Raw genomic sequence first — 52,273 nt, forward strand, 5'->3', positions numbered from 1 at the left:
AGTTATTATTATTTACTAACAGAATATTTGAATTACTAAATATTAATTATAATACTGAAATGAAAGTTTTTTATTATTGAAATTAAAGCTTTTTACACTCTCCTTGACAGGCCTTATTTGATCAATATTACATTTTATCCAAAAACATATTTTAAAATGTTAAATATAAAATTTCTGGACATTTTGTACGATGAATTTACGTTGATACAGTAAATCAGAAAAAATTTCTTTAACTTTTTAACTTCATTTCCAGATTCAGATCGCAAAGATTCTAAAATTAAGGTTTAAATAGAAGATTTAAATAGATATCAATATGAATTCCCAGATATTTAATAGGGGAATTCTCATATAATATACAAAACAATACTTGTACTTTTGCAGTAAAATATTGTTAAAATTCAATGTTTACAAAATTATTTTTGTGGTAACGTTTAAGGTATTTAATCAGAAACAAAGCAGATTTTAGTTGTTCAAATAGGTTTAATATACTTAAAATGTACATATAAAAGACAATAAATAAAAATAAAATGGGACTACTGCTAAAAATGTTTTATTTTTATAGTGAATTTAAGATCATAATGTGAGTTTGCCAAAAAAGTGATAAAGTCTTGTCACTTATTCCTCTCAAACCATGACCCTCACGTGTCTAATATGTTTGGCATAACATAGGGCTGAAAAACTTTCTGTCAGCATGTTGCGATGAGAGGAAAGAGAGTTCGACCTCAGCCAGCTGTGTCCAAAAAGCTGATGTGAGCCATATGACCAGCAGCAGAAATAGCTGAGCTGATCTGCTTTCATGATGGCATCATAACTACCAAACATATGGCGCGCCTGTCAAACATTTGGAAAGAACTTGTTCTCTGTTTTCATGTTCTATCATGCAAATCAGAATCACACATTTTCATCTGTGCTTTTTGACAAGCTTGTTTATTTTTCAGTGCGTTTACCGAGATTTAAATGATGATAATAAATTATGCTATTGATATCCAATTACAGAAATATTTTAATTAAAAGTGAATTATGTTTTTAGATAATAATATAAGCCACGTGAGGAAAAAACAAACAGTGCAAGCAATAAATCTAAAATGAAGCCTTACAATATAGTGGCTCTTAAATTATCTTCAATAAAGCTGTTAGAAAATACACAATGCCACTAAATTAAACTGTGAAAAATCCATTATGAGACATCTATTATGACACATCTGATGGTATAACAGTAATCGTCGCTGATCTGGTGTGTTGCTGTGTCCTCTAATTGATGGATGACATTACACTAGCTCTACAGTAAATAAAATATAATGATCATTTGTTTCTTCTTGACTGCAATAACTGGTGACTTAAAGCTGGGCCATAAAAACTAAGTGTCCTTTTGCTCTCTGACTATACGCCTTCAAATAAATTTTAATACCAAATCCAGCTGTTTTTTTTATTAATCTGCTTAAAGTTAAAAAAGACAAAAAGTCTCGGTTCAATCACCAATCGGCAAATCTAAAGAAAGGCCTAACTGAAAATTGAAAAATTTTGTAAGGCATTATATTGTGTAAGGCATTAGACAATTCATCAAGGCATTGCAAGACACACCAAGCAAAGAGTCATAGCACCCCCTAGTGAAGGATATATGAGTTGGAAGCAGATTAAAATACAGAAACTTGAAGTGGAAATCGTGTCACAAATTTGTTTTCCAAACTATATGTAAAACATATCAAGGACTACAGGCAAAATGTTTTTTCCATAGAGCTGTGGCTGCATCTTATAAAAAACTGAATACTGTAAACAAACAAACAATCCTGCATTTAAAGTTTGGATGCAAGAGAAAGATATGAATACGGTTGTATTCATATAAACAACCTTATACATGAAAGATTAACTTGCTATGATTATTAAAAATAAACCTATTGTTGTTACACAAATGCAAGTCAATGCACCAATGCAAGTCTATGGGAACGGCTTTCTGTTACCAACATTCTTCAAAATATCTTCTTTTGTGTTCTGCAGAAGGAAGTCATACAGGAAAGTCATTCTGTTTGAATAAATGTTATATATTTGTGTGTGTGTGTGTATAGCTGTGATCTCGTTCTCGTTTGTTCTGAAGGTCAAGAGCTTGCATGTCTCTTGGAGAGGCTCTTTCTCATTTGCTGAAGCGCTTGTACTTCTCTTCTTCGTGCACTACCATGACAACGGCATCCCAGCAATACAAAGTGAGAAAATCTCCATGTTTATCCAGCTGCATTTGCACTGCCGTCCTGACTGCGGCACTCACAAATGTTAAATGAAATATTTGATTAATACGAAATGAGCATAAGCCATGAGAAACCCATTGATTTTATGCTTGTGTAACCAGTGGTTGGTAAAATAAAAAAGTGATATGTATACGTCTAATTAAATGATGACTGATCAACAGTCGTAGATTGTCTGTTATACTTGTTATACAAGTCCTGAATGTGTTTTCTTGATAAAGAATGTAATGGGAACTGCGCACACAATGGTCAGGCCTACTGTCTATGAAGCACATATACATTTGAACTACTCTTTCAGATTTGTGTGTAAGAAGCAGGAAGATAGAGACAGCTAGCAAAACATACAAGGGTTTGTTTATAGATGGTTTAAAAAGCAACAACATAAACAAACCTTAGTGCGCATGCGCACTTTTGTGGTCCAGATTTAGCTTCCGGTACACATACACGAAGAGAGTCACTGCAGATTATTTCTGACAACAAGCAAAATAAATAACAATTAAATTAAATTAGCTAGCAGGTTAAAACATATTTTGGGGTGACCAGTAGAAGAACCGTTGCTTGGCTAAATATAAATGCGACAAAGTTACACGAGCCATTCAAATGTTTTTGATTTAATAAAATTAACATACAATAAAAACATTATTCCATACATTACAGCATAACATGTCAAATGAATTATTCAAAACATATTCGGCCTAATAGATATATTATAGATCAGGCGCGTGCGTCCCATGAAACCGTATTAAATGATATGTCGGCTTTCACTTCTGGTAGCGAGTTTTTGTTATGTTTTTATATTATGTTGGTCTGTCCACCAATATAGGTTTCACCTGTTGCCATAGTTACCTGTTAGATGGTCTGCCTCGCTTTGCGTTGTACCGCACAGTATTTTCACCACTTGTCACGCACGTCGCACATTGAAAAAATGTCGCGCATTCTCATCAGTCTGTGGGGTTTCACATTAAGAAACACGTTTTTTTCACACGAAACGCACAAGAGACGCTCGTTTGCGCCATTGTTTATTTAACTATTTTGTCAAAAGCAGCACCCCGGTGAACGCCAGTATACAACGAGCTCATACCAACGCAACAATTTATTAAAGCCTGAGTTTTATCCGATGTGTCAGAAGACGGCAGTGATTCAGTCATCGAGGCTGTGACATCAGTCAGTATCGGGTGGCGTCAACTTGCCGAATAAAAAAGTCACTAAAACATCGTAAACCGCGTGGCTTTGAAGCGATGTTTAGCCTAAAAATATATTTTAGAAGAGAAAATCATTAATCCTTTAGTTTTCTCTTTTTAAGATCTTGAGAGTGAAAGAGACAGTGAACCTTAAATTGAAATCGCCATTAAAATGGTTTTGTTATATAACATTGTGTCAATGCCTTCATTATGTTGCAATGTACTTAATAACAAATTATTTGTCAATAATACTTTCATTACGTTATTATATCACAGTTTTGCTCTAACTTTGAACGGTCTTCCTTATTTCCCCACACAAACGGATAATAGAACACCATAAACACTGAATATCTGTGTTTTATTACAATAAACTGAACATATTTCAAGATGACTGGTTACTGTAGTAAAACCATTTATATTTTCTTTTCAGCTGTTTTTATTCAATTAATTTATTTCGCTGTATTGTATTATTATTGGCTTTGTTGTGTCTTCTTTCGTTTCTAACGTTAGTTGGCCAATGCTAACCTTGTGGGCCGCTGTTATAAACAGTCTCATGTTCTGGTACTGCCCCCAACGGAAATAAAAATACTTTTACAACTTTTTAATTTAAAAATACAATTAAATATACAATGTAAAATAAAAAGCTAATCTTAAAAACATTGTTATATGTTTTATGCTATTTTTTCGGGGTCATGTTGTAATTATGAATCAATATGCGCGCACCTTAGGAGCAGGAGCTCGTGCACTGAGCCCATCATCGCGAGCTCAAGTAACAATAGCGCGCGTGGGATGAATCGCACTGGCGTCATTCAGTGACTCAACGCAGCTCGTGCTCAGTAAAAGTAAAGCGGCTCTCAGTAACACGTCCTCTAGTTTGAGCTCCGATGGAGGATAAACGCACAGATGGAGGTATTACAGGTGGATGGAGGCTTCGAGGAATTAAACTGCGCAGTTATGCGTTTCCTCATCAGCAAACAAGGACAAGAACTGTTTGTAGCTCCTTCCGCAGGTAAGATTTTGAATGTATTTTGAGCAGACGGGTTGGCAACTAACTAGTCGGGCTCAAGGTTTAGTTATCATGTAATGTAACGAGTAACAACATCAAACGTCACACTTATAAAACTGTGTTGTTTAACGCACACGACAGCAGATGGCAGTATTTGACCACATGAAAAAATGGAGACGATGTTTGCCCAGGTGGCCTTGCATCCATGTGGGCTGTGTACTCCGGAGGGCTTATTTGAAGCCTGCTACGTCATCAAGGCTGTCTCGCTTCGTAAAAGCAGGTAGGACACTCCGTAGTCGCCCTTCTAATGCGACCTACTTTCACGAGAATTCGGAGGACACATGAGGTGCATCCTTCCTTGCTAGAGATAATCCAAAATGATTTGGGTCGGCAAACGTCTGTTTTTATTTGAGTAAATGGCAACAGTTGCACGTTCAATCAAATATGTGGTGTTTGAATATTAACAAATTCGTTTTGCTTTTTTTTATCTCAGCAGGCAGATATAGTAAATAGGTTTACAAGTGCTTGGTGATTTCAAACGTTTTATAACAGTAAGTCAAAAATGGTAATTTTTTTAACTCTTTTGGCATTGTTAAGGGTAGACGTGACCAACTTTTTACCTTTTAAAATCATGTAGAAATCATTTAAATTAATTTGACAGGTGTGTGAGTGCAACATGTTGTCATAGCAACGCGGTTCTTCCCCTAGGAAGCACGTCTCGTTTAATTCTAAATTGATAATCCGTATAACGCATCCTTTAGAGGATGATACCTCTGGAGGACACGAGGAAACAGCCTTACGAAACGAGACATGGCTCATGTCAGTTTTTATTATGGGAATCGAATAGTGTGTGCACGTTCTAGACATTGTTGTATCTTTTTTTGCCATTTTATTTCTGTTGACATTATTTAAATATTATTTCTTATTCGTTACTATTTGTTTATTTATTATTGCTTGTTTAAAATATATAGAATTTTGCATTTCTCATCCTATCAGATCACTTCTACTGGAGCAAAATATTATAGGTTCTCTCTCTCTCTCTCTCTCTCTCTCTCTCTCTCTCTCTCTCTCTCTCTTTATTACACAGCTTCCCAGCTGTCCAGCAGCTGTGACTCTTCCTTTATGTCTGCAGTGGGAAGGAAAGTGATGTCACTAAATCTAATGCATCTGCAGCCAGTGGGAATGCGACAATGGCACCAACCTGTCAGGAGATTCTGTCCAAAAGAGAACAGGGAAAGCTTAACAGCTGGGAGAACCAATCATCATAAAGAAGAGGTGGGTCTTTAACTCGCCTGACCAATAGTCACAGTTACATCAGAGTTAAAAGATTATGATACTAGAAAACATGTTTCACTGTTGAACATGTTCATGCATGACTGGAGAAAGGAGAAACGGCAATGTGAATTATATTGATGACTCTGATTATCAGTTTTCATCAGTTTTTCTTATTTATTGTCTTACAACATTTCAGTGATTATTATGCACAAATGTATTATAAGAGACAAAACAGTGTAGTATATTAAATGGTGGATGTTAAAACATGCATTTCACATTTAGGGGTGGTGTCCTCAGACAAGGATTAGATTAAACCATGATTTAGGCCTTAGTTCAGTTACGACATTGACGTAGTTATTACAAACATGTTCAACAGAAACATTACTTGTGTGCATTTTGCATGATGAAACAATTGCGCTGATTTGTAGTGAAGTGATGTCAGTGCAAGCTGTTTTCAGTTTAGATTTTAGAATTTAATTTAGTCTAGGACTAGTCTTAAAGGGATATTTCACTACCAAATGACGGTGATGAAATCTCCTGCCAGAGTAGACACTATCCTAGTGGCTTAAAAGTAAAAATGCAGCGTTCGTCACCGGAACTTACATCATGCCTGCGTCATCTGCCAGAAGAACAAGCCTCTTCTTCATGTGCACTCGAGAGATGACGGACATCAAATTTAAAAGCGCTCTCAATATGGATATTCCTCTTAAACAAACGCATCGAAACGCATTGATTCGCTTCTTCCTGAAGAAAACCGTGTTCAATTAGAGTTAAACATGGGGAAATTTTGATTTGGTAGGGAAATATCCCTTTAAGCCCAGTCTGGGAAACCATCCCCTAAGGTTTAGTGTGCTCTTCCTGTATCATTTTGCGATGACACGACCTCCTGACATTTTGTGGTGTCTTGTGGAGACTGCTCTTCCATTTCTAAGCAACTGGACATGAATCTTACCTTGCAGATGTTTAAAAAGCCCCATAGATAAAGAGATCCGTGCAAAATCTCGAATGATAAATGTCTCTGACACCTACTCAACCACCCAGAATACCCTAGAAACACCCTAGCAACCTCACAAAACAGCCTAGCAACTGCATACGTAAAAACAGTGTGCTCTAACAGCACCTTTGCAACTGCAAAGCAGCTCCCTGGCAATCGTCTGCAACACATCATGCCGGCAGTTTTATGCACAGACAAGTGGTTTCTTTCAGAAAATATCAAAATCCACTGTCATTCAAAGCCATAGATATGAAACAGTATACTGTCACTCAAAACTAGATTCATCTTTTATGGATCTGTGGCACCAATGAAATGACAGTAAGCTATTTTACGCATCACACAGCATGAGTCTGACTTTTGTATTTGCTACCACACAACACATGCACACAGAAACACTGTTGATTTATGACATCTGGTTATTGTCTTCGCATGGAGCCTGCGATCACATGTGGTTCATGAATGTCAAACTTCATGTTTTACTGACTCAAGTGAGTAGTTCTGTTACCATGGTGAGCATGGAATCCAGCTCAGCCAGACCGTGCCTCTGATTGGCTGGTATGCCGACATTAGTGTATCATGCAACCGGCTCACTTGTCCAATGGAGACTGAGCAGCACCGGTGCTGTTGCTATGGGCGGTCAGACAGGAATCTTTCTCATTTCTTATGTTCCTGTGATGCACTTTTTCTGTCTGTGTGTCAAAATAGTTGTCCATTTTACTATGCGTGCTCTCTCCTCTTTTGAAAGAGGGATGCAGATGGTACAAGTGGGATGCACAGAAAGTCACGTAGGCAAGACCCCCCCCCCCTTCTCACCCGCTGCCTTACTGCCTCAGTCTCAAGCGGTGGGTCTAGTCAGCTGTGACCAGATAGTGCCCACACTGCACAAGATTTTGCGTCCCATCCCGTACGTCTATTATTCATGTATCATCCCGCCTTTCTTCCTCTTTTTCACTCCTCTCCTATGCAGTCATCGCTCCTTTCCTCCTCCTCTCCCCTCCCATCCCACCCCCTCCTTTCCTCACTTAACTTCCCTTCTCCATCTTCTATTTTTATTATATTACAAAGGTTGCTAAGCATTACCATTCATATTTTTTCGTAAAATGTTGCTTCGTCGTACTCCTCCCGCACAATTCGTGCTATGAATGATGGCGTGGCTTGTTAAACCGTACTATTATTTTTCATAATGATCAGAATTATGATATCGGTGGATGAGAAAATAGATGGAAAATCCTATTGATGAACGGCCAGAAGATAATATAGAGTTGTGAAGGGGCTAATTTGGCATGCACCAGTACGCAACCACTTAGAACACCATAGCAACCGGATAGCAGTGCCCTGGCAACCACCCAGAACACTCTAGCATGTCGGCAAGCTATGCTTGGTCAAGCATCATTCATATTTTCCTGGAGTGAAAAATATTTCTCTGGTGGGTTAATCAGGTTGGGTATTCTGATGCAATATAATGTAAACTCTTTTATTTGTTTATTGTCGAGAAGCAACATTTTTATATATCGTTTTAGTTTAAGGTTGAGCTAGGATTGTTAGTCAGGTACATTATCAGTGGTGCATGATAAAATCTTGTAGCGACTACATTTACTGCTACTTAACAAGTCTGTTAAATGAAAACACCAGCAGTTCTAATACTAAACAGCTTCCTGTTTCTCAAATTAATCTGTTTTTATTGAAGTTTTTTTATCTTTTTGAAGCTTGGAAATACACCCGGTTCTTCCATAAAATAGAGTCTTGTGCCACCCTACAGTGAGGTTTAAAAATAGCACGTAGTGTGTTGGCCTTAATCCAAAACACACACATACACAGCAGACGCACACACTCTCTCCCACTTCATTCAACACTCGCCCCGCCTCCTGGGCTCATATTTGCTGGTGTCTTTTGACTGACACACTGCCCTTTTCCGATTGGCTGGGCCGGATGATTGACAGCTGTGAACGGCGCATGAGCAGCGGCCCGGCCCCGGGCTCTGCACGTGGATGAGTCTGCTGTGAACATCTGAGCATCAGAGAAAGGAGAGAAAAGGGGAAAGAGGGAGGAGAGAAGTTGGGCTACAGAGGCGACAGGATTGATTTGTGAAGGGAGAGGAAAGATTTGAATAACATTGAGTGAGAAAGGGAACAGGACACGATAAGGAGGTGGAGGAAAAGAAGAGGAGGTAAGAAACGAATTTGAAAGGCATGACTGCTTTTTATAGGGAATGTGTTTTGTGTGGTATTTGCATGTGTTCTGTGTATGTGTATGAGTGTATTACGTGCACATGGATCGGCACTAAAGCAGTCATTTATTATCGTGACAACAGCGTGTCTGCGTGCATGTGTGTGTGTGTGCAATGTGTGTGGTGTTGCATTACAGATGCATCACCGCCTAACATGGCCGGCAACTGTAACTAAGCGTATTGCATACACTGGCTTTCTTGTTCCGTGCAATGAAATAAATGCCAGCATGCGATTACAAACCCCACGTCCTGCTAGGTTTGGCTCAGACTGTCACAAAAGGGGTATACTACAAATCACACCCGGTTTTTAGAAAACCCTTTTGTCAACCACAATCTTACATCTTGCATAGAAAAGGCTGCTCTGAACAGAACTATGTTTATGTAAAAACACAATTTACTCCATACTCCATAATAAACTCCATATAATAAGGCTATTGTTTGCTCCGTCCTGCAGGGGGTTTAATGGCTCACGTGCCATTTCCACATACTGACCTAAATTCACTAGAGCTTTACCACAGGCAGACACCATGAGCTGCTAAAACATCCTTCCAAAAATAGACTCTTAACTCCAGTCATTAGGTAGAGCTGTAATGAATGAAACCGTGATGTCAGTTAAAGGAGATCAGTGTGTGTCGACTGAGGTGAACCTGAGAAAACGGATGACACAGAAACAGGAAGTCATTCTTGTAACTGTGTATACATTTGTGAAGACATGAGATTCAGTTTATGTCAGGACTCACAAGCGTCTACTGTGACGGTTTACTTGAGTAAGACTGAATAAAAATTCCTCTCCTGTCAATAAAAACTTCCACTCGTTGTCCTTCATTTATTACATGTACTAGTGCTAAATCTAGACTTTTTATCTGTGTAAAAAAAGAGACCGTTTACCCAACATGATATTGGGTCATCATTTACTCACCCTCATGTCATTGCAAACCTGTTTGACTTTCTTCTGCAGAACACGAATAAAGATGCTGATAACCAAACAACATTGGCCCCAATGACTTCCATTGTATAGACACAAAACCACTGGAGACCAAAGAGTCATAGAGGTTTTGAGGGTAATTAAAAGATGACAGAATTAAAAATTTTGACTGAACTATCCATTTTGTTATAACCATGTACATTCAACAAATCATCTAGCCTTTCTTGTTTTAAACAGCTCCTTTACACTGTGTGCACCTTTCTTCTCACAGCTCAGCTGGAAATTGAAACATTATGTTTGGTTCAGGTTTGGACCACGGTGGTCCAGCTGTGTGAGACACTTTGGTGGTGGTTATTATGGTGCGAGAGTGAATGATACTTGGTTTAGGAAACATCTCAAAGTTTTGCCAACCCAAGCACTTCACAACCTCATATGGGAATCTGCGGTTCGGAGAAAACTGTCATTACTGGACCACCATCGTTTCAGAGCTAACTGTGTATTAAGTTGGTTGAGGAGGTGGCTTGCTGGTGCTGAATGGGTTCACCTTAAAACTGCAAATTAAACGTCTTAACAGTCTGATCCCAAACCTCGGATTTTAAAGGGACAGTTCACCCAAAAATCGTAGGACTTTCTTTCTTCTGCAGAACACCAAAAAAAAGTATTTTTAGGAATGTTGGTACCAAAAAACGGCAGGACCCATTGGTTTTGTGTCCATACAATAGAAGAGAATAGGTACTGTCATTGTACGGTATATGGAAATTTAGCAAAGTTATCATTGAGGTTAGAATCATTCGTTACAGTTTCTTAAAAATAAAGTGAAATAAGTCACTCTAAATCGACCCACAAGTAATCAGTGATGCTGTTGATATTCATTTCTGTTTGTTACTAGCCATACGGGCACAATTATTGCAAAGTATTTCGTTAAAGGCATGTGCTCTTCAGTGTTAATAACATAGTAGGAATCCTTTGTTAGCACTCAGACAGCTGTGATTTCCATTGGGAGGAGACTGTCTTGTTATTTACTCCAAGTGTAATGTTTGTATGCGGTACATGCAGAAGCAGGAATGTACTCTTATCAACACTTACACCCGTGCAAACTAACAACAAAATGAACCGGTTACCCCATACAGTGCAGACCTACGGATTCATCTTTGTAAGCAGCCTTGCAAATGAAATGACTCAAGTGCAAGTAATCTCCCTCGGGAAAACGCTTTAACTCTCTGTGGTCGTGCAAGTCAGGTCAGACTTGGGAGGACGTTTCCTGTAGGATCGAGCCAGCGTGCGGCGAGCTGAGTTTATGACTGGTTTCCTAGGAAACACATACTGTACTCTTTAGGTGTGGAGAGAGAGAGAGAAAGGGAAATGAGGATGAAGGAGAGAGAGGTGATGGTGGGTGGGGGAGGGGCTGTATAGGGAAAATAAAAAAACTGGCTGGCTGGCTGGTAGAAGGGGGTTGGGCTAGCTTCACTCAACACCACTCTTGCACTCGTTCGTCGTCTCTGTCTCTCTTTCTGCCTTCTCGTACCAGACCATTCTGTTTCTTTCTTTGTCCGTCTACTGAGGGGGAAAGGCGAGAGAGGAGTGTGCAAATGTAAGAGAGAGAGAGACAGGGAGAGCAGAAGGCAAAATGGACCAGACACATTCGCCTTTTCGACAATAGAAGCTCACTTCCGAATTGACAGTGGCATCTAGTGAGTAAGTCCTCTTGCTCTCTCTCTCTCTCTCTCTCTCTCTCTCTCTCTCTCTTCTTTTTTATGTCTGTGTTTGCGAGAGAGAGTGTGCGGTGTTTTCACTGAGCTATCATCCTGTGTTTTAAAAGGTTAAGGTTAAAAAAATTTAAAGGTACAGTACGCACTTGGTTGAGCGGTGGAAAAACACAAAGCCGTGCCCTTGTTTCTCTCTGACCTGCAAGGTAAGAGCTATTCCAAGTCTCGGGGGAGAAACACTCTGAGACACTTAAAAACCGGCCCCTCCGGCTCACTTTTACCGTCTATGTGCTCTGTGTTGTTTCTCTTTGATATTCTCCTCGCTCCTTGCGCTCATATTCTTTGTGCACGAACGTGACTGACGGTGAATGGTTTGCAGTAAATCTCTTGCAAGTCGTTCCAAACCAGAAGACTCACTGTCTCTTACGGAGTATAAATGTGGAAATGTTGTTTGTTGCTTGCAGTTGCAGTGTGCAGAGATTTTCAAGCTGCAAAAAGAATGCAGAGCACCATAGTTGTGTCTAAAAAGTGGTTAGAATAGCTTAGGCACTTTATTTAAAGGGATTGCGAAATTTTTTTCATCATTTACTGATTCTCGTGTAATGCCCCAGAACATTTTGTTTTCCTACATTTTTCAAAATATCTCATTTTGTGTTCAACAGAACACATTTTTTTAAATATAAAAATGTTCATACTACGGTAGTAGATGTTCCAGAACTGAAAATGGCTTACATTCTTTCACATATCTTTCTCTGTGTTCATCAGAACAAAGACATTTATATAGATTTGAAACAATCTGAGGGTGAGTAAATGATGACAGATTTTTTATTTTTGGGTGGAGTATCCCTTTAAGCCTTCTGGAGCCACAGGAACGTCGTGCAAGTTAGTATTTACTTAAAATCTTGACAGAACGGTCTTTGATGTGCTTATGATAAACATTTCCAATTTGGGAACATGACCGCTTCACAGAGTCATGCATGCGAGAGGGCACTTAAGGGTACCTGCTAATATTTGATGTAAAGGTGGAATCATTATTCATGTATGATTTGTGGTTTGGGTGAGGGTCGCGAGGGCTGAACGCGTATCCAGTAGCTAAGACTATTTAGATACGAAGCTGCTTTTACACGGTCCTGTGCTTATTTGTGTTTAAGCTCTGTCTGAAGAGCTGGTTTCTAACTGCTGCGCGCTTTTCAGCGTTGAGCATTGTAGTCAACTGACAAACAGCTATAGTGAGGACTCGATACTCTTTTCACAATTTAAATAAACGTTTTAGCTCATCATGCTCCTGGTCCATTTATTCTGCATTAAGCTTTATTTAGCCTTGATGGTAGCTTAGCCTTTAGCAGCTTTGGTATAATTTTACAGAAAAGGGGTAAGGGAAACTATTGTTGTCACATGAACAGTAAAGGCTATTTTTAACCAATTTTGCATAAATCAAAACACATTGCATAAATTGCTTATCACATATAGAATAGTATACTATTATCTTGGCTAACAATATTTTTGTGGATGTTCTCCATGTTTAGAAATGCATTAACCAGGAATTCCTACTATTTTGTTGCTTGTTGCGTGAGAAAATAAATGGGTTTGACTAGGGCATTCTGACGATTCGATTAGATTCCGATTCAAAAGCTCTCGATTCGATTCAAGTCAATGATTATAAATTGCATACATATCCTATAGATATTTCTAAAAAGATCGATATATATCACATTACAGAGCCACAAACCTGAATATTAAACTTTAAACACACTTGGGTATATTGAAACGGAACAGGTTGTTTTACATTTACGATACAGTATAACACACAAAATTAGCTGTAAAGAGGGGCTGCATCATATTAACCGCTGCCTTTTAAGTGAAGGTGATGTTAAATTTGATGACACACCCGCATCCGCCATGTTAATTGAGCAATGTATGAATGAATGATATGCTCTGTGTTGTAACATCCACCTGTTGTAAAAAGAAATGTGACATCTAGTGGATAGTAGTAGCAATAACATTGACGGTAATGAATGTTCAGTGCTTGCGTAAATATGAAAGAAAAAAAATTATTCACAGCTTTTGAGAATCGATATTGAACCGACAGCGTCACAAAGATTAATCGATTTGTAGACTTTTTTGCCCAGCCCTAGTATTGACTAAATCATGTAGATGTAATGCGGGTGCGGTTCGGGTCGCAGTATTTTTGTCAAACGGTTAGGGTCGGGTAAGGAATTAAAGTATTAGGTCGCATCGGGTGTTCTTTGAATTACTGTGGGTGCAGGTTTATCAAACTTGACCCGTGCAGGACTGGCACTATAACTGGAAAAAATATTATGAAGAGACAACGTATAGTTACGTTTCTCAGACAAAGTAATTGCATGGTGTAAGAACATTTACAATAAAAAGTAAAACAGCGAACTTGGACATACAAGGTTTTGGAAGGACAGCAACGACATTGCACAAGTTGTACCGTTTTTATGATAACTTGCTTTCTGTATATGGTGTAAATGATTATTTGGACTTTTGGGTGAACGGTTTCCCTCTCCGGCTCCGTTTCACCGTCCTTGTGCTCCATGTGGTTTCTTTCTAACTTTCTTTGCTCATATTCTTAATCCTGTACTTTGACTGATCGCGAACGTTTTGCAATAAATCTCCAAGTCTCATCCAAGTCTCTACAACTCAAATTAAATTGAAAAGTAGGCTACAGAGGAGATCCTTCTGTACTTAATGTGATTGTGTGTGCGTGTGTGTGTGCGTAATATAATAGCATGCCGGGCTCTAGTGAATACTTTTCTACAGGAAGTGTGGTTATTATAGCTGGTGATCATGATCTTTGCCATTATGGCTGAACACAGATCTAATAAACGTCACTGCCCACTGCCTAGCTAGCTGTGTGTTTCCAGTGAGCTCTCTCGGACCACCTCCCTATCACCAATAACTGAAATGTAAATAAATATATGAGGGAGATTTCAATGGTTTGTTATTCATTAAAGAAAAGATGTAGACGCAGGTTCGCGATAACGTTGCCCTCCACCGTGCCCCTCTGTCACCTGTTGTCCCTATTGGCTTTATTTATTCGCTTATTATGAAGGAGCTGATTTAGCTTTGCGTGAATAACAGGCTTGAAAGGACATGCTTAAACTTTAACTTTAAATGTGTTACAGTCCCTCCTTCAAAGTGGTAGTTAACCCAAAAAAGAAATCTGTCATTATTTACTCAACCTTTTGTCATTTCAAAGACTTTCTTTCTTCTGCAGAACACAAAATAAGATCTTTTTTAAGAAAGTTGGTAACCGAAAGGCGGCGGCACCCATTCACTTCTACTGTATGGACACGAAACCAATGCAAGTTTACAACATTCTTCAAATTGTCTTCTTTTGTTTTCTGCGGAAGAAAGAAAGCCATACTGGTTTAAAATGACAAAAGGGTGAGAATATGATTAATGAATTTTCATTTTTTGGGTGAACTATCACTTTAAGGGGACGGATTATAAAGCAATATATTCGAATGCTCACATTGTTCCAAAGCTGTATCATTTTTGTTCTTCAGTGAAAACAAATTGTTATATAATAAAAACCTCACAGTGACCCGGAGCTTTCAAGGTCAAAGTATTTCATTACACCTTGTTCACTACATGTGCAGTCATACTGTACGTTACTAGGTTGAGGAGCAGAATAAAAAGTTGTTGTTGATATTAAATGAATATCAAAATTGTTGTTTTGTTATTAAATTCAGCTTCTATTTGTACATTAAGCCAAACTAGGCAGGTGAAAACACGCTTTGGGGTCAAGGTCATCTGACATCATTGCTCTTGAACTGTTTAATCTGAATAAAGGCGCAAATGAGGCGTTAAAAATGAAATATATATATACACCTTTATGCCTATATGAGGTATCCTGTATTCTTTTCCCCAAACAGACTTTTCAAAACGTTTTGCTATAAAACGAGTCCCTGGCCGGCCCGTGTTTAATGACCCAACTCTGTCTCTATCTGTTTATTAAGAGTAACATGAAATGTGTGTAAAAGTCACTATCGAACTCAGATTGGATATCGACTCCCACAAATCCACCCAGCGCGACTCCAGCAGCTGCGATAGTACGTAGGTTCTTAGAGACTTTATCATCAAAAGCCATAAGAATCACTCGCAAAGAAAAAAAACCGATCTGGATGTTCGACAGTAAAGTCGAGACTTTATGTGGTTAAACTAAGGGTCCCCCATCAGCTCAATTCTAATGTTTTCTCCACAACAAAGTCCCTCTTGAGGTGAAATATGCAAATATAAATGATATTGATGATTATGATTTCGAAACTAGATGTCGTTCTGCTTCTGAAACTGAAACAAATTTTGAAAACCTCAAATTCTCACAGTTCCTCTATGCACAAACATATTTACACAGGCATTTTCTAAAAATGAAAATTAATCAAAGGTTTTAAGTGTTCTGTACATATATAAATGGCATAATATTTCCAGACACTTTACGTCTGTACGTTTTTTTTTCAAAAAAGAGACACAACAAACATAATTAGCTTGCTAAAACAGGAAACCCCTCGTGCGGTCGCTCTTCTTTAGGTCTGCAGTGTGCACAGGGCTTTTCGCAGAATATCCAGTCTGACTTTCTCTCACATATCATCAGACAGTAACACAATCTCATTGCTCCCGACTGCACTGGCGCCCCTATCTTCTCCCTCTCTTCTTTCTGGCTGTTTGATTCCCGCTGTGGTCGCCCGCTGCCCGCTTCAGATATGCGTTTCAGAGAGACAGTCACTGCACACTTGCTTTTGTTTTGGCTGCGTTCCTGGCAGAAAATTCTTTGAAAAGTTAAAGGCACTGTGGACTCACTTTACTTTCCTTAGTTCTGCAGAACACGAAAGAAGATATTTTTAAGAACGTGGTAACCAAACAAAATTGGACCCCATTGACTTCTATTCTATGGGCACAAAACCACTGAGACATCTCAAAATATCTGGGTGAACTGTCTCTTTAAGTAAAGCAGGCTTAGGGGGAACTGAAAATTAAGATGAATTGCACTGCATAGGCTGTTTCTAATGCTCCGTGTAAGAAACAAAGGAATATGTCTTATTGTGAAGAGAACCTCTTCTGGCGAGACTAAATCCTTCATTTAAATGTATTTAATTCGCAGTGTTCGAGTAAATTCACTACATTGTAACTATAATCCCTATAACAAATACTCTCACAACCCGATACAGAGAATGCAGGGAAACCTCCCACGTATCAGATGCTCAGAAGCAAGATATCTTTCAGCAGAGCAAGGTCACGACCACAAGTGCACTACAGAGTCACGTTTCCACAGGAAGTAAGAACCACTTCCTTTCCAACAGAACGGTGCACTGGGTTTCCATGGCTACAGACATGTGTAAAACATTGCCATTCAAAACCCACGCACATGCATCAGCCTCGCATAGTCGTGTTTTGCCTTCTCACTGGTGTAGAGGTCCGCTTTGAGCTGAAATAGGTTTGTGTAATCTGATATAACTCAACCTGTTTGATGCGTTGTTATACCGACTGGAATTTGATGATGTGCGTATTACGTGTTTTATTGCTCAAAATGTGCTCTTTCGGTTCACAGTTATGGTTCATGTAGATTTTATGTTTAAGGATCTCTGATTACAAACCTGGTGTTTTGGAAACATCGAGCACCGTTTGGGACAGTTTGTGTTGAGATCTTTTGAAATGTTAGACGTATGAGAATAATGCAGTATATTTTTTTTATACTTTTTGTATTATTTCTGGATTCTGGAGCAGAATCTGAGAAGCAGGAGATATAAACATTACATTTTTTCCTCGTTATTGTCTTCAAAACAGTTTGTGATTCTTTGCTAGGACATGCATGTGTAAGATAGAAATGCTTACAATGGAATATAAACAAATGTGAAAATGTTCAGGCACTTAAAGGTGCTATGTGTCCTTTTTTGAAGGATCTCTTGACCGCAATGCAATCTAATATACTGTATATAACTATGTGTTCAGAGGCGTATAAAGACCTTACATAATGAAGTGTTGTGTCTTTATTACCTTAGAATGAACTTTTTCTATCTACATACACCACATGTCCCCATAAAATGGAATTTGCTGTGTTGTTTCTACAGTAGCCCTAAACAGACAAACTACTCTTCAGAGTGTGTTTCGTTAATAGGTTATTTCCTTCAGCAAAGAAGTGATAACATGACAACATCTTAGTTCTGTGTCAGCCACCGTAGTGCTTCAAAAGGGAAGGGTGGAATAAGCCTCACCGCTAGGCGCCGCAAAATTTTATACACTGGACCTTTAAGTGTTTATAAAACCACAGACTTTAATGTTTTTTTGAGCTGCAAATATGTACAGAGCTCAAACAGAAACATTTGCGCTAAAATGTGTCCTGATCTGAACGAGGAAGTCCAACTGGAGTTTTACACTGTTGGCAGAGCTTTATTATTCACAGCCCTGAAACAGCGCACATGCCCTCCTGTAACCTCACATGCGCTCTTTACTACTGTATGATAAAGGACAGCTGGCTTGGGTGGTGTACGGCTTGTGAGGCAAAGATAAAACAAAGAAAAGCCTGTGAATTGGTGTGTACATTGTAGGTTACACATATTCCAATGCAAGATGCTTGATATTTTGGTTTATAGTCACATAAAGAAAGCTAAACACGTACACACACACAAATAAGACATTTTAAAGACGGTGTTTTAGCTGTCAAAGTAAAATGCCATCCTTGGGCCGAATGTATGGTGTACTGTATACACCGATAGCACACATACATCTGGCAGACATCTATTTGATGACTGCATTAACATTTACATCTGCAAGACGCATTTTTCTTTTTTGCTCGTCTGCAATACGTCTCTGAGAGGTCTGCTGTCAAATGTCATATAGACATCTTGACGATGTCTGTAAGATGTTTATGATTTAGAATGTATGCAAGACTGCTCTTTCTAGGACGTTTAGCAGATGTTTTACGCAGCAGATGTATTTCAGACCTCCAGATCATTAGCAGACATCTTACAGACATACCTATGCTATCTGTTCCTTTACTGTTTAGTTCCTTAAATTTAGACTGTAACAGAATGTTGCCGGTGGCAAAAATAACCAACTACAATTATATAAATAGTAGCTTGGTGAGGAAGTTGTTTAAGCTGTGAAGAGGTGTTAATGTTTGGTTATTAACAAATCAGCAACCAGGACCTGAAATAACCTCTTTAGTGGCAGATAAAGATGGTTGTGTACCGTAATGCAGCTATAGTTTGTTTGTGGCTACCATGGAGCCAAGTAGTCTAGTCTCTTAGGAAACTGATACCCACCGTCATTTACCAAAGCACATCTTAAAGATTTCCTTTATTCGCTCTCCCACTTGCTGTCTTTGTGTGTCAGACTTCCTGTATATGATGGTCTGTACTTTATAGCTCAGACACAGAACCATCAAAATAGGCTCTCGCAAGGTCCTGTAATATGAGGTTTTTGAGTCATAATGTGTTATAAATGAACAGGTTTAAAGGTTGTATTTTTTCACTGGGCTTTCATTGTGACAAATCTAGAGCATAATATTTCCCATATTGTTTGTGCTTTGAATATGATATTGTGGCATGTTGACATGCACAGGAAAAAATCATACAGACTGATAAATCATAGGTGGGAATTTAGCCATATATAAGGATCAGAATAATATGGGACACAACTGCATAGCAAGACATTAAACATTGAGAATATTTTAGCAACCATATAGCAATGCTGTGGCAGCCACCCACATCCTAGTATTGTGATGGCACATTTTGCACATACCAGTCACATTTTCTTCTGTCTTCAGGACTGAATGAAGAGATTACTGTTTTAGAAGCCAAATGTTTTCATTCATCTTATTTCTAACTCATCTCTCTTTCTTTGCAGAAAAGCTAAAATTGGAAGCAAAGGAAAGTTCGGTGGTCTCTGTTGATTTCTGCAGTGAAGGGTTTCTTCAGTGTGGTGAGTGTTCATACGATTCTTTCTTCTAACCAGAACAAAGTTCAGCAGGAGTGTTCTCAGCTACAATAATTGCTTTTGTATGTGTGTGTGTTTATGTGTTTGTCTCACCTCAGGCTGAATGTATCACATAGCAGAGCAGTATTCTGGACGTAACTCGTGGGACTCCTTCCCCGCTTCTGGGCCAAACCGAGCATCATGGGCCCCAGGCCACAACCGACACTGGGCCCCCCACTCCAGGTCTGAAGTACTCGTATTAAAAATAAAACCAACAGTTAATTCAATACTGTTTCCAAGTATTTGTTTACTGTTTCCAAGTATTTGTTTAATGATTATTTAACTGTTAAATGATAATTTCTTCTATTTTCATATGCAGTGGAGGGACCTATCAATCCCCATCACAAAACTACACCGCAGGAAGAAACTACCCAAACAAAACATATAACAACAGGTCTCTTCTACATTAACAAAATAATAAAAACAATTCAACGTTTTCTTTCAGTATTAACTGTTAGTCACATTCACCTTTGTTTGTTAACAGACCTCCAGGTTTCAACAGGGAGAGGCCCCACACTCACCCCAGAGACAGAGGCATCGAAAAGGAGCAGAGGGTCCCACGGGGCTGCGGACCACTGCAGAACAAACATTACAACCCTGAGCGCACCACCCCAAACAGCTACAGCTCAGGTTGTCCACAACACCTCTCTAGCAGCAACAATCACGGTTGCCAGCCATACAGGGTAAGAGACCTACCCAAAGTACCCGCTGAAATGGGCAAAGCATGAATTAACAAGACTCTAAATTGCTTAATGTAATTTCCTATCGCTCACACTAGTTTGGGGATCTGAACCAACAGCAGCGTCCCACCGGGCGCCCCTCGCAACCCCAAGGAGAGAAATATACACAATCGGCTAAGTCCAGGACTTTCCAAGGGCCTTCTCTCAAACGGCCACCACCTTCTCACAATGTCTCACCTTCCGTCCGTGACTCATCCCCGTCACGAGATGATTGTCCCAACAAGAGGAATAGAAGCAACAACTCGCACCAGGTCAGGAGTCGTACTCTCTGAAGCCACAGTTTGTTAAAACAGTTGCTCTTTCTTATATTACTACAACCTTACAACGTAAACGAGGAAAACAGGAATTTTTAAATGTATGTATGTTTATTTGTCAATAAATATGTGAAGCAGTACCTCTAAAGCTATAAAGTTCAAGATCATAGGGCTCCTTTATGCATTCCTTCTAGTAGTATACAGCACCATCTGTTGGTTGGAGTGAAAACATCATGAATTCTTTATACTGCAGAATTTCCACCAGAGAGAGAAATATTTCATCAACCGCCCAACTCCATCACATCCACCTCGGGCTTGGAGTCCAGCGTACAAAAGCTCAATGCCGCGGACTCCATCTGAGAAGAGATCCTCCCCCTCCCACTTTCAGGTAGATCAGAGGGCTGTTTTGTGCTACTGATTTTCTCTACATGTCCGGAAGGAAAGCTGTAGATGCATCTAAAGGCTCTTACTTTTATTGCTTTGATTTAAAATATAAATAGAATTTGCATGTAGAATTTAAAATGAATCTGCTTATAGATAGATGCTGCCCTGTGCATACTGTATAGCAGTGGCGTTACACAAACTACGCAAGTTGAGTAGGGCCCCTGCACCACCAGGGGCCCCTTGAATACCGAATCAAAAACAGTATAATGTAAACAAGACAGGGATTCAACTTTCTGCCTTTGCAGAATCATTTGGAAAAGTTTTTGGAAGTATTATTTAGTTTTGCCAAATTATGCAAGTACATATTAACAAATTCAGTATTTGTCCAATAGCATACAGTTGGTTTGACTGTGAATGTTTGATAGTTGTGAATTTAGGGACCGTCTCCAACGGTCTTACTCCAGTTGCATTTATAGGGTATGACCTACAGTCACAAAACCAGCTGTACAATGCTCATGTGAGTCTCAGCTATTAATGTACACCACTGCAATTCACTGTGTTTCGTTTGGCATGATAATATGTCGTTTTTGTGTCATCACATTGAGATAATTATTTATGTTTTTCCGCATGCTTTGCTTTCTTGAGTAAACTATATTAATCATGTTTTATTTTTGTTAATCACTCATTTGGTTAGTAAAAAGCTAGATGGTTCCAGAGCCACATGTTACTTTAGGTAAAGGATTATTTACGTTTGAATCCAAATGTGAATGTAATTTTATACTTAATTGTTCTTCCTGTCAGTTTAATGTTTTTGTCTGTTAGTTTTAATTCACTTAAATGTGTTAATTTATTTATTATTTTTATTTCGTATAGTTACAGTTATGCTTATCTAATTTTAATTATCATGACAAGCTTAGGGTTCCCGGCTCCACATTCCCAGACCGTCTGCGAGAATGAGTTTGCGGACTGACTAATTAATATGTTTATAAATTGAATCCTTGTCATTTGAGATGTAATTTAATGCTTACATGATGAAATGGGAGGTATAAGTAAGTGAAATTATTTATTTGCCAAACGACGGTACATTTCTGTAAATCTATGCCATGTACGGAAGCTTCCAGGCAAGCGGATTAACATCAAATTGGGCGCCTTTGCTCTAACTATGACTCGCCAGGATTGTTGTGTGTTATTATGAATTTGCTGCCATGCGGGTGATTTCAAGCGCAAGATAAGCTGTCAGCGAAGCGCTCGCCCAGATTTCGATTACCGAAAATCACATTCTTATCGATACAAACCAGCTTTACAATGGTTTCTCAGCCACGCAATTAAAGTCCACTGAAAACATCTTATTACATTTTTGCCTTAGTAAGTGTATGTTAAAGATATATGTGTTTTGGCATCATGCTCGAGATAAGTAAATAAAGTGATAATAAATTAAAAAAATGAATGAGTCATTCATTCCACCCATTGGTTGATTTAAAAAAAACAAGGTAACGTGCAGACCTATTTACTTGTTAAAATAAATATGAATTTAAGGGTCTTTTATATAATTTTTATCAAACCTTTCATGATCTCCTTTCGTTTCATATCTCCCGGGTCCACCATTGGTCCAAAATTCAGAAAAAAAACATTAGTTTTAATATAAAACATAAATTAAACTATATTACCTTGGGTGTTTTGTTCGATGTTTCCTGAGTTTTATGTGAATCAATCTCTACATGTCTGTTTTATTCTCGACTACTGCAACACGGTTATTTATTCTGTTGCTTGTCTTGTCTATAACATAATCACTGAATATGGTGCTATCTAGTGGATTCTCATGAATAACAGGCACAAACAATGGATTTCACATTTTCTTATGAACACTATAAATTTTAAAGTAGGCTATAACTATCGAGATCTGAAACAACTAGATGATAAAGTTTTTAAATATTTACATGATAAAGTTGTACTCTACGATGATCGGTAAGAAATGTAAATGTTATTGTGCTTTTAATGCCGAAAAATCGCAGCTCTCCCATTGGGCTTAGTTGGCTTTTGGTGCACTTTGCCCTCACTAATATCGCAGCAGCGGACAAAGCAGCAAATGCGGCGTCTAGGTATTTATTATGTCTATGGTCTTACCACTCAGCATACTCCTTTTAAAAAGTCACCACTCGCCACTGCTGTATAGCAAAGAAGAATGCATACTTGAGTTTTTAATAACATACTTTTTTCACACGTGATCATGTTTCTGTGTCTGTTTTTCTCCTTGTCGCACTATATTTGTAGCGTGTGATTATGTACAGATTACGTACAGTACTTTTCATTTCATGTCATGATTTAATTTTGATTTATTTAACAGGAGTCCCATCATTTCGTCATGAGAGATTACAACTACAGAGCCTATTCCCTCCCATCCCTGCCCAACAGTGGGTCCGGCCAGGGTCTCCATGGTAAGAAACCCACCAAACAGGGGCCACCCCATCATCCGGTCCGAGACCATCCAGGCCCCTATCTCCGTGGGGCCAAAGGGGGCTGGGATTTCCCATCACCAGCAAACCTCACCAGTGTGCCTTACAGTCAGCAGCACCAGCTTCCTCCACCACAAAGGCACACAGGCCCCTCAGGCAGTCCAACCACCTTAGTACCTCAGCCCAGATTAAACATAGCACAGCCTGACTGGAAAACACATAGCCGCTCTGGAAAACACGGCAGCAGTGTGAGTCTCCAAGGACACATTTACCCTCATCTCCTCTTGTTGTTGTGTACATAACCTGCATTTAGATTGCCAGCATGAATTTAATTTGCCTTGTTTAGGTTTCAGTTAAAAGAGATGAAAAAAAAAATATGTGATCATTTATTTATCCTCATGTCATTCAAAACGTGTATGACTTTCTCCTGTGAAACACAAAATATATTTTGAAAAATGCCTCTGTGGTTTTGTGTCCATACAGTGGAAGTCAATAGGGGGTCAAAGTTGTTTGGTTACCAACATTCTTCAGAAAATCTTTTAAACCTTATTTTTTGGTTATTTACAGGAGATTGGGCGTTCCCCCTCTAACCTGGAATCCCAGGAGTCAGTGGGTGGGGACAGAAAGCGACTTAATGCAACCAAACCAGGCAGCCGTCAACGGAGTCCTGTTCAGTCGTACAGCAGTGCAGATGATAGACCAAGCGGTCCAACTGGGAGAGAATGGAGGTGTCCAGAGACTGGATTAAAGAAAGATTCAGATTCTGAGGCTACAAAGTCAGTAAAGAGCCAAAGGGTGCAGAGGTCAGAAATGAAAAAGAGCAGACACTCTAAACACCAGTCCATCAATAAGAGCTCCCTCAGCAAGCTGGAAACTGAACTCCTGAAACACATTAAGGCCAAGAGGAAGCACAGGGAGCGTATGAGGAGGAAGGAGAGAAAAGAGGAGGAAGAGTTGATAGATGCAATTGAAAGGATGGAGAAAAGACTACAGAAAAAGAAAAAGGTGAGGGAAGGAAGAAAGGGACATGAAAAGAAAAACACACATCAAAATGGGAGGAAGTTAGTTCAGATGAAAAGAAGAGCAAAAGAGAAACATGCAGACAGAAAGAGTGAGTCGCCCACTAAGAAATTAGCATCTCCTGATTTAGGAATATCAAACCCTAGTGATTCTGAACCTTTAATGTCCGAAACATCGTCACTTCATCTCAAGTTCAGAGAGGAAGGGGAAAAGTTCTCTAGACATACCTCGTGGTTCATCCCAACCTCTTCATCTCCTCCTGCCAGTAACAACCATTGTTCTCCTTGCCACTCAATCCAAGAAACCCATATTAAAACTTTGGAAGATGACCATGTAGACCGTGTACACACAAATTTAGATAAAGATGGCTCAACACAAACTCGTCCAGATGAGCAGAAGGATTGTGAAGGACATCCCGCCAAGAGCAAAGATGGTGTCCACCTTGCTCCAGATCTCCTCCCGGCTCACTGCAGCTATAGTGAGGAGCTCCTAAGGTTGGACCCACCAACAAGCCCGCCTGTTCTAAGCTGGCAGGGCTCACCGGTGTCAGACCTGGATGAAGATGTTGAAGATGATAACCAGGAAGGAATCATTGGAGTGCTGAGGAGACCAGTACTACAGCCTAGTCCAACACACTCATCACCACTCAGAGATATAGTGGACACCAGCACCGGGATCGACTACTGCCACAGTGATCTGGCCAAGCTGTACGGTCTTCCTGATCCATCAAAAGCAATGGAGGTTGAGGAAGAAGATGATGAAAAGCAAGAAGGTGATCAGAAAGATGTTAGTCCTGATGCATCAAGCTCTCAGCTCAACAAGCCACACCTGCACCAAATGGACACATCACCAAACTCAGCCATGGGCGGCCATAGGTACACCTACAGGGGCGGGCCATTTGGTCGGCCACCGCCTGGTGCTTTAGTAGGTGTGAAGTACTCATCATCTCTGTCCTTGGGTCCAGAGATCCACCCTCCAGACCAGCAAAGTCCACCTTCCACATCTCCAACCAAGGATATCCAAAATCAGGTCATACAGCCTGCAGAGGAAGACAAAGAAATTAAAACTGAGGGAGAAGAGCATGAAAAAGAGGAAACAGAAGAAGAACAGAAAGTAAAAGAGGAGGAAAGTGATATGCACAAAGTGTATCAATATATGGAAGTCAACGCAACTGAATCAGCTAAACAGCCAACCTGCACATCACTAGTGGAGAAGAAACCTCTGTCTCACGCCACCCTGCAGGCTAAACTTGCTCACAGCTGTGAGCTTCTGCTCAATCTAAACTCCAGCCCAGTGTCAGTAGCAGAGCGGAAAGCTGTGAAAGTCAGCGGGTCTTTGTCCGCGAAGAAGGAAAGAAACCAAAATAGGATCAGACAGCGAGACCGTGTGAGGTCTCAAAAATGGAACGCAAATGGAGAAAATCAGAAAAAGGGACAAAAGATTCAAACACAAAAGGAGACGGAGACGTCATCGACACCTACCTTGTGCTCTGACGGTTCAGATAAGCACTCAATGAAGATCAGAATCAAACTCCCAGAAAGCCAACAAAATGACAAGAATAAGCCAAAAGCAGAACCAGAAGAAAAAGGCAAAGAAAAACAGACAATTGTTATTAACAATGTTGACACAGTAAATGCAGGTACAACAAGCCACATGGCATCTCGCATAACCAGCACACAACCAGCATCTGGCAGATCTCCACTTCTGGTTCAGGTCAATCTTCTTGAGCCAAATGCGTTATCTAAGATTCCTTTGAAAGATCTGAAGATCAGAGTGATCAAGTTAAAGTGTGGAGATCGAAAGACTTTCATCACGTCTGATATAGAGCAAAAGAGCATCCCCCTGAACGGCATTACCATTGGAAACAACGCAACTGAGATCATACGGGCCTGCAAGTGAGCACATTTTAATTGAACAGGGCATTTTGACTTCATAAATAAGCAGTAATAAATAATAAAATACCAAGCAAACATAAATAACCTAGCAACCACTCAACATATTCCCAATGCTTTGCTTACCGTCTCATTTTGATTACATTTGATTTTTGTTTCAGAGGGGCGAACATTAAGACCAAGTTTCAGGAGTCATACCTGCTGCCTGCTTTGTCAGTGAAGCCGGATCTCTCCAGCGAGACCCCCATTGAGAGACTCAACCCTCCCACACCAAGCATTTATGTGTGTGCCCCATTGACTGTCACTTGATTCTGATGTTGTTTCCCCATTTTGTGTGCATGTTCTGACGTTGTTTATTTGCGTTTTCAGCTGGAGAGTAAGAGAGATGCTTTCTCTCCTGTGCTGCTGCAGTTTTGCACAGACTCTAAGAATGCTGTTACTGTCATCAGAGGACTGGCTGGATCTCTTCGTCTTAGTGAGTTACCACAATTGCATTTAATCAAGTTGCTTAAAAGGGTTATATCGGATGGCTAAAACGAACATTAATGTGTTTTACGCAGTTTACGGTTAAAAAAAACATACATTTTCACATACCGTACATTATTGTTGCTCCTCTGTGTCCTGCCTTTCTGAAACGCCTCGTCGTTGAGAAAAGCGATGTGTCCTCTGATTGGCCAGCTACACAGTGCATTGTGATTGGCCGAATACCTCAAGGATGTGGTGGTAATGTAACGCCCCTCACCATTTTTGGAACATCAGCCTTCAAACTTATTGATAGCTTATAAAGTTACCAGTACAGTGTGAGTTCAAGCCCAAGTATGATCCAGAAAATGAATTTTACCAAGCAGATTAATCAACTTTGACAGCACTACTTGTCCAACAGAGCGTTATAGATCGGTAAGGTTTTAATTAAAAAAACGATTAGGTTTAACAATTAGCTGACTATAGCTAACTTCTTGAGCAGCCTTTGACGCTGTGTCTCAAAGCAAAGTGACAAAGTCAATAAAACATATTATAAACGAGGCATTTGTTGCATCCAACAGGGACATAGTTACTGAATATAATGACTTATTGACTTTTTTTCATGTAGCATCACGCTGCAGGGGAGAACAGCCAGAGGACACAAGGCTAAATCCATCGGGACCTATAAATATAAAACCATTTCTGCATTTGATCGTAGGACCGTCAAAAAGCTTTTGTTTGAATAATCAGTTGCAAATTTTTTAATAATGTAAACATAACGTACTTACAGGTTATGAGTGAAAAGCGTCAGACTGTCCTTGCAAAGTTCGATTTGCCCCACTTTTTAGAAACATCCTTTGTGCACAACCAGGTGTTAATGTGCTGCACACACTCGGATTTTGGAGTTTGGCTGTTTTGGTACAGTATTGTAAATAAAACGTAACCCCTGATTTCTAATTGTGTCCTCCTTTGGAAGACCCAACTAAGTCGTTTTTCTTTTGTAATGACACACAGCATCTCCACGACATGGCAGCAGCATCAACATTATTACTGGGCCTTCATTCTTCGCGTAAACATTTTAGTCGGTTTTCTTCAATGCTTCTCAAAAACTAATGTGGAAATGTGGGGGCGTGTTAAAATAGGCAGGTTCGGATGAGCCTTCGCTTTTAAATAAAATCTCTTTTGGTTAGAGCTATTTTACGTGTCTAATATATGCATGAACAACTTGTAACACACCAAAGATACAGGTTAACACAAAATCACGTCATACGACTCCTTTAAAGCTGCCATTACACACGCAGTTTCTGCCAATCTTATAATAATCTTGAGGACCTATAGAGTAGTATTGCATACTTCGTATCTTCGAAGAGTTTCTGCCGCCTACCTCACTACAGATCCCTGTTACGAAACAGGGATCCAGACTTATAAAAATCGTTCCAAAAGAAGTTGGAGTGCTGGGGGAGTGTATCATGCACAGAATGTCATACAGATGTCATATTGTACGTCCAACTCGTTTTTGACAAGTTGACCATGAGAAGCCTGCATGTTTAACATTGTAAATAAGTCAGAACGCATGAAACAACCCCCCTTGGAAGTCATCTGGGGCCCCCCTGTTGAGAAGCACTGGTCTATCCCATGCCTACATCGCCTTTTCTCTCTATCTCTCTGGGCAGATCTGGGTCTGTTTTCCACCAAATCCCTGGTAGAGGCTAATGCAGAGCACACAGTGGAAGTGAGAACGCAGGTGCAGCAGCCGGCAGATGAGAACTGGAACCACACCGGATCCGCCCAGACGTGGCCCTGCGAGAGCAGCAGATCTCACACCACCATCGCTAAATATGCCCAGTACCAAGCGTCTAGCTTCCAGGAGAGCTTACAGGTAGACATCGCAACACAGGTGCCTCACTGGCACCAGAAAAAGTCATCTTGCTCTCGAATCGAGTCAAATCTTTTTGACATGAAGAACTCTTGGCATCGTGTCGATCACCGTGGTGATGATATTTCACCACACCCAATGGTCATATTCATAAATAAAATGAAAATGGCTATTTGAAACGTCCCTTCTCCCTTCAGGGGAGGGGCATTGCAGTTTGATGATGCTGAGGGTCCAGGTACTCACCTGGGCACGGAGGCTAAGTACAAACCACCAAACAGAATTACACGTCTCACAAACTCAAAATAAACGAATTGTGTTTCTTTAAAGGGCTGTTCACACTATGGATGATAACTTTTAATAAGGAAGTATTAATAAAGTAATATAACTTTTAAAAATAAACTTTTAAAAATAAAGTTTTAAATTCACAACTATAACAATAAAGAAAAAAAGAATGATATGGTCGCTATCGTCCCCTGGTGTGGACGCAAACATAGTTATAGTTATAGTTATAGTTATAGTTATAGTTACAGTTATCGATATAGTTATCATTATAATGTGAATGGCCCTTTGGTTTCTCTTTACTGTCTACATTTTTAGGAAGAACAGGACATTGAAGATGCTGATAAGGACGAGAAATTGGAGAAGAAAAATGTGACAAAATCCAATGCAAAATAAACATTACGTTTCTTTGAGTTTCTGATCATTGTGTACATTTTGTAGGAAGAAAAGGACAGTGAGGATGAGGATATGGAAGAGAAATCAGAGAAGACAAATGCGTCAAAGTCCAACCCACAGGTCACCATAGGGACATCCACAGCAAGGTAAGGTCAATAAACAACAGTTAAACTCAATTAACATGACTACTGTTTTGCTATTACCAGTTACAGACATTTAAATGCAATGTTTTTGAAAAAAAAATTAAACTAATTTATGGCGGATAAAGGCATTATCCAAATTGCCAGGAGTCAGGAGTTTGTAAAAAATGAGCAAAGTCAAGGGTTTGCCCACAAGGAAACGTGCAAACTTGTAATCATTGAATAGTGCATTCAAAAATTCAATTAAATTAATGATAGAATACACTATTTAATTTAGCAGATGTACACAAATAATTTCCAGAAATGTTGTCCTTTTAAAAGTATCTTGTTTTAACAGCTCGGAGCAGAAATCTGTTGGAAAAATCATCAAGTTTGGAACCAACATTGACTTGTCTGACCCCAAAAGGTGATATATTCATTGAGATATTATCCATTAAATAATGTTTTAAAAAATATTATATTTCTTCCTGCATTGGAACCGTATTACTTGATTTGTATTCAGATGGAAGGCGCAATTGCAGGAGTTGTTGAAGTTACCAGCGTTCATGCGTGTGTCCTCCAGCGCAAACATGCTGAGTCATGTTGGTCATACTATACTGGGCATGAACACAGTACAGCTTTATATGAAGGTCCCTGGCAGCCGCACCCCAGGTTGGTGCTCACACACACATACAATGTGTCTTCAGATCTTTTTCCTTACCCATAAAACATTTTCGTGGGTTTCATTAACGTATAGAGGAGTTTCTTTGCGAGGCTCTGCTCACAAGATATTTGACGTGCCTTAGAAAGCCAGCTTGCAGTCTTCCACACACAAAATATTAAAGTGAGTCATTCTCTCTCTCTAGGACATCAGGAGAATAATAACTTTTGCTCTGTAAATATAAACATTGGCCCTGGAGACTGTGAGTGGTTTGCTGTCCATGAACACTACTGGAAAGCCATCAGTGACTTCTGTGAAAAGTGAGTCTTTGATCACACGCCCTTGGTTATCAGCCCAAGCTGTGATGGAGTTCTTTTTCCACTTACTAATCACTCAATTCTGCTTTTTGACTTGCCACCCATAACGATTCATTTACATTTTCTTTTGTGTGTTAGGCATGGCGTGGACTATCTGACAGGCTCGTGGTGGCCAGTTCTGGAGGATCTTTATCGGTCAAACATCCCTGTGTATCGGTTCATTCAGCGACCCGGTGACCTCGTGTGGATTAATGCTGGCACTGTGCATTGGGTTCAGGCTGTGGGCTGGTGCAACAACATCGCATGGAATGTGGGCCCTTTAAACGGTGAGTCCGAGTGTGACAGTAGAGGGCGCCAAAGACCCTGCTTAATAGTTATTGCAGTAATTGTATTTGGCCTCATATTATGACTTCCAACAGAATGAACTAATCTTCCTTTTTAATGTCTGCCCTCCAAGCCTATCAATACCAGCTGGCTCTTGAGCGCTTTGAGTGGAATGAGATTAAGAAAGTCAAATCGATCGTCCCCATGATTCATGTGTCCTGGAACGTCGCCCGCACAATTAAAATCACAGACCCAGACACATTCAAGATGATAAAGTGAGTCGAACGCAAGTGTTTATGTAACTGAGACCCGTTTGATTTTTCACTTTGATCAAGTTGTACGCTAATTCGCTAACTGACGCCCCCTTGTTTGAATAATCTGCAATCATCAACATCAGAACGTTAAGTGAGTATTACTGTTTTATACCCTTTTTCCCCAGACATTGTCTCCTTCAGTCCATCAAACACATTCAGATTTTGAGGGACCAGCTGGTGTCTGCAGGGAAGAAGATCTGCTATCAGAGCAGGATGAAGGACGAGCCAGCGTACTACTGCAACGAATGCGACGTGAGAAACATCATCTATATCCGCAAATAATGTCCACCCGTGGCACATCGCATCGTCTTCACATATATGTGGTTGTGTGTGTGCATGTGTAAACAGCTGGAGGTGTTTAACCTGCTGTTCGTGACCAGCGAGAACAGTAGCAGGAAGACTTACATGGTTCACTGTGAGGACTGCGCTCGGACTCAGAACCCAAGTCTGACAGGGGTTGTGGTGCTGGAACAGTACCGCATAGATGAGCTGATGAACATGTATGATAACTTCACCCTGGTGAGACAAAAACACTTATGCACAAACACATGCTGCTTTAGCACAGTCACCAGAGAGTGAAGATACACCATTTTTGTTGTTGGGTTAATGGTGCACTGTTTTTACCGCAATGCAGAAAAACTAACAGTAAATTATATATTGTATTAAACTATGTAATAATTGTATTAAACTATCCAATGTTAATAAATAATTGAATTTATTTAGTGTATTGTAGAGGATGATAATATTTGTTTGATATTCATTTATTAAAAAATTACCATCTTGGCGATAATAAAAAATAATCTTTAGAGCGGGTCCAGAAGCGCCTCCTGTTTTATTAATGAATATAATAAAGTCTTAAAGATGTTTGTTTTGATTCAGTTCTAAATGTTCTGTTGGTTGTATTTTGATCTAACTTTGTGTAGCGTTAAGAAATTATAACAAGACGTTCTTGGACCAAACGTTGTTCGTGTCTTACAAACTGGTGTTCAAAATTATTGTACAGAATACTTTGTGTTACTCTTTTCACTTTCTTGCACTTCACATTACAGTCATGATGTGTCGTGAAAACAGGCTTCATTTTCAAAGCTATGTCAAAATGCAACTAGTACTTAAGTTAAGAAAAATACATCTGACATTAAACACACCATTTATATCACATGTGTTGTCTCTTCCCAGGCTCCAGTTCCGTGCTGTAGGTGAACTTGATGTCTAAAACTACACAGCCATAACCAAATCTCCTGCCCCAAAGCAGTGGCACAAACCTTTCATTCTTTTTTATTTTACCAAAACCACTACTGCAAACTCATGAAACAGCCAATCAAATCGCTGTTTACTTCACATTGTTTACAATACTACAGCAGATGTCTCTCCAGCTCTCGTCTTCCCCTCAGCCAGCCAACGAGGGACATCTGAATACAGAATGACTAGAGTGGTGCTACATCATTGAACTCGAGTTAATAATGTGTAACTTGGCTATCAGGTCATTCATCCACAATGGATAACTGCTGTGATACCTTTGGATAAAAAATGGTCAACTTGTCGAACATTTGCATTAATTCAGGTACTGATGTGATTTCCTTTTTTATGCAAGCGGAAGACGATTTCACCGGTCCGGTTATTCCATGTCTCTGGTTTATTCAAGTAAGCGGTGCTTTGATACAACGTATAACAGCGTGAGATGAATATCTCCTGTAGCTGATGATCATTGCAGTGGCATTAAGTTGTTTCTGTTGTTTCGGTCGTGTGATATTTACTACAGGTCTGACCTTTGTAAATGTTATTTACATATTTGACTGGGTGGTATTTACATATTTGACTGGGTGCTATTTTTTTAAGTTCTCAAAGGTTTTCAAAGTAATAAAACAACTTTTTTAACAGTCTAGACTAACACCATTTTGGCCTTGTGATTTGCATTTAGACAAATAATTTCGTGGTATTTGATTAAGTAAACAATGACATTTTCTTAGAGCATTAAAAGATATCATGCGAGATACAGCAAATGTAAAAGTTATTCCAAAAAATACGGGTTTAATATACAACTTATTTGATCGCATTTGTCTAGAAAACCTTGTGTGTGTGTTTTTTGTACAAAAAACAAAATATCATTCTTGCAAACTTGTTTTTAATGCATTTTTCAGTCTAGTTGACTTTGTATTATTATCTGAATTGAAATCATAATAGATTTTTTTGTTTCGTTTCTTATTTATTTAGCTGTCTTTTCTTTTGTATTTATTGACTGTTTGTGATGCTCTTATTTTTTTTCACGTATGTATTTTGTAAATCTTTTCATTGTGCTGATGTGGTGAGGCATATGGGGGAAACGTTTGATTTAAAATGGTGCTGATAACCCCCTCCCACCTGGGTCTCTCTGTCTGTATAAATGATCTGTAGGCTTGAAAACATAAGGTAATCTCACAAGTTGGTGCTTAGAACAGAATCAGTACACTTTTTATGAACTGAATGTCTTTGTACTGTATATTTAACACATACAATTTGTTTGCTTTACATGGGATACGATAATATTGTTACACGTGTATGATTCCAGTCATGCTAGCTGTTATAATTATTGCTGTCTTTCTACTTTGTATCATTGTCAATGAATTCAACATGAGAGTTTTCAGATTTTCGTTCCATCAATACCTCTCAAAGTTTGTTTTCAGGTTCATTGCCAATTTTTTACTGTACAAAAAAAAGAAATGACAAAAAGAGAAAATTAAAAAGATTAAGGAACTGAGCCAGACTTGTCTAAAGCATTTTGTGATTTTTGTGTGTAATAACTGATATAATGATAACTATAAAAAAATAAATCATTCTGATGAATTCACGTCTCTGTTTACATGAAAGTTATTTCTGGATGTGTGGCCGTGTGTGGAAGTGTATTAGAGGAAGGTTACAGATTCACAGAGGTTTCCTTCTGACCGCTACGTCTCCTGTCTGTCTGTATTGTGGAACTGAAGGTCAGGAGAGGTCATGGGCATGAGTAATGTTTCTGTGACACCTCAGCGTTCTCTGTGGACTTTACAGCGGAAATCCTGGCTCCAAGGACAGGAAGACAGGTTTTCCCTCTTTTATGACTCTCAGGATATCTCTCGTTTCTCACCGGCCCATACATGCATTTTTAACCAGCACAACAAAAATATCTGCTTATTTGTTTTTGAAAATAGAGCATCAAACTGAGCAATGAAGACATTTTGTTTTGTATTGTATTATTGAATGTGTGCTGTATTGTAATATATAAATACAAAGGTTACATTTACATTATGATTTATTAAAATTTGTGTTTCTTGCATTCTGACTTATTTACATTGTTAATCATGCTGGCTTCTCATCCTTAACATGGTCAACTTGTCAAAAAACAAGTTGGACGTATGACGTAGTATTTCCGTACTCGATACACTCCTCCAGCATTCGTATAGGTTTCGTAAAGTTTTTTTCTAACATGAAAATCTGTTTCGTAACAACTTTTCTTAGTCCCTTATTGGACAATTCTACCGGAAAAGCACGCCAACGCGTCAACCAAGGAGAGCGGGAGATGGAGCACTTTCACTTGTGTGCAGGTGAGAGAGAGCACTACGTTCGCAAAGTTCAGCTGTTTGTTCACTGCATTTGGGTGATGAATGTTATATATGGTGGATATAACGTTGGCTTTGGTGATCGATTGAAACTGATAGATGGAGCGGTCACAGCGCTAAAAGATGCCGGACATGAACCGCACTGATGTCTGTGTTTTGTTGGCAATGGGTGCGCACATGCTTTAGTTCCGCCTATATAGAACAACACTAGATTGGTTGTAACATCAGTACGTGAATTAGCTAAGAAAATCTAACAATAAGCAAAGTAAATAAAAATAAACATGTCAGAATGTCAGTAGCCAAACAGATCTAAAAATGTAAAATGTATTGGTAAATGCAGAAATTAACATAAAACTACAATTTGTAAGTTAAGATAACGCATGAACTAATTTTAACAAATATAAACTCATTGCAAAGTGTTACTCACTAATTTTTCAACTTTTTGTGTTTGGTTCATTAAAATAACACAATGATTCCTCAACTTTGGCAGACAGAAACATTTTTCCATTTCTTTTGCAAGTTTCAAGTCCCAGAATCAGTCAAATGCTCACAGATAAAGTCTTCATCCTGTTTTCACTCTTATCAGCTTGTGTGTTCTATCACACACAGCACATCTGCATGCCCTCAGCTCAGTCGTCCAGGAAACAAAAATCCTTTCAGAGCATCCTATCTATCCCCCTCCTCCACGCATCACCCCCCTCGTGCCCTGACAGCTCTGACACGTCCTGAGAGATGTAAAACAGACATCTCCCTCCCCACCCAATGTAAACGTGGCCCAGCAGACCTAAAATTGAGGTGGGAAATATCAAATGAAGGGCTGTGAAAGGTCTTTTTAGATCTTTATTGAAAGTCTGTGTCTTATGTGGCATAATAATGATTGCACTACGAAAGTGCATGCATGCATAGTTTAAACAGTAAAAATGTCTGAAATAAATCAAAATTTTGTACTTATCTTTTCATAGATGCTGTACTGCAAAGTGACTCACAGTGCATTCATGTGTTTTATGAGTGTGTGCATTCCCTGGGATTCAAACCCATGACCATGGCATTGCTAGCATCAGGCTCTACCAGATAATCTACAGAACATCTCAGGGAGGCAAAATACTGTGCATGATGTGTAAAAACATTCGTTGTGGAGTGTGCAAATCCAAAGGGAGGGAAGGTCATGACCCATTGGGCAAAAAAACTGCAGGGCAACACCACATTCCCACTCCAACAACCCCCATCCCACAAATACTAAATTCCCCAGCCAGAGCAATTTGTGGTGAAAGTAAGACGGGGGAGTGGAGAGATACATCCAGATACAGGTCATCTTAGTTAAAGGAAGGAAAGAGTAGGGCAGGAAAAGAGGAGAGAGAGCGCTGAATTAGAAGAATGTTCCACTGAGTTCAGTTCAGTTTCACACAGAACTTGTGGAGATACTGCAGGTTGCTCTCTGTTAACAGGTTAAAAAAAACAAGAAAACTCCTGTAAGGCTCAAAGAACTTGTTTCAGCCTCAAGGATTTGTCTACGTTTCTTTACGGAAAGGGATTTGAGCGTTTGAAGGAAACGTTTTAAAGGTTTTTCTCCAGGAGAAAAGGTAATAGCTTATCTCCCTTAAGCAGAATGATTTTGAACTTGCATACATAGCTCTGTTTATGATGTTTTATTATTTATATTAATGTTTCATCTTTTCAAATGCATATGATTTAAACTTTTACACTGGTTTGGCTTAAGCTGTTCAACTGTTCCTTTGTAAGTTAATTTACAATTAAACAGCAAATCAGTTTTATTTCCCTCATTTATTTGTAATGTATTTCCATCTTTTTTTATTCGATTTCATACAGTCTGTCAATGTCCTGATAAAAGTCTCTTTATTTATTTTTTGTGTGTAATTTTCTATTCTGGATCTTTTTGATTGAATCGAAATCATGATCATGACTTACTTTAACCTTGACCTTTTATCAAAACCATCATACTACTAAATCACAGTCAAAAAATGACTTACAGTAACTTTTGGCCTGATCTACAGTACATGTCTGATCACAAAATAACATCAAATCAATGTCTGTATTAAAACTTACTACTATTACAGTCATTTTTGGTCACGTATTAAATTAAATGTATGTAGTCCACTGAAGACTTCCTTAAGGTCACAGCAAATTGCTTTTATAAGACTTCAGAAACCGGTTGTGTGGGAAAGGTTTTTAAATTAAACTCTAGATAACATCTGATCTATTCATGTCAATGATATCATACTTGTATTCAGTGAAACAATGGTGCCCGATCCAAACAAACAAGTTTTAAACAGAAGACCTCTTCCTAGAAAGGATGAGCCCACGTGTGATCGAAATATGCTAGAGATGTTGTGAGGCCTAAAAACAAAAATAATATTAAACGTTTAAGTATTCATGTAAAAACAGTGTTTTTATTCTTAGTGTTTGTTCTTAGTGTTAGTGTTCTATTTTAAATGAAGTTTTTTTTTTAATGCACTCTGACAGCACCTCAAACAGCGTAAATCAAGGGCAAATGAACACTTTCCTGAATTCTTGCCTATAAATGTTCACTGTGAATCTGTTAAAAGTCGTAATGGGCTATTTATGAGCATTTATGATGTTGCTCTCCTGAGATTTCATAGTTTTATAGTATATGTGATCTAGTTGGCATACAGGCTTTCCTGGAAGGGACGTTCCACGGTTATTGTTTGGTATTATGCAGTCATCCTGGAGATCGGGAGGGGGGGTTCACTTCCTACCCTTCAACTTCAGTTATCTCGGTTTACCTTCCCTTCCCTTGACCATTGGAGACCATTATTTAAGATATATATATATATATATCCCCTACTGCTCTAAAAAAGTCGTCTTTAATAGTCATTTTATTGCCGTCTGCATGGCTTAAAAGCTATTTTCGGATTTGTTGCTGTTGTGTTTGTATTTATATGTACTATGAATGCAATTTTCGAAATATTATTTCTTTTGATGATTTTCCCCAGCCGAAAACTGGATTCACACCCGATATCACCCAAGTGGAGAACACCCGACCAGCGGATGAACGGCAAGATGAGTCTTTCCCGCAACGGGACCCTGGAGAAACATGTAGCCCAGCAGCCTTCCATTGACCGGGGGGAGTTTGAATCCCCTCACCCCCGTCTCCAACACACCGGTTCCATCTCCTCAAGCACTCCAGCAAATGCGTCCAGCTCAGGGGTGGTGGTTCCTCCTCCGTACTCGATAGCGGGCAGTGTGGCAATGGATCCTACTCTGGAGCTGAGAGGCTCTTTAGACTGTTGGGCTTGTTCTGTTCTGGTGACGGCTCAGAATCTGATCATCGCTACCCTCAACCTTGGTCTGGCTGCGATTATCTTCGGCCTCATCCTCTTGCCGTCGCTGATTATGGTCGTTTTTGGCTTCCTTTGCCATTCGACAGTAAGTGTGGGGTGATTTGTTTACATGTAATTGACAGGAAAGGTAAACTTACCATGCCAATTCCTGATTTAAAGGAGCAATGTGGAAATTTTAGTGAAATCTAGTGGTGAGGTTGTGAATTGCAACCGATGGCTCACTCCAACCCACCCTTTCGTAGCACTACAGCTGCTCTGTTGCACATTGAAAAAGGCAAATTGCACAAGTGAACAGCTTGTTAGACGAATGTCTCTCCTAAACTGACAAGTGAAAAAGGGTGAAAAATAAACAAATACCTCTGCTGCGGTGCATAGCTCTGTTAAAAATGAAAGAAATGTCCAACTGCCTTCATAGGGTAACCATTTTCTTTCTTGACTTGTCTTCACATGCCACGATTCCTCAGATAATTACAGCTGCCCAGATTCTCTCTGCAAACAAAAAATAAAAGGCAGACAGCGTAAATACTGTAGTTTCATCCAAGCAATTGATGACTACTTTCCAGAGTTCATTGAGACCCTAACACAAAACACATGTGAGCAGAGGAAATAAAGCCTCTCACGTAATCCTCTCCTTATCATTTAACTCCGTCACTATCAGTCGACTGTCTCCCCTCCAACAAAGATGCCTCAGTCTCAACCCAGACTCCCACAGCTGGACCATATGTGAATGTTTTTGTTAATCATGGTGTTATCTGATCTGAAATTGTAAACTGTATATTCAGTGACGTCATGCACATATGGTAGTCCTGGATCACTCCTTTTAACAACTTAATTATTAGTGGAATAATAGTAGCCGTTAGTCTATATGAATGTGGAGCCCCAGGGGTGTAAATGATGAGTTTTTTTCCTTCATATTAAAAAAAAAGGAAGGCGCATTGAAAATGTACTTGGATTATCTCCTTTTGAATGTGAACACATCATTTTATAGTCAAATTAAGATAAAGTTTCCCTTTCCTCTCTTTGCCCATCCCAAAGGTTCAGAGCAAAAGCACTTCCATCTACTGTTCAAATCTCTTGGATGATGGAGGCTGTGTGGCTTTGCTGGTTGTGGGCTTCCTACTGCTGACTCCGCTGTTGGTTCTAGCTCTTGCTGCTTACTGCAGGATGGCACGGCATCTCCAGCTGGGCCTGTGTTTCATCCCATACAGCCGTGCCGTCTACAAGAACCTGCCTGCGTCACGTCATCGAGGCTTAGGAGGCTGCTGCGGCCAACAGGGGGCAGGAGAGAGTGAAGGAAAGGGAAGCGTGTGGGTCTGAACAACAGAAGCGTTGCAGTACGGGATACAAAACTGTCTTACAAAAAAAACCTGGTGAATTTAATGTGAATAGCAATGGTAATAGATTACATACAGACCACCTAATCGTGCCAAGACAAGACTGAGTAAAAGCAGTGCCATGTTCTCAGCAGTTAAAACTGTATTTTTAAAAGCTGCTCATTTATTCAGTTTCTCATATCTGTGCTTTTGCATTAAAGTTTTTTAGTGATTTGTTTAACTGGATCTACTTTAAGGGAGTCTATTTGTCAATGAAATGTGTGGTTTATTGTTGCTCCTTTTGTGATGTTTTTTTTTGTGACGTTTTTTAAGAACATGAATGAGGAACGTTTAATAATTATAAATTGTTAAATGAATAAAATTTTTATTCAATTTATTCCATTAATTATATACATAATATACGATATACCAAAATACATACATATAAATATGACTTTGTCGCAAACTGTATTTCTACGCACAAAGGGAGCCTTCACCCAAAAATGAAAGTTCTGTCTTCATTTACTCGCCTTCCAGTTGTTCCAAATCTGTAATCGTTTATTTTTCTGATGAACACAGAGAAAGATATTTAGAAGATTGCTTTTAACCAAACAGTTCTTGGCCACCATTTACTACCATAAATGACAATGCTTAGTCAAAAGTGCCACAGAACTGTTTGCGTCCTACATTCTTCAAAATGTCTTCTTTTGTGTTCAACAGACAAATTTGGTCTATTATTAAATGGAACTGTTAAGTAGATTGTGTCTCTTGTGTTCTTATGCGTTTTATAAAGTTAATTGAAATGGCTACTGCGATTTCCGTTAAACGTCTTCAAAACTTGTCGCGTGATTTACGGTAAGGGAACAAACGGAGCATCGATGCTCCCTGGTTTTAGTGGTACATTGTGTGAATTTTTAGGGAGTCTAGAAGGATTTTGCAGGACTCCCTGGTCAGTGCAGTGAATACTGAGTTGATTGAGACACCGGGTCTGTGGTAAAACCACAATACGGAAGAAAATATCCGGTGCTCCCGAATGACCCTCAGTTTCCGGTTGGAGAAACTACAGCAACATGCCGTAAAAAGAATTAAACTGACTACATTACTAACTACACTGACTACTCAAGGTGTCAACTGTACTTTTTAGTTTTTAAAGTATAGAAATGTATTTGTAAAAACAATTATTTTATATTCTCCAAAGAAACTGAGTGTGTTTACCTGCTCATGCAGACCTCGTCATGACGCCATGGTGTTTGTGGTTGCCCGCAGGGCTGCCAACTTTCAAACATTCGGCGTGAGACTCACGCAATTGACTCTTTTCTCACGCTCTGACACCACACATCCATTTTCTCACGCAGAGTCGTACCCTCCATTTTTCTGTGGTGTGTAAAAAAGTTGTCAAATAAATGCCCAAAACCCAATGTCTGTATTTTGGTGCTGCAAACTTTTTTTACATCTCCTCAGTGGTCTAGCACCAGCACTGCGCCTCAATGTCAACATAAGGTGGCCAATCAAATGTAAGAAGGCAGGAGTTACTTTTTACAGAAACTAGTAGTCTCTTAACATCCTGATAGCAATCAATAAGTAAAGCGAAACATTGGTATTTTTATAATTATATATCGTCTATGAAAGGCGTAGGGTCAAATAATGTTGGATCAATAACTGCCCTCGGTCCGAGTTATTTTGCATCCCACTGCGCACCCTGTTTACGCAGATTTTATTCGTCATCAGCGCACTCATGTGCGATGTGCAGGCAGCGGGACAGTGGCGGATAGAGAGCAGGTACCTGGAGATATTTGTTGTTGTAGTAAAGTAATGTAATAATGTTTTCATGACTTCACAGGAAACGATCCAACTTCTGGTCTGATCGCGCGCTCATGTGTTTTGGAGGAGGCGTGGCTTTTGATGGCGATTCGCGAGAGGGAGGGATCGTATGATTACACTGCTAGCAGGCAAACGTTAGCATTTACCAAATTATGTACTCTGCCTTTAGTGCAAATGTACGAAAAAAGTAAACATTCAATATTTTACTATATAAATGTTCAGCCTTAGTATCCACTAATGCAAACTACAAAACTATTAGGAATAAATGTGTGCATATTGTAAATAAATTCAATTATTACAAGTACATTCATTAAATTATTCTCAAACCTTTACTAAAACATGGTTTTAACAATGTTATTGTTACAATTACTGTGTCCCGTTGCGGAAGGCCATAGCAATGTGGTACGTGCTGTTTCCTTTTTCTGCCAGTATGTCCTACAAAGGACATCTTGTTTAATTCTAAGTTGAGAGTCCTCCATAAACTGCATCATCTAGAGGATAATACCTCTAGAGGACACAAGGGCTCAGACTTACGAAACGAGACACAGACAACACAAGTGTCTCATGACATCACAGCGTTAGTAAAGGTCAAGTATCACATGCGGATTTGTCCAAATGCACAAAAACTAATTTCAGACTTTTCTTTAATTGAATATGAATGTCCTCATGCAGGACTTCATCAGCATCAACACAGAAAAAAAGGCCACCTTCTGAGTTTTGCATGCAGGCCAACAATCATTTAAGTCATCAACTTATTCAATTCAGAAATGGCTAAATGTAATTCATTTGTGTTAAGCAATAAATGTGACTGATCGGTGTGATACGTTTTGATAATAATAAGCCTATTTTGCCACATTTACAGATACTAGGGAGCACCAGAGAACTTACTGCATCTGAAGAACATTTACTTACTGAATTAAGTAATAAAAATTGAAAATGTGCTCATCCCCAGCCTAAGTAAAACCGTACCCTTCACCACTATGGTAACCCCCGAAGAAATCAAAGACAACAGAGAATCTTCTGAATTGAACACTACAGAACAGTAGCCTAAACACTAACACGTCTCCTCCTCTGCCCAAATACAATAGCACTTTCGTTATTTTACAATCTAAATCCAGTCATAAGAGCTAAGCATGCTGAGAACTCAATCTGCTTTTTCAGCTAGTCAATGAAAATTATGAATGATGTCCCAACACAAATATACTAAGTTATGTCAAAGAGTTGACCATGTCACTTCATGTTACTGAAATTGTGTTTGAACAAGAAACCAAAACAAATGTGTTGTATCAAACTATATTGATTAAGTAAAAAAAAACAACCTTCAACACATTTTGTGAGTATACATGTAACATGCATTTATGTGTTTGTCTTTATGCTGTATCCTGGCATCCTTCTTTATTCACGGCAGCAACGCATTTTTTATTTATTCTGCCCTGGCAAAAAAATACGACTGAGAGAGATGAATAAAATGTACTAACCCATTTTCGAGGACAGGAGCTTTTGTTGTGGCTTGTTGGATTAGTTATTTAAAGCATCAGCCTGTGGAAAATTCCCACGCCGCTCCGCGCACGCTCCATCGACGCAACCTTGGTGGCAGATAGAGCAGTCGATTACAGCATCAGAATCCGCCGGCAATGCACCTTGCTCGCTGCTCACCATCAAGAAGGACCATCAAGAAAACCATCTCTCGGAGGCACAGTTTCAAACGCAGCATATCCTATCGATCATTGAGACACGCATCGTTTTGAATTACTACAGGTGAGAAATGTTAATTATGTGAACTGTTGAGCTTATGTGAACAGCCAAATAATAAACTTATCATGCTTTGTAGTGTTGCTTTACGCAATAATACTCAAAATACTTTTCAAGGTACAATATCAATTCTAAATTCTCCTCTTTTGCAAGATGGATTAACATTTAAAGCACTGAAAGTCCGGAGAATATAAAATACAGGTCTGCATATTTCAATGTTTGTTATTACAGGCTATGAAATATTTTGGTAAAAACATGATTAATTTTTTTCAAAGAATTTTGTAATTATATAAAAGATAAATAAGTATTTATTTCAGTTTTGATGGAGAGAAGCTTGCGTTGATCTCTTTGATCTATGCCATGTCAGTCCAGGTCCAGTTTAATATAATTAAATAAGGGATTAACCTCAGCTCAGTTTTACGTAAGAACAACAAAGCTTGACATTCTCGGATCGTTCCTGTGTTAATATCGAGGGATTATACAGTATATCCTAGATCAACATTCCTATAAGGTCATCCATTTGGGGGCGTAATGTATGTGGAAATGTGTAAATAATTTAACCCTATATTAGGGTAAAATACGAGAATGGGTTGAAGCATAAAAATAAAGTGTGATACTGCTTAATGTTTTTGCATTTCTGCTTTTCTGAGCAAAAAGTAAATGTACATTTTCTCCTGATTTACAGAAGACGGACACTAAATATCATTCAGTGTAGCAATCTTGGCACATTTACAACAAAAATCTATTTATAACACTGTGTTTGAATTTCTACATAAATATATGCTGAATGACAATGTTACATTCTTTCAACCAAATATTGACATTTTGTTCTTCAAAAACATTAGACATTTTCTTCACATTTAATACGCTTTCTATGGAAATAAAATCACTTTTGTAAATGTATTTTGATGGTGACATCTTAACGTCTTTGACCCATTCATGTGGTTAGTTCATACTGAAAGAATTCAAGTGCTCTGTTGTTGTCCCTACGTTAAGACTTATGCACAACCGTATATATATATAGAAAAAGAGCTGGCTGCTATGGATTGAGTGTTTTGGCCTTCCGAAGTGGGTCAGGGAACACAATTATGTGCCCCCCGCTAGTGATATAGTACTCAAACAACCCTTGCAATGACTGAGGATTCATCCAGCCAGGATGAATGAGGTCTTTGTTTCCTTGTGCCATTATTAGAAATCTCCTGCCTTCACCTTTCTGCCTAATGTTCCGGTTGAAGAAGTGAGATAAGCTTAAAGTAACAAACACAATGGCCCAGCAATGCTAGTGGAACTCCATGTTCGTCTGTTGATAAATGCTCTCCATGTTCTCTTGTCTAGATCTCTTATTCCACAGACACCCATGGGTAAGAAAGTCTTACAGTGTTTTCCCTGGTACAGACGTGGTAAAGACAGGAGTAAGGGCATGCTGTGTCCAACTCAGGCTGGTAAGTTGCCTTGTTTACCAGAATAAACTATACATATATCTTTTTATGGAATATGTTAGAAAGTTGCCTACATTAAGCTCTTTTTGCTTCAATAGTTCCATCTGTTGAGGTGCAACCTGGCTTTTCTCCGACAGTATCCTGGGGTTATGATAAAGAGGAGAGTGCGGCACATCCTGTCTATTTTTCCCATAAAGCGCGAGTTGCTTATCGCCACCAGATGGACGGCAATATTATCGATGCCACCTGCTGACCTCTGGGCTCCTTTCCCAGAATCCCTCGCCTTTTACCTGTCTGTAGACTACCAGAGCAGAATATAAAGTGGACACATTAAAACCTATTAGACAGTTCAAGTCTTCTGTAATTTATCTAAATCTTTTATATTTTGGTAAAGAGTGAAAATGATAGTGTTATCTTCTACTTCCTCCACCGCTATGCCAGACCTGGCATTCACCTGTATTGTACTTTTTGTGTTGATATTTTTAAAAACCATGAACTGAGCCGGACACATAGTATTATAAATACTTCAATACAAATGTTGCCGTAAAAAAACATTTTGTCACTATCCTATAAAGAACTGTTGGTGAAGGAAAATGTTTTTTAATGATTTTAAAGAGGTTTAAAGAACCTTTAACATCCGAAGAACCTTTCTGTTTCATCAAAGGTTATTTGTGGCGAAAAAAAGGTTCTTTAGATTATAAAAAGGTAAGAAAGAAATGGTTCTTTAAAGAGCTGTGTTTGCATTCAGCCCAAAATGTTTTTTCTGTGGCATTGTAAAGTGTCTTTATTTTTTAAGGGTGCATGTTTTGTTATGTATGACGTAAGAAACTTTATACTGAACTGATCATAAACAAATCATATACTCTTCATGTTATGATTATAACTTTTGTGATTTGATTCAAGGAATTTTGAGGGTTATAATATCATAGTTTATAGTAGAAATATGCCTTTTTTCTCCTCCAGTTTTGCGTTAGCATTTAAAGGAGATCATCTATATTTTGTGAAAATAAGGATTTCAAAGTGGTGAATATCTTGCTTAATGCAAACTCATACAGAAATCACTTTTATACTTGTCTTCTATCAAAACTCAATAGGCATACGCCATCAAATGATGGTGTCATAATCAAATGTAATTGGAGAACAATGTGTTTGATAACTGTTATGTTTGCCAATATATCCATTTAAATAAATTTTCCCTCCTGGAAAAAAGATTAAACTTGTCTATGAGAAACTTGTGCGACCCATTTCTACTTTTTAATTTCACAGTGTAAACACAGATCCATTATCCAGACTTCAGATAAGAGATGGCACAATTGGCTTCCGTTGTCAGGGAGGACAGGCAGAGGACAGGGCTGAATATAAATTCCTTGGTTGCCAGATATAGGATGGGAATTAACTTCATTGACGTGATCCGCTTTAGGTAAGCATTGACATCGATTGCTGGCTGTAATGCGTTTAATGTTTGTCCTTATAGTCATAAATTAATATGGATCTTGTCTTTTTTCCAACACAAGTTTGCATGAGGCAGTTGTATTTTAATACGGGACTGCAGACTTCAGCCACTAGATGACGCTGTTCGTATATTAATAAAAGCTATGTAAAATGATGACAATAATAGTATGCAAATATAAAACGTGATTTTAACATAAATAAGTCCTTATGTTTAAATAGTGTCAATGGTTTATTCTGGACCAAAAATGTTACATTCAAATAAAACAACACAGTCTTAAGTTTAATGAAATAATGTGTATATAAATCCTGTATTAGAAGACATCATCATAAAATAACAAATATACGTTGTGACATCTCAGTGTGTGTAAATTTAAACAGTTGCTTGAACCTTTCTGTGGAGTTCATGTTTGAGAGCTGACAAGTTTGAAATACTCCATAGTTGTGCAAAAACATAAGAATGTAGCTTCCTGAGCATTACTAAACAATGCCAAAAAAATCTGCAGGACTGCATTGACCCTTTTTGTCACATTCTATTAGCTGTCAATGAAAATAGCTTTCTGCCATCTTTAGATTTTTGCAATCAGCATGGCTTGTTGTTGATGCTGGTCAATATCTTGTGATGGGGAGCTTTGTACAAAGCAGTAAAACTACCAGGAGTGAGAGTGCCACGTCCTTCCTCATCCACCAGACCCATCAGGATGTAGTTTTGACCTGGTACACAGAGTGTAATGTCAATAAAAAGTGAGGTAATGTGTGTATGGGTGAAGGTAATTGGTGTGTTTGTGAATGTATAAGTGGTCATACCTCTGCGCACCACTGGACATTTCCTGCATGTTATCATGAGTTTGACAGACATGGTCTCTCCAACTTGGGTTATTGTTAGTCTACCGGCCTTATAGGCCTTAATTAAGGAAACAGTTGCTTGTGCACTTCCTTGAGGCCCCGGGCTCATTGCTGTCACCATACCAGTGATCACTGGGAGAGAGATTGACAAAAAGATATTTAAGCTTTAAATTTGTGTAAACAAATGAGAGCCATGGCATAAGTAAAGATTTTGGTTAAATGGTGATATATTGTATTCATACGTAATGCGGTTTCAGAATAATTATCAACTTAAACTGCACAAATTATATGGACTTTGTTTTTTTGTTAGGTGAACCATGTCTTTAAAACATGAAGTCTTCAACCGAATGCTTTTTTACTATACAAACTCACTTACCGAATTCACTAGCACAAAAACTGGTCCTGATGGTTCCATCTCTTTTACATGCCTTTGGACACGGGTTTACACCTGAGGCTGAAAAGGACATTGACCAATATTTAACAAGTTCAGTTCATGACCAGTTTGCTTCGTGTTGCACTTTCTCACCTGGTTTGGGTTTCTCAGATTCCTCAGGTTCTGGTTTAGGGATTGTCGGTCTTACAGGTTTGCCAGGTTTGGGCCGTGGCTTTGGCAATTCTGTAGTAGTGGTTGTTGTGGTTGGTGCTTCTGTGGCTAGGACTACAGGTTTCATTGGTTTGACCGGGGTAATACGGGTTCTTGTGGGTGTGGATGCGACTCCAGGTCCTGACCCAATGTCACCTCCTTCAGTTGGAGTGCGCTGGCCACGTGGTAAACTGTAGTATGAAGCCATGAATCCATCAGAGGTCACACTAAGGTCAGACACAAACTGGACCAGTAGCACATTACCATTGGATACAATGTTCCTGGAGAGGAGACACAACGATAAAAAGATCAATGCGACTATAATGTCGTTTGTTAATGTACAAATACACTGTGCTTTATTCTGTATCGCATATTAGAACCAATATAAAATGTCAACTTGAAAAGAAATAATATAAAAAATTTAAGGAAGTCAAAAATAGGGATGTTACTGAGGTCCAGATTCTCCACAGTATTTTCCGATATGGCGCGAGTCGTCTTTTTCTCCTCCGTTATAAAACGCTACATAGTCAAAGCGGCAATAATTGTCAGACTCCAGATCAAATTTATCAAACTTAATCTCAATCACCTGTGAGACAAACACACAAATTATAACCATTAAGATAGAAGTATTCTCATCAAACAAAAATATTGCAAATAGTTTAATAATAGTTAAATAGATTTTGTTATTCTATTATGTTGGGAACAGTGTTTTACAGTATAACAGACTCTTTTGGAAATCTTCCCAGATTAAGGCAACAAGTCCAGCATGTCTGTTTCATATCATTTCTTGAACAGACTGCAGACATCTGGCGTGCGGCCATCATTCAGTGTTGAAAAATCAACAAAATGAAAACAATCATCACTGCAGTGTTATATTTTTCCTGACCATTTCCGGTTCCACAGTGATAAGCCAGGAGCAGCTGATGCCTGGTGGATAATTCTTCTCAGGCCAGTTTGGAGTTTTGATTGTGCCCTGAGATTTTGTCATTTTCCCCCCACAAAACTGATGCTCTGGATGATAGAAATATCAGGAGGAAAAAGTTCAGTTTTGAAGAAGGAAGGAAGGTCATGTATGGATGTATGGAGGCAGAGAACGATTTATCTCTTAAGACAAATGTTAAATGGGTTATTTACAATATTATCATATTCATAACATTTAAACAATATCAATGGTCAAAGTTATTAATATTAAGGTTATTGCCAATGGTGGAATATTATGGACTCCCCATACAGATATTCATAGTGTCAGGATGGTTTAAAACAAACAAAAGGCTACTTGTAGAAATTCTGATTTTACCATCTACATGCGGCTTTACTCCATTAAAGTTGGCCAGGAACCCTCTGCCTCCTGTTCCTGAATCTGACACCATCTCTAACATCATGGAGTTGGATGTGGAGATGAGAGCCCCAGGCCGGAATGTTCCACAGAACCGCCCGAGCTTCTGTACCATGTTAGAGTGTCCGTTATACACATCCACGTAGTCATAGCGACAAAGAGGGTCAGCCTCCAGATCAAACATCCTGAAGGAGAGCATCACCACATTGCCTTCCGGAACCTATTGTGAGAAAATGAGTCAATTGCTCAAGAGAAACATCTAGATAAAACCAGGAATGATCTATGTACATAGAGTAAATGATCATTATACCCAAATCAAATGGGTCACTATATGGTAGAATATTGTGAGTAAACTCACTGTGATGTGCCAAGTGCATTTGCTGTTGGGTTTGTAGTACGACGGGAATCCTTCGCTACCCACAAAGCCAGACTCTCCATCCAAATCACCCCCACAGTTAAACTCAGGCCTGAGAGCGAAAATCAGAGAAGATCAGAGAGATCTCTGGCGACCATAAAACATTACTGTGACTGAACGTTTTTTTTTTATTGCACAATATAAATGAGCACAAGGGTTTATATCATAAAATGTTGTTACAGTAGATTCAAAGATGGAAACCGGTGAGGAGGCGTCCGCTAGTCATTTTATAAACAGGACATATTTTTCATAATCTGGAAAGGAAAATTGGATCCCGTCCCCCCCCCAAGTATTGGCTCATGGGATTTTAAAACGTATAAGATGTTCCACGGCAGTAAAGAACATATTTGGTGTTTACAACATCACATGCCAATTCCTCATCTTTTTGACTTCCTGAACTGTTCTCTGCATTCCAGAGCTGTTTTTCAGATCACATTAATTGACGTCTGCAGCAACATCTGTTTTTAGACGTAAACCTGATGACTTTAACCATCAAACAAAGCTCTTTTATAGAGTAATGGTGCTACAGACAGAGGCACTTGTGCAGATGTACAGGTTAGTGATACATCCAACTGACTTTGTAGATCCTATGGATCCAGGCCTTGGAGTCCAAGATCTTGCACTAAATGTCTCTCTAGATCTCTCTCTCTCTTTTTTAAATATCAACTCTGTTGACACTTCTAATCAATGAAATGAATGATAATATGATTAATACAATGAAATGAAATAAATACACATAAGAACAAGGAAATAAAAAATGAAATATAAAACAGATGTACTCTAGAGTCAGAATTTTAGTCATCTCAGATCATTCCCACAGGTTGCTTTTAAGAAACACAGATCATAAGATCCTCAATTTATCCACAAGCACTAACAGGGACTTATCATTTTAGTGAAGGAAATAAAACGGTTTTGTCACATTTTGCAAAATACATCCTTTGGCTTTGTTAATTCATTTATGATGATGTACTTTACAGGTTTGAGTGAACTACTCTTTTAACTGTAACAGCATAGAAAGCCAAAAAGATCTTTCCAGAATACCTTCCCATAATGATTTCACCCAGCCAGAATGCTCAAGTGTAAACATTTATTACAGGGAAAACGCTTTAAATCTCCCAGCAAGAAAAGGTTTGATCTGGTGTGGGGAAAACACACTAACCCAAAGTATTTCCATCTGCATCCCTTCATCTCTCTATAATCAATGCATGTGGACCAAACCATGCATTATTACTGAGAAGACTACAAATAAATCTTTCAAAACTTTAAATATATACTTTATACAAGAGATAAGGCATGTAAAGCATTAAAAAGCAGGCAAAAGGCCTCCATCGCAGCTCTTAAAATCCCACGAGGTATTTTCTCAACAAGATCATTCATACCCACAAAGAGCTGTCCTGACATGCACGCGCGTTCATCAACAACCCTACCGCACACCTGGTGTAGTTGTTTGTCTGACATGACGTCCCTCCAAAACACCCAAACAGCAAAAGCCCCAAACTCCACACACCAGTCCGACGCTCCATATTCCACAGCACTGAGAGACACGGCCACACGACACACGATACAGAGAAGAGGAGGTGTGGAGGGAGGGAGGGATGCTGAAAGAGGGAATAATGGGAGTGGGAAATTCACTTTGTGGGGGGGACTATAGGAGGGAATTTAATTAGAGCCAGATGTTCGTTTTGGGTTAAATATGAGGCTTGTTGGTGTTGGCAATGGGGAGAAACACTAAATACTGCTGAGAACTGCAGGTTCTAGGGAAGATCAAGTTCACTAAAGCATTTCAAACTGTGTGTTGGAGTTGTTTGTGTGCTAACTGTGATGTGCTTAGGAATTGTGGACATGAAAGATATTTGTATATTTGATTATCTGTTATAGGGATTTAAAGTTTAAGAAAACCAATCGATCAATTGAGAGAAGCTCATGCTTCACAGTTTGTCAGGTTTCAGGTGTGCACTGGGGGCTGGTTTGTGTTATCAGGAAGTGCCTGAGGTGTCCGAGTTTTACAGGCCTTCTCATTGTCCCAGAGTTTAAAGGAATAGTTCACCTTCAAAATGAAAATTCTGTCATTATTTACTCACCCTATTGTCATTTCAGGCCTTTCTTTCTTCCGAAGAACACAAAAGAAGATATTTTGACAAATGTTGGGAACAGAAAACCGTTGGCCCCCATTGACTTGCATTGGGATCGACGTTTTTTTGTCACCAACATTATTTTAAATATATTCTTTTGTGTTTCACACAGGTTTAAAATGACAACAGGGTGAGTAAATGATGACAGAATTTTCATTTTGAAAGCGAACTATCCCTTTAAGAGGTTATGTTTACACGTCTTATCATTTGTAGTAACAGTGTTTGTCTTTTGATATCAGTATTGTTAATTAAACTTAAGACAGGAAATAAAGACGCCACTAATAGTTCTAAAAGAATGTTTTGGGTTCAAAACAAGGTTAGCTCCATTCGCTCCATGTACTTTGTAACATTTTCGTATTTGGGGAATCGGACATCTATCTGTCTGTGTCTGCTCAGAGTTAAGAATGAGACATGTTGTGAGAAGAAATTCGCTCTAGACTGACTCTCTTACTTTCATTGCAGGGGTCTGTAGAGGGCAACAATCACATAAAACCTTCAGCCAACCTACTCATGACATATCACAGCAGATTAAAGTGCTCACGCACCAACATACACAGAGAGATAGCATGTGGATATCCAGTCTCCACAATTTGTATAATGAAGAATGATATAGACTGCTTAGTAAAATCTTCACATGATGCAGTGTGGATGCTGATGTGTGTTGTGTTGCATCTGGTTGTGTTTGAAGTCTCAGGGACTAGAGTTGTGATGACAGGCAACGGCACAAGAATGTGGTGACGTGGGAGTTTGCTGGGGACGGGGGAGGAGGCGTTGTTGGGTCAATGCTTGCATAAAAACTTGGGAGAACGTCAAGGGTTTGAGTATTATGGACAAGAGACATTCTTGGCCGAGGGACAGTACAGAATGAAGGGGTAATTTAACTGATAAAGGATCTCTGACTTGGTGGGGGATGTTTTCAGGGAGGTCTTGAGGGGAAAACACTGGATATGCTTTTGGACGTTGTGAAATTGTCATTTGGCAAGAAAACATTGAATCAGATGTGATGAAAGATGAAGTGGTATTCTTCTGGACTAACAAAAACCATACATCTGCAATGCTTAAGGAATCTTTCGAGGATTCATTTAAAATGAGTTATCATTTACTTGCCTTTCTTATATGAAAAAGAGCAATGTAAACATTCTTATTCTCCTTTTGTGTCCCACTGAAGAAAGAAAATCATACAGATTTGGAAATAAACAACTTGAGTTATTGATGAATTAATGTTATAGGGAAGATTCACCCAAAAATATAAATT

At 38.9% G+C, this 52,273-nt stretch overlaps 4 protein-coding genes across 12 annotated transcripts; 3 read left to right on the forward strand and 1 right to left on the reverse strand.

Moving 5' to 3' along the window:
* Positions 1 to 4,144: 4,144 nt before the first annotated feature.
* kdm6bb (lysine (K)-specific demethylase 6B, b) lies at positions 4,145 to 33,774 on the forward strand. Of its 8 annotated transcripts, none has more exons than XM_079449372.1 (23): positions 4,145 to 4,427; positions 4,566 to 4,704; positions 5,512 to 5,699; positions 19,421 to 19,495; positions 19,609 to 19,732; positions 19,869 to 19,943; positions 20,034 to 20,232; positions 20,328 to 20,540; positions 20,797 to 20,931; positions 23,272 to 23,628; positions 23,948 to 26,295; positions 26,454 to 26,574; positions 26,662 to 26,767; positions 28,428 to 28,633; positions 29,351 to 29,451; positions 29,783 to 29,851; positions 29,948 to 30,096; positions 30,291 to 30,405; positions 30,541 to 30,728; positions 30,860 to 31,001; positions 31,166 to 31,292; positions 31,389 to 31,559; positions 32,217 to 33,774. In XM_079449372.1, the coding sequence occupies exons 5-23, from the start codon at positions 19,614 to 19,616 to the stop codon at positions 32,238 to 32,240; spliced, it is 4,965 nt and encodes a 1,654-aa protein (XP_079305498.1). In that variant the 5' UTR covers positions 4,145 to 4,427; positions 4,566 to 4,704; positions 5,512 to 5,699; positions 19,421 to 19,495; positions 19,609 to 19,613; the 3' UTR covers positions 32,241 to 33,774. The 8 variants fall into 8 exon arrangements, with proteins under 8 accessions (XP_079305498.1, XP_079305500.1, XP_079305496.1 ...); XM_079449374.1 differs by having other exon boundaries at positions 4,155 to 4,427; positions 4,569 to 4,704; XM_079449370.1 differs by lacking the exons at positions 4,145 to 4,427; positions 4,566 to 4,704; positions 5,512 to 5,699 and adding an exon at positions 8,617 to 8,860.
* Positions 33,775 to 35,863: 2,089 nt separating this feature from the next.
* Positions 35,864 to 40,661, forward strand: tmem88a (transmembrane protein 88 a). 2 transcript variants are annotated; one of them, XM_079449380.1, is made up of 3 exons: positions 35,864 to 36,192; positions 37,585 to 38,017; positions 38,968 to 40,661. In XM_079449380.1, exons 2-3 carry the CDS (start codon positions 37,640 to 37,642, stop codon positions 39,247 to 39,249), a joined length of 660 nt encoding a protein of 219 aa, XP_079305506.1. In that variant the 5' UTR covers positions 35,864 to 36,192; positions 37,585 to 37,639; the 3' UTR covers positions 39,250 to 40,661. The 2 variants fall into 2 exon arrangements, with proteins under 2 accessions (XP_079305506.1, XP_079305505.1); XM_079449379.1 differs by lacking the exon at positions 35,864 to 36,192 and having other exon boundaries at positions 36,503 to 38,017; positions 38,968 to 40,003.
* A 2,000-nt stretch (positions 40,662 to 42,661) lies between these two features.
* Positions 42,662 to 46,066, forward strand: LOC306889970 (uncharacterized protein C17orf114). Its single transcript, XM_079449381.1, has 5 exons — positions 42,662 to 42,824; positions 44,154 to 44,260; positions 44,356 to 44,962; positions 45,524 to 45,677; positions 45,772 to 46,066. The coding sequence occupies exons 2-3, from the start codon at positions 44,176 to 44,178 to the stop codon at positions 44,508 to 44,510; spliced, it is 240 nt and encodes a 79-aa protein (XP_079305507.1). The 5' UTR covers positions 42,662 to 42,824; positions 44,154 to 44,175; the 3' UTR covers positions 44,511 to 44,962; positions 45,524 to 45,677; positions 45,772 to 46,066.
* pcolcea (procollagen C-endopeptidase enhancer a) lies at positions 45,494 to 50,454 on the reverse strand. Its single transcript, XM_079449378.1, has 9 exons — positions 50,321 to 50,454; positions 48,830 to 48,938; positions 48,433 to 48,691; positions 48,022 to 48,146; positions 47,585 to 47,721; positions 47,079 to 47,416; positions 46,929 to 47,006; positions 46,514 to 46,684; positions 45,494 to 46,420 (listed from the first exon to the last, which is right to left on the reverse strand). Exons 1-9 carry the CDS (start codon positions 50,407 to 50,409, stop codon positions 46,290 to 46,292), a joined length of 1,437 nt encoding a protein of 478 aa, XP_079305504.1. The 5' UTR covers positions 50,410 to 50,454; the 3' UTR covers positions 45,494 to 46,289.
* Between the last annotated feature and the right edge of the window lie 1,819 nt (positions 50,455 to 52,273).

Source organism: Barbatula barbatula, assembly GCF_947034865.1.
Source record: "Barbatula barbatula genome assembly, chromosome: 24".
Taxonomy (NCBI): domain Eukaryota; kingdom Metazoa; phylum Chordata; class Actinopteri; order Cypriniformes; family Nemacheilidae; genus Barbatula; species Barbatula barbatula.

What these genes read in the sequence shown, in the direction of transcription:
- tmem88a (XM_079449379.1), top strand. Translation starts at nt 37,538, where the DNA reads ATGAATGCAATTTTCGAAATATTATTTCTTTTGATGATTTTCCCCAGC. An exon ending in GCTTCCTTTGCCATTCGACA is followed by an intron (nt 38,018 to 38,967) that starts GTAAGTGTGGGG and finishes CCCATCCCAAAG; the next exon opens with GTTCAGAGCAAAAGCACTTC.
- LOC306889970 (XM_079449381.1), top strand. Translation starts at nt 44,176, where the DNA reads ATGGGTAAGAAAGTCTTACAGTGTTTTCCCTGGTACAGACGTGGTAAA. An exon ending in GCTGTGTCCAACTCAGGCTG is followed by an intron (nt 44,261 to 44,355) that starts GTAAGTTGCCTT and finishes TTGCTTCAATAG; the next exon opens with TTCCATCTGTTGAGGTGCAA.
- pcolcea (XM_079449378.1), bottom strand. Translation starts at nt 50,409, where the DNA reads ATGGAGCGTCGGACTGGTGTGTGGAGTTTGGGGCTTTTGCTGTTTGGG. An exon ending in CAGACAAACAACTACACCAG is followed by an intron (nt 48,939 to 50,320) that starts GTGTGCGGTAGG and finishes TTTCGCTCTCAG; the next exon opens with GCCTGAGTTTAACTGTGGGG. An exon ending in TGTGGAGAATCTGGACCTCA is followed by an intron (nt 47,417 to 47,584) that starts GTAACATCCCTA and finishes TCTCCTCTCCAG; the next exon opens with GAACATTGTATCCAATGGTA.
- kdm6bb (XM_079449372.1), top strand. Translation starts at nt 19,614, where the DNA reads ATGTATCACATAGCAGAGCAGTATTCTGGACGTAACTCGTGGGACTCC. An exon ending in GAAGCAACAACTCGCACCAG is followed by an intron (nt 20,541 to 20,796) that starts GTCAGGAGTCGT and finishes TTTATACTGCAG; the next exon opens with AATTTCCACCAGAGAGAGAA. An exon ending in CTCCCACACCAAGCATTTAT is followed by an intron (nt 26,575 to 26,661) that starts GTGTGTGCCCCA and finishes TTGCGTTTTCAG; the next exon opens with CTGGAGAGTAAGAGAGATGC.